The 72089-nt window shown below is 41.9% G+C and overlaps 4 protein-coding genes across 5 annotated transcripts; 2 read left to right on the plus strand and 2 right to left on the minus strand.

Annotated features, from left to right (window-relative positions):
- Positions 1–12215: 12215 nt before the first annotated feature.
- On the minus strand, positions 12216–16681 carry LOC147861037 (SH3 domain-containing protein 2-like). Of its 2 annotated transcripts, XM_087323175.1 has the most exons (11): positions 16486–16672; positions 16120–16215; positions 15903–15972; positions 15315–15463; positions 14984–15085; positions 14657–14866; positions 14410–14472; positions 14119–14298; positions 13837–13911; positions 12326–12478; positions 12216–12295 (listed from the first exon to the last, which is right to left on the minus strand). In XM_087323175.1, the coding sequence occupies exons 1-10, from the start codon at positions 16564–16566 to the stop codon at positions 12329–12331; spliced, it is 1176 nt and encodes a 391-aa protein (XP_087179301.1). In that variant the 5' UTR covers positions 16567–16672; the 3' UTR covers positions 12216–12295; positions 12326–12328. The 2 variants fall into 2 exon arrangements, with proteins under 2 accessions (XP_087179301.1, XP_087179302.1); XM_087323176.1 differs by having other exon boundaries at positions 12216–12478; positions 15315–15459; positions 15899–15972; positions 16486–16681.
- Positions 16682–18874: 2193 nt separating this feature from the next.
- Positions 18875–23809, minus strand: LOC147861038 (uncharacterized). The gene is made up of 10 exons (XM_087323476.1): positions 23501–23809; positions 23114–23262; positions 22899–22993; positions 21842–22500; positions 20626–21423; positions 20369–20529; positions 20161–20237; positions 19911–20058; positions 19669–19818; positions 18875–19471 (listed from the first exon to the last, which is right to left on the minus strand). Exons 1-10 carry the CDS (start codon positions 23757–23759, stop codon positions 19334–19336), a joined length of 2634 nt encoding a protein of 877 aa, XP_087179602.1. The 5' UTR covers positions 23760–23809; the 3' UTR covers positions 18875–19333.
- A 12027-nt stretch (positions 23810–35836) lies between these two features.
- LOC147861039 (Transducin/WD40 repeat-like superfamily protein) lies at positions 35837–39212 on the plus strand. Its single transcript, XM_087323847.1, has 3 exons — positions 35837–36696; positions 38138–38435; positions 38531–39212. The coding sequence occupies exons 1-3, from the start codon at positions 35932–35934 to the stop codon at positions 38719–38721; spliced, it is 1254 nt and encodes a 417-aa protein (XP_087179973.1). The 5' UTR covers positions 35837–35931; the 3' UTR covers positions 38722–39212.
- Positions 39213–46122: 6910 nt separating this feature from the next.
- LOC147861040 (fatty acid desaturase 4-like 2, chloroplastic) lies at positions 46123–47277 on the plus strand. The gene has a single exon (XM_087323223.1). It carries the CDS (start codon positions 46131–46133, stop codon positions 47166–47168), a length of 1038 nt encoding a protein of 345 aa, XP_087179349.1. The 5' UTR covers positions 46123–46130; the 3' UTR covers positions 47169–47277.
- The last annotated feature ends 24812 nt before the right edge of the window (positions 47278–72089 follow it).

Here is a 72089-nt window from a genome sequence, read left to right on the forward strand (position 1 = left end):
GCACATAATGTCATTGAGATAACAATCTGCCATCGGGGGTATGGATCACTTCGATCGGGAGGAAGTAATGAAGGTCCCTCAGGTCCTTAATTTCGAAAGCGTCTAACAACTAGGACTTCACACGACCGATTTTAGTGAGGCTGGGTCCGGTGATGACTAGATCATCCATGTATAACAAGATACATAACAAAACTTTCGGACCTTTCCGGATGAACATTGAAGAGTCTGACTTCAAGGCTGCAAACCCCATCTAACGCAACTGGTGCGTGATCTTCGAATTCCAAGCTCGGAGGGCTTGCTTGAAGTCGTAAATGACTTCTTGAGTCGGTAGAATGTCGACTTGTTCATCTCTAACTGAAAACCAGGGGGTTGGATAATGTAGACCTGTTCTTCAAAATTGCCTTGAAGAAATGCATTCTTCACATCCATTTGGTGAAGGTGCCATCCTCTTACCGCAACAACCGCTAGCACCACACGAATCGTCGTCATCTTCACTACCGGAGCGAAGGTTTCTTCATAGTCAATTCCATGGGTCTGTACATATCTTTTGGCCACTAACTAGGCCTTGTACCGGTTGACTGAACTGTCAGCATTGTATTTCACCTTGAACACCCATTTGCAATCGATTGGTTTGCAATGTCGGGGAGGGTCAACCAGGTCCCATGTGTCGTTGGCATCGAGTGCCCGCATCTCTTCCTCCATAGCGGCTCACCATTGCGCGTCGTTTGCCGCTTCTGTGTAGCTCTCTGGCTCATGCACTTCCATCCCTTCTGTCATGTACACATAGTGATGTGGCGTGTACACATTGTACCCATATCGTTTTATGGGGTTCTTCTAGTGGGAGGATCGGTGCAACATCTCGTTTGCCGATATCAGGGCCCTCTTGGCCGGCTCGGACTTCGTTCTCGAAGGTCCGTCTTCATTCTTTCCGGAGTCCGATTTGCTTCTATCTTATTGATCTCTACCGGTGTCGTATTCCGACATCTTCTTCCTCAGTTTCTTACACGTAAACCGTCTCCTCGGTTTCCTTGTGCGTGAACCGTCTCCTCGGTTTCTTAGACAGGGAGAGCACGACCGAGTCTTCACTGCTCATCGGCTCATCATCTTGTTGGTCCTTCTGACTCAAATCTTCATATGGCCCGCTCATCTAAAATGAGATCGGACTCTTATGTAGAGTACCAAATCCTTCCTCATCTTTTGCCCGGATCATTTCAAGATCATTGGCCTCATCCTCCAGAACTAGGTTGGAGTCGGGAGTTGGAGTCGGTAGAGAGTACCATGATGCTGACTCATCAAATTCGACATCTCCGCTCACTTGAACTTGTTTTGTTCAAGTGTAATAACAGTTATAACCCTTTTGCTCATGTGAGTAGCCGACAAGGATAGATTTCTCCAACTTCAGATCGAGCTTTCTCCGCTTCTAATCTGGCACATGCACATAGGCAATGTTATCAAATACCCTGAGGTGTTGTAAGTTTGGCTTCCGTCCGAAATATACTTCATGTGCTGACACCTTTCTCCCTGATCTGGTTTTTGATGTAGATGACTGTCCAAACTGCTTCGTCCTAGTAGAACTTGGGCATGCTTTTCTCCTCAAGCATCGCCCGTGCTGCCTCGACGATCAACCGATTCTTCCTTTCGGCCACACCGTTTTATTCTAGTGTGTATCTACAGCTGAATTCTCTCTGAATTCCCTTCAACTGCAAATAACTATTGAATTGGTTGTAAAAATATTCTTTTCCGCCATTCGACCGCAGACACTTGATCTTTCTTTCCGTTTCTTATTCAACTAATCTTTATAGATTCCGGGAACATTCGAAAACTTCACTTTTCCTCTCGATTAGATAGATCCACGTGTGTCGTTGATGAAGGAGACGAAATATCGGCTCCCACCAAGACTAACGTTCTTTTCCGGTCCCCATACATCCGAATGTATCAAGTCGATCTTGTTGTGGCTCTGGTTTCTTTCAGTGGGGAATGGAAGCTGATGTTGCTTCCTAAGTTGGCAGAATTCACAAATTTGGGCCTTCCGGCCACTAAATTTTGGCAGTCCGAACACAATCTGTTTTGTCTGCAGGTCTTGAAGCCTCTGATGGTTGACGTGGCCAATCCTCTTATGCCACAAGTCGATATCTAATTCGACTTTCTGTCCTCTTGTGAACAAGGCGGTGCCTCACGCCCTTGCGCGATGACCCAGCCCTCTTCCTCAATAAAGCACCCGAGATGCGTAAATCGCACCTACTTCACCTGGTCGACGATCTATCCGACCGACACGAGGTCCTTTGTGATTGTCGGGAGATGAAGCATGTTCATAAGCTTCCTTTTTTGTTTGACATAACTCGAGGGGACTTCTCTGACATGCACGATCGGGTGAGGAGTGTCGTCTCCGGTTTCAAAAACTCCCAGTTGCTCCAGTTTTTCTAGATACGAGAACTACTCTTCATGCCTTGTCATGTGGTTTGATGCTCTAGAGTCAAAGTACCACACTTCCTCTGATCCAAAAGTAGTCTTTTTCATCGATTTTGCCATGTCTTTCATCATAAAGGTTGGCCCTTTTCCGGTCCTGGATCCTTCAGCGTAGTGCGAGCTTTGCTGGTTCCCTTGTCCAATCTTGTCGGATCCAGATTTATCCAAATCAGCACACTTCTTCCCGCACTAGCTCTCCTGGTTGCCCTTCTTGCCACAATACCAGCATTCCATGTCGGCCTTCCCTTGCTGGTTTCCGGTGCCGATTTGACTCCCCATGCTTGTGGAGGATCCGGAACTGTTGCCGACACTATCTCTGTGCCTCCGGTTCTGCTCATGCCGATTGCCGCTATTACGTGTCGACCCACTTCGTCCTCCATGCCAACAGGGCCAATCCGCCTCCATGTACAACATCGATTGTCAAATTGAGTGGTTCTCAATCCACTTGTGTGGTTTTCTTCGACCATTAGCATTGATTGCAGGTCAAAGAAGGACAATGGCTTCTCTCGGTTGCAAATCGTCGTCCGGATTGGCCCATACCATTGTGCTAGACAACAGAGGCAGATCTGGACCATCTCGTCTTCATCCACCATCACGTTAATGAACCCGAGCGTGTCACAGATCTCCTGGATCTTCGTGTAGTTGGTGACCGACATGTCCCGTTGTCGAATATTGTTGAGCTCTTACCAGAGCTGCAACTTCCGAACCGTGGTACTTGCAGCGAAAATCTTTCAGAAATTTTCCCATCCTTCCTTTGCTGACTTTGTGTCTCTGATGTAGCCGAACATTTCATCGTGCACACTGGACGCAAGGCAGTACAACACTCTAGTTGCTCCCTTCTCCCATACCAAAAAATCCTCGTGTGCCGAATCCAACATTGCTTCATTTGCTCCTTCTACGTAGCTCCAGTATCCATGCCCTAGCAGGTACTGGTGCATTTTATACGACCAGGATGCATAGTTTCTCCGATCAAGCTTTTCTGTAGGAAGCGAGCTTGCCATGCTTCTGTACATATCTTTCCTGTTCTTTACCGGTGATTAGGGTTTGTCCTTTTTGAGCAGTTGTCGATAGCAGAGGTTCTCAACCCTCGCACTCTAATACCATGTAAAGATTAATATGCGGAAACTTGTGGATGAAACCGGCTTACCTCGATAGCAACAGAAAACAGAAACAAGGTTTAATGGAAGCTTGAATACACAGGAGAGAGAGAGAGAGAGAGAGCAGAACAGAAAAACTTAATTTAAAAAATAATAACTCTTTGTAGTATGTACCTACAAATGTCCTACAAAACACTTTTTGTACAACCCCTTCAAACGACTGACAGAAGTACTGACATGTACTGCAATGCTCATACGAGCGACTAACACTAACTCCAAGTAATATGCCTACGTACTAAGCTTGGACTACAGGCTCCAACGGCCTAATGATTCTCACTATTCCGGAGTACGATCCGGTTCTCCGGTCCGACTCTAGGTTCCGAATACCGATCTATCCGGACATCGATATCGTTCTCTACTCCGAATACCAATCCGGCTCTGGCTTCTTCAGCCAATCCGGATCTGGTTGAGCTTTCCCGCTCGACACTCCCCCTTCAGCTCAACTTGAGGTCGTATCGCAATGTCTGTCCGCGGGCCCTTTCATCCATCTCCTCCTGGCATCTTGTCGGTTGGCTCGCGCTCCTCGTCTAGTCTGGTTCCTCTTCCCAAACCCTTCACGACATCGGACCACGTTTGTGTCTTGGTCTTGTTGGCCTTGTTGGCTTTACCTTCCCCTTTTTCAGTTGTCTTTGACTTTGGCTTCCCTTTGTGGTCACTCCCCCAACGTTTGGCAAGTCTCCACTTGTCCATTCTATCTGCACATGTCCATCCATCCTCGACTTCTTCATCCGACTCGAACATTCTGACTTCAATAGTCGGTCCGAAATCGAAACCGTCATCCACTTTGGCTTTTCGGATATCATCATTTCTCTCCTCATTTCCCGCTTCACCTCTCCCCCTCAAGTTTGGCATATCTAGGTGTTGCATACCAAGCAGGCCCGAAAATTGTTGCAACTTGTCAAGGCCAAGAGGTTTCGTGAAGATGTCAGCAGGCTGCTGATCTGTTAGAACATACACTAGTTCGACTTCACTGGAGAAGACTCGCTCTCGGACAAAATGGTAATGCACCTCAATGTGCTTTGTTTGAGCGTAGAGGGCGGGGTTCTTCGCCAGCTCTATGCTGATGAGGTTGTCGCAGTAGATCGTCATTAGATTAGATCATCATCACATTCCTATCTAGAGCAGTTGAGATGGACTTGCATTCCGTCATACTGAATTTGAAGAGCATACTCAACACATAGTGGTGGTGACTGATCGGTATGCCTTCCGGGGTGCGGATCACTTCGATCCCAAGGAAGTAATGAAGGTCCCTGGGATCCTTCATTTTGAACGATGCCACAAGGTCGGACTTGACGTGTTCGGCACCAGCAATGACTAAAACATCAACATAAAGCAAAATGCTTACCAACCCGTGCCAATCTTGCTGAATCAACAGTGAAGAGTTTGATTTCGGCACGACAAACCCCATCTGACGCAGTCACTGCGTGATCTTCGTGTTCCAGGCACATGTCGCTTGCTTTAGTTTGTAAAAGGACTTCTTCAATCAACAAATAGCTAACATGTTAATTCCGGACTAAAACCCAAGGGGCTGGACAATATACACATGTTCCTCAAGGTCGCCTTGCAAGAACGCATTTTTCACATGCGTCTGATGTAGATGTCACCCCTTCGTCGCTGCCACCGCAAGCAAGACATAGACAGTCATCATCTTCGCGATTGGCATGAAGGTCTCATCATAATCGATTCCGCGTTGTTGTGCGTAGTCTTTTGCCACTAGTTGGGCCTTGTATCAATTGACAGAGCCATCGACATTGTATTTTACCTTATACTATTGAGAAGCAAGCTCAACAAAGGTATGTGATGCTTATTGATAAATAAGCTATGTAGCTATTAGCTAATTAGCTACTAGTGGACATAAAGGTGAAACAACTATTAAAGGATGTGAGGAAAGAATGAAGAATGAAGAATTGGATAGTGGTAGATGTCGGAAGTTCGTCCGGGATCACATAGAACATTGTGATAAAGTGCTTTCAAGACTAGAGGAGGTACACCTAACGCTTTCGGCTCCAAAATCAATATTCGGGGTTCAAGAAGTACTAGTGGTAGGACATATGTGTGGGCCATATGGAAGAAAGCCAGCACCAACGAAGATCAGTTGACGCAATACAGAATATGAAAGAGGAATGCAACTTTGTATCTGAAGTTCAGAGGTTCTTGGGTGCATGTGTCTTCTATTGCAAGTGGATTCCACATTATGCCCACATATCAGATCCATTGTATCAACTATTAAGAAAAGGGGAAGCATTCGAGTGGATAAAAGAACACTCAAATGCAATTAGACGACTAAAGGAGAATATGGCAAAAGCTCCTACTTTGAAACAACCTTACTACACCCAATCGATAATCCTCACAATTGATTCAAGTCCAATTGGAATCGGGTGGGTGATAAGCCAACAAGATAAGGAAGGAGAAAGACATCTGATTTGATTTGGTGCGAAGGTACTTGGTGGACGTCAACGAAAGTATGCACAAGTGAAGGGAGAGCTTTGGGGGATAGTCGTCGCTATCAAGACGGATTGGGACTATCTGGATGGTGCAGAGGTGATTGTGGAGACAGATTGCTTGCCAGTTCTTGGGATTATTGCAAATTGCAATATTCCAGACCAAGCAATGCTTAGGTGGTGTGTCTACATCAAAACCATCAACCCAGAAGTTCGACATATATCTGGTGAGAAGAACGCAATGGTTGATATGTTGTCTAGAGCGAAATACGAAAATGAGGAAGTGGCAGAATCAGATAGCAACGAAGAAGAATCAACTTTACCCATAAATGCAATTAGAGGGGGTGAGATACATGAAGAACATGAGTTTAAAGAAGAAGAATATAACGAAGAGTTTAAGGAAATCGAGAAGTATCTACAAGCACCATGGAAGGAAGGAACTTGGAGTGAGAGAAACTTCTCAAATTTCTGAAAGAAGGCACACCGATTTTTCTTGCATCAAGGTTACCTTTGGAGGCACCCAAAGTGTAAAATGGGAAATCCACAACGGGTTATCTGTGGCCAAGTGCAGCAAGAGTAGATATTAAAGGAATTACATGACAAGGAGTGGGCCAGACACCGTGGAGTCTGGGCAACATTTAGTAAAATAAAGGAAAGATACTCGTGGCCAGGATTCTACAACGAAATCAAGAGGTATGTCGAGACATGCCCAACCTGTCAAATCTACTTGCCGGCTATACATTACAAGTGGATGGTAGATATAGTGGCAATGCCAATGGGGGTAGGTCAAAAGAAGTTCTTGGTACTTGCTAGAGAAGACCTTACAAATCAAGTTAAAGGAAGAGCAATAAGATCGAAGACCATGTCAATAGTATGTCAATTCATATTAGAGGATATAGTATGTAGATATGGGTGTATAGGAAAGATAGTGGCTGATAGAGGTGAGCTCAATTCTGATGAAGCAAGGGAGTTCTTTGATAGAATTGGAATTCGGTTCTCATTGACAACAACATATAATTCTGAGGTAAATGGGAAGATAGAAAGAGGTCATAGCCCGATAGTTAAAGCACTTGCAAAGGCATGCAAAGGTAAAGTAGGTAATTGGCCAAAGGTCTTGCCATATGCATTGTGGGCGGATAGGAGCACACACAGTTCGGTGACTGGATATATATGTCAATAGAGCTCATGACAGGACAAAGGATGATGATGCCGATTGAAGAGAAGATTGTTACATGGGCAATGCTACCATGGGAGTCGGAGATGAGTAGAGAAGACTTGCTAGTTGTTCGTATCCGACAACTACAATGTCAAGCAGAAGATGTAGAAAAGGCTGCCGAGAAATTGAAGGAAGCTCGGATAAAGAACAAAGCAAGATTTGACAAAGTAAACAGATTACGACCACGAAAGGTTCCAGAAGGAGATTGGGTGTTGGTATTGGATAGTGGCCTCAAGAACCAGTACAGTACAATGAGGAAGTTCGCAAAACGGTGGTTTTGGCCTTACGAAGTACGGAAGGTAACTAATAAGGCTACCTACTACTTGAACGAGTTGGATGGGACTGAGGTACTGACGCCGATTGCGGGAAAAAGAATAAAGATTTTTAAAAGAAGAGAAGACACCGAACCTAATCTCATAGAAAATGAGGATGAAGAATTTTTCAAAGAGGATCAAAATGAAGTGGTGTGAATCGGAGTTTAGGAGCCCAAGATACAAGCTTCGGAAGGATTAATGTTACTCGGGACACAAATGTAATTATGTCAAAAAGGGGAGAAGGAGAAAAGAAAAGAGGAATAGGAGGAAGAAAAAGCGAGTGAAGAAGCTCGCGTGGGGGTGGGATGCAAAGTTCACCAAAGAAAATGGTGGCTTGCATAAACAAAAGACAAAAGTTAATACAGAAAAGCTTTATATAAGGAAAGGAAGAAGTTAAAGTGGTGTGTCACAAACGTGTCTTCTCAAATAAAGGGTTGTGACTTCGAATCCTCCAAAAACAACTTCGTTTGGTAAACAAATTTTGTAATATAAATTTGGTATATATAAAGCGAAAGAGAATAAAGTAAATAGGAATCAAAGAAGTTGAAGTGTTCTATCTCAAAACATTTCTTCTCAAACAGAGGTCGTGAGTTCAAGTCTTGCCAAGTAACTTTTGGCAAATAGATATTGTAAGTGGTATTTTACAAATAAAATTCTTTTCGCAACAACGTCGCATCTATCTTGATTTCTCAGCTTCTTGTCATCTCACCATCTCCGATTACGCCTTGTCATCTCGATCATCCCCGAGTCACAGAACCCTGGCGGTTGCGACACAACCACAATCTTTACGACAACGCTCTATCGTCAACTAGTCGGAAACCTCATCTACCTCACAATTACCCGACCCAACCTGAGTTACCCGGTCGATCTCCTTAGCCAGTTTATGCAAACTCCGTGAGACATCCATCTCAATTGTGCTAAGCGAGTGCTAAGGTATGTGAGTGGAACCATGGGGTTTGGCATCTTCTACAAATCGGCCACACCAATACGATTCGAAGGTTATACCGATGCCAACTAGGCCGGCCACAGAGCCGACCAACGATTGACATTCGGGTTGGTTTTCTCCCTCGGCAGCAGTGCCATATCGTGGAGTAGTAGGAAACAGCCAACAATCGCATTGTCGAGCACCGAATCTGAATACATGGGCACGGTCGTTGCCACATGTGAAGTCGTTTGGTTCAAGAGAATCTTGAAGGATCAGGGTTTTCCCATCAAGGATCCGATCCTCGTCTACTGCAACAAAATGAGCAGTATTCACCTCGCTCGGAACCCAATCCTCCATGCTCAGACTAAGCACATTGAGGTGCACTAATATTTCATCGAAGAATGTGTCTTGGCTGGAGTTGTCGACCTACAACACATCGGCACAAACCTTCAAACAATTGACATCTTCAACAACGCCCTAGGAGTCGACAAGTTGCGGTAGTTCACGACGAACCTAGGTCTTTCGACCGTTGACTAGTCGAGCTTGAGGTGGAGCAAGGAGAGCAGGAGTCCCAAAGACCAGGCTGAACCAACCATCCAACGATCAGATGTTGGTTAAGCCGAAGCCAATTCAGCCGAACAGCCGAATTGAAGAATCTCGAAGATCGAACCGAACCAGCTTTTCGGCATCCGAAAGTTGCGTTTGAAGGGGCGTGTTGAGAATCAAACTCAACTTTTCGTGAGTGAGAACACGCTCTAGGATACTCAAGTGTGTGAACACCCCAGCTCCTTGTATAGTAACTAGTGTGTCATAGAAGTTAATGTCCTATGACACATATTCTTTAAGTAGTTAAGACACGGCCTCTTTCCCAAAAGGCAATGCTAGTGAGAGAACTTAGAGAGAAGGTGAGTACATAAGCACCTTCTCCTTGTCTTTGTAATGTTGTTGGTTATTCTTGTTTTCCTTGTAATACAGTTTTTGTTTTTTTGTAATCTCGAGTTCTCTCTCTCTCTCTCTCTCTCTCTCTCTCTCTCTCTCTCTCTCTCTCTCTCTCTCTCTCTCTCTTCGCACACACACACAGTTCTTCCGCTACACAGAATTATCACTGATTCTTTACATGAAGTTTGTATTGTTTTAATATGTTTTTTTATTGATGAATTTCTTCATTTTGATTATTTTTTATATGCATGTCATTTCCATACCAAAATGATGAAGAAGAGTGACAAGAACATAATAAAAGTAGGGCAAGAATGACAAGAGAGAGATCTTCATAGGTCAAATATGACCTGTGAGATAATAAAAAATATAACATTTTGACATAGTATATATGAAAGTGACTAACGACTCTTGGCATTCAAGAACTTTACGTATGACTGTCAAATTCGAGAGTGCACATTGCAATTGTAGAGAAATTCATATAAGGATTGGGTTTGGTCCAAGATGTGTGGAAAGCATAGTCGAATGGTGTAAAAGGCAAAACATGTTTAAGACAAAGTGTGCACATTCCACAACTACTCTCACCATTTGTGCCCCAACTCACATCGTAGTGGATGTGAGCTAAGTCACATGGAAGTAGTTAGTACAATGACAAACAACAAGACGAGCTTTAACATACATTGATGTGTGCAATTTTCCTATTCAGTGAAAAATATGGTTTCTAGTTAGGTGCAACATATGTAGTATTAATGTGTGAAACATGACCCTCCACATTTTTCCCATGGAGGTATGGTTCTTTTGAAGTAGTATGATGAGGGGTTGATGATATTTCTCAACTTGGACTGGCATCCCATGGAGGTATGGGTGTAGCTTTTGGAATGACAATACCACTGCCCATAGTTCTGTTTCAATCACCGAGTAGTTTTACTCGGCTGCTATTATGACATGATTGATAATGGAGATGGGTTGCCAATGCCCCTCATCATCTCGCTATAAAAGGATGGCCCTCAAGCTGCATTAGAAGCATCAGTTTGGAGCATAAAGGGACGCCCAAAGTATGGGAAGGCGAGGGTGGCTGTGCTTTGGATAAGTTCCTTTACCTTTTGGAATTTTTGTTGACATACTTCAATCCAGTCATTTTTAGTGCCGTTCTTCAAGAGTTATCGTGCCCCATTTACATTTCTTGGGTTGAAGTTGGAGGTTATAGTCTTGGATGCATTGTAAGACTTGACAAAGCACCTAGAGGTGGTGGCACCTGTATGAGAATATCATCCAAGTAGAATATGACAACCCCTTCTTGGATGAAATCTTGAAATGTTGCATTGGCCATGCGCCAGAAGGTCCTACCCGCATTGGAAAGACCCAAGGGCATCCTTTGAAACTCTAACAACCCATGTTGGGTTCGAAATGTCATCTTATGTTTGTCATCAAGGTGTAGTGAGCCATTGGAGAGGTGTGTTCCTACTACAAAGATATGAAGTGCATGATGGATTGATTAGTATGTGTGACTCGGAGGAAGAGGTTCTTCATGGCTTGAAATATTTGTTCCATTTGAGGAGAGGGGCGGGAGTTCGTTCTAGCGAGCATCCATGGGGTCGGTGAGCATTGTAGAGTGCTCATGAGCAAACATGATGTACGACTGGGTTGAGGTTGAGGGGTTGGCTTAAGTGTGGGAGAAGAACCCGTTGTCTAACATTTGGCGCCTTGCATGGTTATTCCACAACATTAATAGTTTGTTGTCCTAGTTATTCCTACACATTTAGTGGATCATTATTATGGCCAATGGTTGGCTGATAATTTTCTGCATTTGCAAGTACATTTACAGTAAGTATTTCTATTGTATAACATGCACATTTTGTTATCCAAAAGATATTTCTTCTAAAAAATACAACACCATGAAAGTTCTCAATCTTTATGAATTGTTTATCCATGTGATTTTCTTGTAAGATAATTCCATCATTGCATACTATTTTCTTTTTCAGAGGATCCCAAAATCTATACCCTGTTTCGCCCTCATCACCATATGCTAGGAAAACGCATTTACATGATTGGGCTCAAGGTTTTTGAGTTCTTTACAAATGTGCGCAAAAAACCTTGCAACCAAACACTTCCAAGTGAGTATATGAAGGTGGCTTGAGGAATTCCTTTGCAAGAAAGAGTGCTCATGTAGATGGCATTCCTAATTCAAACTTATTTTGTGAATGATTGAGTGAGAAGTCATAGTACATGTTCACCACTTCTCTTTCGAACTAGTTGGGGGAGAAGTAGTTGTACATATTCACAAAGTCTCGTTTGGACTACTTGAGTGTGAAGTCATACACATCGATGGAAATGCATAATAAACAACCAATCCTTTGCAAGAAAGAGAGCTCATGGTAGATGGGATTCCTTGTTCAAACTTATTTTGTGAATGATTGAGTGAGAAGTCATAGTACATATGCGGAAAGCCTCTTTTGGACTACTTGAGTGAGAAGTCATACACATTGATGGAATTCAATTAATAAACAAACGGGTTGATAAGGGGCATTTGGGCAAAATACTTTTTTGTTAACTCCACTATCCTTCTATGCGGGGGGAATAAGGGTTCTAGTTTTGCACCCAAATTAGTTCATCCTCAAATTTAAGGGGGTGTATTCTACACATGTTCTCACCCTTATTTCTTGATCTCTGTAATTTTTGTCATTTCACTTGCTTCACAATTTTTTAATTACTCTTCCTTGCATTCTACACAATATAGAGTCAACGGAAATTGTTTACACATGATTCAATATAATGAATATAAACAAGGTTGTGCCAAAGAACATTACATGAAATAAAGTTAAGCGTTCATTTAGCTCAACTTCATATAACACTAATTATTTCAATGTTTTTTCTCATTTTATATGTTTGCCATTTGGCCTTTCTAGTGAGAAACCGGGTTCCATTAGACTAATTGGTACCTTGTCCCTTCTTTGCACATGTGAGGTAGGAAACCAACCACATTCCCCTTTACATTCTCCCTCTGCCCAGCCATTTGGGGATACCTACAAGAATAAATTGTTAGTGATCAAAACCATAAAAAGCTTTCATGCATAATATATGTTTGCTCTTATTGTTTTTCAAGAACTCATCATGAGTTGCAGATTTCTTGGTCACCATTTACACCCATTAATCAGGTACATTTTATGCAACTTAGTCTTGTCTGCATATTCCTAGGGCAATGGTCTTCTCTTTGTTTATGATAAATACAACTTTGCATTAGAGTATATCATACGTGATAAAAACATCCACAAGAAGTCTAAACATTAAAAAAGTGAAGTATTTGTGAATATTCATATCTTTGATACATTCACTCCATAATATTAGCATTGCAAGTGAAATTCATGCACACGTTACCGATACTAGTAGTGTTGCTATGAAGGATATTCCTTGGGATAACCATCCTAGGAGGTTGCCAACCCCATCAAGTATTGTCTATGTGGTTGGATTTTTAACAAGAAGGTTCATGAAATTGACGGACTAACCATTATAACCTTAAGATATTATAGGAACCTACAATCTTGCCAACTTGAATTTGTCTTCAGAATATGCTTGCTTGTTTTCAAGTCCATCTTTTTGCACACATTGTGCACTATGACGCTAACCTCAAGTCATGCTCTTGTTGCAAGTGTCTATACTAACCGGATAACCTCTCTTTTTCTTAATCTAAACCAAGGGCATACATTCTCCATACTCCCCTACACATACGTGGGTGTAGTATGCTTACCATATAAAACATGCATGTTTGAGAGCTTCATCACGATGTTTTGAAGCTATGTTGATAATAATAATATTATTAATAAACATGTTTAATTATAAGTATGAGATCTTGAAATATTCATAATTTAAATCTATCCCTTTTTCTTTTTGATTGAAAATGCAACATGAGGAGCAATTGGCATATTCCTTGTTTTTTTGCATTCAAACTAGGGGTGATGATGCTCATGAATGTGCTCTAGGTCACCCAAATGTAAGAGATATCCTCCCTTTGTTTCATGAGATGGTTATTCGTAATGGAGGAAGATATCCTCATGTTCATTTGAAATCACATGAGAGATGATGCATTTGTTATTAGTTCCCCCAATTGGTGGGTAGATAGATGAGTACACATGGAAATGAACATTTGGATCATTATCGAACGACATTGAAGCATGTTTTGTTGTAACTATCAATGTATGTGTTTACCATACATATGTACTTCAATACAATGTACCCAACCCGTAGATAATAATTGGAGCCCAAATATGAAGCAAATTTGAGAGAGCACAAGTAGCCATTCAATCCTAATGTAAGAGAACATAAAGCAACAACAAGGGTAACATATGAATGAACAAAAGTATGTATATGGATATGGATCGCTCACTTGACGAACTGCGACGATGTCTCCGAGTGTCAAAGAAAGTTCCCCGGGCTCTTGCGCCTCGAAGGAATGCATCACCTGCGCGTAAATCATATACATAGGGTTTAGGGTTTAGGGTTTAGGGTTTAGGGTTATGAATGACAAGCCCCTCCTCTCACACCCACACCATTACTAATAACTACAGCAGTTTGATCTTGTTATCCATTTGTGTACTCAAATCCTGTGGCACAGACCCAGTTTGATCTCTATACCCAGAGATTTCCATTGATACAACAACTACGGTACCTGAGCAAGGAAAGCTCCTCGTGCAGGCATGCCGGTTTCGTGTAGGCCGGCATTCGGCTTGAGTTTGCCTTTGCCGGACGATGATGACCTTGGTGTGGATGGGGCATGGCTAGAATCTGGAGAGCTGCGGATGGAGGGAGCACCACCATGATGCTGCTGCTGCTTGTCAAAAGAGACCATCTGATGTATGTCATGGTTCAACAGTATAACAATCAATCACATAAGAATACATGAAATCCCTTCAAAACAAACTTTTGACACATAGAACCTCATTCACAGATTTCTCTGCACCTGCATCTCTAGGTGCTGAAGGATTTGTAAGACACCCTCATGATATGATCGCTCCGCTTCTACCTGTCCCACAGTATTTTTATCGAGTTGTACAGATCAAGCAGATCATCATAGCAAGGCCACATACATTCTAACTTTCAAATCTACCTATCTATCTACCAATATAGATACATACATTCATACATACATAGATGGATAGATAGACAGACAGACAGATAGATTAGATAGATAGATTATGGGTAGTTACCATTGCAATAAGCCTTTGGAGTGTAAGCTTCTGTTGCTGGTTCTCTACTCCGACCATGGCGAAAGCGGCTTCCTTCCCCAAGGTTGCAAGTGCAGATTTGAGCTCCGCGAGCTTCGTTTCAGAGTCTTTAACTTTGTTGGTGCGGTACTCAGGAATATCATCGAGCGACGGCTCACATGACTTTGCCTTTCTCCGAGAGACTTCGATAGCCTGGTTTTTTACAAAGCTTCGAAATTCAACACGAATATTGAGAAAGGTCATGCATGGCATGCACTTAAATTCGTAGGAAGTAGACCCCCAAAAGATCAGAAGAGGGGAGGTTATAACCTTCGCTTCGACTTCTTGATACATGTGATCGTAGCGTTCGCACAAAGTTCTCGCATCTTCCAATCGCTCACTCACAACCATAGCTCTGAGAGGCTCTAGAACCTATTAGAAGCAGACCATTGTAAGTAATTATGTAAAGCTCTTATAGAAAAGACAAGTCTAGCATGCTTAATGCTTCTTTTAATCCCCTTTCTTTCTAGCAATATGCCACAATTTATCACGTTTGAGCAAGGAAACCCATCCTGCTACACAAATCGCATACAGTAGTAGATCATTTATATTTAACATCTACTGTGGAGGGGGCTTGTTAGTTTAGATCGATCAGTATTACCTGAGTTCGAAGAGCATGGTGCAAACTCTCTCTTTCTTTCTCCTTCTGTAGGTATAGCTTTCCGAGAACATATGCCACTCTGGATAGTGGCCATCTAGGATTAGGACCTTCCATGGCATAGGTTGTGCATTCTTCAGCCAACCTCCTAGCTGCAAATCATTGAATTACAGGGCATGAAATCAGAACTTGGAAGAAAGAGAAGGAAAGAAAGTCATTTATACAAAATTAATTAAATGCTATAATGATTGTGTCAAGAAAAGCTCGATACTGATTTCTTCGATTCAGGACATGGTTTCTTTTATTGTTCAAGTTGGGGATGGGATGGCATTGTGATCTCTAGTGTATACAGGCAGCCTGATCTTATATACACTAATTTGCATATAATATATATCTGCAAATAATAGGTATGGCATTGTAAACATTCACCAGATCAGAGGCTATACTTCTGTTAAATTATTGATTATTCTTCACATAACAAGAGGAGCGGACTACAAAGAGGATCAGGGGTGCGTAATGTAATGTAATGTAATATTACATGGCAGTATGTCTATATAAAAATGCATGGCATGTAATGGCATCTCGACATACATGCTTCGAGTTGTTTCGAGCCAGCAGATATGTAGCTCTCGATGCCCTTGATGATTTCCCTCTGGAAATGCTGCATTAAAGATACTTCAATTAGCCATTAACGCTAGTGTCGAAGTAATAATTATGATCCACCACTGTGGAGAAACATAATAAGCTATGATTCTTTGAATACCAATCAATATACACAGTATCAGGAAGCTGTCAGGAAATTTGGTACCTTCGCTGCTCGTGTGGATATGAAAAGCCCTTCGAGCTGTTGCCGCCGTTGAATCCTCCTAACCTTTTCTGATTCATTCTCCACATTCGGCAAAACCTGCACACCACCAAGTGGTGGTATACATGAGAAATAGTTAATACATTTGAGCCCCCCCTCAAACTACAGGCATCCAACAATATTTCCTTGGAACACATCTCAACATCATCAAATCTCCCCCTCAGTTCCTTCGAAATCATGATGCAAGAAGACGTATTCCTGCCGTCACTAATGCACCCCTTAATGCCTTAAGTAATGCTTAGTTAGCAAATTGCATTGCAATAGAAGGCGGAAAAAGAAAGGAAGAAATCGCGTTCCCTGTAGGATTACCTGCTGCCGCTGTGGGCTCTTGGATAGATTTTGTAGAACGTGATCTCTTAATTTGGTCACGCGCCTGCGTATCGCATCCATTATAGAATAACTCCTAACAGATATCCTACCATTATTGCCTCAATCTGCTGAAGAAGAAGAAGATCATCATCATCATCATCATCATCATATGTGCGACTAGAAGAAGCAGCGAAAGGACCTATATACGTACACATTCTACTGCAAGCTTCCGTCATGACAATGGAATGGTATATTCATTCATATGCAGTAGGGAAAGGGACATGGTATATTCACATCCTCCTAGAGAGACAGAGACAGAGATGCGATGCTTCTCTTGAGGAATTGCTTCCTCTGTACTTCTTCCTCATCAGAATAGAATTTAGGAGACTTGGCTCTTGCTAGCTTCCAATGCTATTCTTCATTTTCTTCTAGTTCTTGTTGTAGTAGCAAATTCGTCTTCTTCAAGCTCGTTGCAGTGGTAGCAGATTCGAGAAATTATGCGGGGATTGATAACGGGAAACTAAGATTGGTTCGCTGCCGTTTCACAAGAGTTTTAAAGTAGAAAAATTAGGAGGGACTCATCATCATAACGGCGACAAACTACCGAATGCCTCTTTTCTTGGAGTCTTGATTAGGTCTACCAATTAAATTTACAGTAGCCTTGAGAGGTTCATCCTCAGGAAAAGAGGAATTGAAACGTTAAAAATGCATTCTTAATTCTGAGGAATTATTCCGAGCAAACAACACGATCAAAGAAGGAGGCGTTGGATTCAAGTTTTTCATTGCAATGGAATATTTGGAAGGAATCAATCTCTAGAAACAATCAACCAGGTATATTTGGATTAAAGTAATAACCAGAATTGTGGAGAGAGATTAATCACACGAAACATGCAATTTGCGTGATCGGAAGGGAATATATTATTGTCCAAAACAATATAATATGTATATATATCGTGCATTTACTTAAAGCAGAGAAGGCGGCTTCATCATTCCAAAATGTTTACGCACATATTTGCACGTCACAGACTTATTATGCGAATGAAGATTATTGCAGAAGTGGAAAGCTCTAATACCATATTAAATGTAGGGGAAACAAGATTATATAACACAGATGAATATTTAATTTTCTATTAGTAGAGAGATTTGATGCTTTATCACAACAAAGTCTTGCATAAGTGAATAGATATTATAGCTACAACGGAGTGGTTAAAGTGAGATCTCTTCCTGAGAAATTCTCATATTCCCCTCTATATTTTTACAAGTTGTTAGTCCTAACAATTTAGATTTTGGAGATTGTGGTATTAGGCAAAGAAGAAGACTACACGTCTCTATATCCCCTCTGAGCATTACGTTTGCATTGCCTTGCCTTGTAGACCTTAGTCACAAAGCTTTGGCAATGGCCATGTCTAAACTTCACTCAAGCTTTCTTTTGTTGCTCAACATAATACATATGCCTTTCGGTTGAGAGTTTCAAACTCAAACCGTTTAAAAAAATTGAAATTTTAATCAAACCAAACCAAACCACGAAACTATCTAAACCAAACTATTACAAAAAATTCAAGCTCAAACCGAACAGTTTTAAACCATAGTTCCGCTGTTGGGATTTTGGTTTTCAAGTTTGGTGAAAATTCAAATTTTCACATTTTTATTTTTAAATTTTTTAATGTTTCTCAATTTTAATTTTTCAAAATTTAAAGATTTCTTTTCAAACATCAAAATTAGTCTTAAAATGTTCAAAACAATATTTAATAAAATTATGAGTGTCAATCCTAAACATGCAAACCATTTGAACCACGGTTTCAAACCATTTAAACCAATAACCAATCAACCGAATCAGTACAACCCCAAACCAAACCAAACCAAACCAAAAGGGACCATTTACAAAAACCTGAACCTGTACCAAATCGTTGCCAATTGTAACTTGCCGAGGAGGCTCAAGTGTTAAGTACGTACATTGCAACAAGGTCATTATTGGATGGTTGTGGAAATGCATGTAGACTAGTAGACTTTTATCATCTTTTTAAATCTCATGGTACACAAGTATACTTTCATACGTTGCACCTCCATACATTCATGCAATAACATATTTGACCTTGGAAACGCATTTATGGTTTTAACTTTGATTAGCCATCACATAACATCATAAATTTCCATATTCGCAATCAAGATCTCTCAAACAAATAAACTGTAAAAGCTCGACAAATTAAGGCACGATCCACCGAAGACAGATCAGCTAATAAGGTTTCGATGGGATGAGTAATATAACTTCACTGATTTTGACTTTATTAACTGTGTGGTAATTTCATTAGTAGTTGAATTGATTAGTGTTTATCGCCATTCAAAATAAGTAACTAATCAGTTTTTAACCCACACCACACACGGATGCCTGCATTCAAAGACCTGAGCATTTGATTCATTTGTAAACAGAAGTTGTCTATCTGATGGACAATTCCCTGTCTAACAAGATCTAATCGGATCATGTTGATGGATGTGCACAGCACCGCTGTAACCAAACACCAATTTCTTGAATCTCAAAACACTTCTTCTTGTTCAAAATATATATACCATGCCTGACTCTATTTATCATACAAATCCATGCTACTTATGTGACAAGTAATCATGGCAAAAGGTGTTATATGATACACACTCTTTAATAAGATGTAATATTTCCAGGTAATGGATCAGGAGAATGGGGGGGAACCGGGTAGTTACTCTCATGATCGATGGCATTACTCACTTGAACCCACAGCAAAGGCTGCTACTACGTCCGGCAGCTGTTGGCACAGGTGAGTTCCCCACTGAAGCAGTGATTACTGAATGCCAAATTACTCTCAGTTGATGGCATTACTCAGTTCATCGCGTGGCCGAGGGCACTAGTTCTTCTTCGCCTGCCGCCATTGGGCCTCACCTTACTGCTGCTATGGCTGCATGCTGTGCTTGACCCACTTGTATTGATAACCACATCACCTTCTAGTATCCGGAGAACCTTAACCCACACAACCAATGGCTATAGACGTTTAGAAGAGAAACAAAGGTTTGTGACCATAATGGTTGCATGCATGCATGTAGTGTTGGTTGGAGCCCATGAGTATGAATGCATGTTTTTATTAACTTTGTTTGAGCTAAGTAAGGAAGTTAATATATACAGTACCATAGATATATGTATTATGTGTGGATGTGTACCTGGGACATCCGAGGACGGAGATTTGGATCTTTTCGGAGACATAAAGATGCTGCATGGAGCATGCAGTAAACCTCATATTCCGAGTAATTTCCCATTAGAAGAGGATCAACTAGATCTTGCGTTGCATGTTCATCCAGAAGAGGACGTGCCTAATGCATTGTTATGGTTGTTCCATCAAGGTTACTACATTATTACCATCCCAAAGACAATGGAAGCATGCTAAGAAGAGTGTCACACTAACCCATTCAGTCAGGCATTGTTGACCTTTGGGTCGAGTAAGGTCCACCGCCTTCCGTCCAGTTGCTAACTCCACAAGAACCACACCAAAGGAATACACATCAGCTTTTTCAGTAATCTGTCCACTTTGTGCATATTCAGGAGCCAGATATCTGGTAAAGTGTGTTTTGTGGTTCATGTTAGATTCACACTACCATGATTATATATATGCCTATCACCAACATCATATACTCTCAGGATTATCATGGCATTACCCAAATGTACCGATAACCCGTGTTTGAACACCAAGATCACCATCAGGCTGCCATCTTGCTAGTCCGAAATCGCCTACCTGAAACATAAAGCCAACGAATTTGATGAGCAAAAAAGAAAGGTAGCCAGAAATTCTTGTTTCTCCCTCATAAGGATTTACATCCTTAGTAGCATTACCCCCTCGAAGCCCAAAAAATATAAAATGTTTACCATCGGCTCGAAATCATGGGTTAACAAAATGTTATTTGGCCTCATGTCACGATGAACAATGCAGCCAACACGGCATTCTTCATGCAAATATCTCAGACCTCGAGCTGCTCCGATAGCGATCTTCTGGCGTGCTGCCCATTCTAGACAGCCCTTATCTTTACCTAAAAATGAAGCATTAAAACCACTAAGAATGAGCTATAAAACCCTCTTCTGAGAGAGAGAGAGAGAGAGATGTTGCAGAAGGCATGTTTACTTACCGTAAAGGTGTGCATCCAGTGATGCATTGCAAATAAACTCATAGACAAGTAGCCTCCTCTTGTCTTCTATACAATATCCGATCAGCATGACCACATTCCGATGTTGTGCACAGCTTAGAACTTCGACCTCTGAACAGAACTCAATATCACCTTGAGTGCTAGCAAGCTTGTGTTGCTTGACAGCCACAGCTTGGCCATCTGCGAGGACCCCCCTATGTACACACCCAAAACCTCCCTCAGCAAGAAAGTTAGCTTGAGAGAAGCCACCTGTAGCAAGCTCCAATTCAGCATATGTGAACCTCCTCGGGGGCTTTCCAAACACTGGAGCCTTATGTTGACAAATAGAGCATAACGGTGGAGGTCCTGGAGGTATATTCTTTGATAAGAACACCGCTTTTCTCACACTCGAAGTACGGTCCAAATCCGAAAATGCAATGCCACTCCGTATCATCTCAGAGTCATGGTCCCAAGTAGAGTACTTGTCCAGAAAATTTTGAGTTCCCAGCACTCTTTCAGACTTCCCCATTTTATTTTGTACATGCCAATAGTGTTGTTTCTCATCAGCGAAAGTGTTTTCCTTTCGTCCTGCTGCCAAGCTCCCATGGTGAAGGATGATGCCGCCTTCTCTCACCCTGGATGATAACCTAGGAGGACCTGTGAACCTCTTGGAAAAGTTTAAAGGAGATGCAGGAGTAGAGGTGCATCTCTGATGTCCCCTGACCATTTGAGGTGTCACATTCGCGGAATTAGAGCTAATATTTGTTGTTCGCATTCGTGTGTAGCTTTCAGGTTGGGATGCTAAAATACAAGTCGAAACAAATCAGAACAACAAAAATTCGCATTCGTGTGTAGCTTTCAGGTTTGGATGATAAAACACAAGTTAAAACAAACGAATACATTCACAAGATTTCCTTAGAAAGCTTCTGACTATATGCCCAGATTGCAGTTTAAGTTCCTAATATTATGATCTTTGGTAGGCAAGCCAGATCATGAACTGCCTCGGGTCAGAGTGGGAAATTCCCCTGCCCCTACATTTACCATCTAGGAATGTGGATCATAGAAGCTCAAGATGTTGAACATCGGGCCAAAACATAGGGGACAGTATGCTCTTTCCCACATGAGCAAAACGTCTACAAGGTGTTGTGACATAGAATGTCTAAAACATGTTGTGGTACATTAGCTAAGATGAAAACTCAGGCTGGTAAAGCATAGTTACCACTTGTCAAGTTGCAATCTCCCCCCCATTGCTGAGAAGGCCTACAGTGTCTCACATTACAGATTTTAGTCCTCTGTTGATCAGGGCTGGCATGAGCTGTTCTGCATAATACAGACCGTCGTCTTGGGACGATGCCACCAAATGAGGCATCATCACTGCTAGTCTCATCGCAAGAGTTGGCATCATGAGGATCATAGTCAGAGGCTGAATCTGTTTCTATGACCAAGCTCTCATGGCCATCTCCATTGCGACCTGAACAGATTTTTCCAACTTCAGCACTAGTGAGGGGTGAAGTGAAATGCTCTGAGCTCGATGTCGACGATGTGCCCTTTTCAGTCGCAGTGAAAGGCGTTCTCCCTCCCGGACTTCCACAAGAATTGGCTCTTTCTGAAACAGTTAATGTGCCTGTTCCTCTAACATCATGAGGTTGTGGGATGAGATTTCTCTGTAAGACATCCTTTTCTATCTCTGCAATCATTGCATTTGCTGATATGGCAGTAGTTGTGGCATTCTTTTCAATGTAAGGATGAGCCCCATTTTCTGACCCTGCCCTAAGGTTGAGCCGTTGGACCTTTGCGTCGTTGCCATTGCGCTTCACGATAACTAGGTTGCATTGCAGCTCTTGCATGCAGCTCTTGGCCTCTTCTTTCCGCAGCTGGCTGCATTGGAAAACAAAGAGGTTAGATCCTAATCACAATGAGAAGGAAGTGCTACATCATGACATTAGAGACATCGCCCAGTATTTCGATCCCACGAAGTTATCCCATACAGATTCATGTGGTTAGCTTAATCCTTTATAGTCTAGCTGTATAAACATGGCAATCTAGTGGGTTCTGGTCTTAAGCAATGGCTGTATTTATTGCATGCACTATCAAAACAGTTTCTAGGACATTAAAATTCACTCTCCACAATCTTAAGGGTCAAAAACCACAGAATTCCCTGATAAAATAAGATGCTTGCATACACTAGTTAACGGTTGGAAAACTAACTAAAGGTTAAATTACTGGATTTCTTGTTTTGATACATAATGTATTAGATCCGAGAGAGTATTGTTTGCCTGTCTAATATAACCCAGGTTGCTTTTACTCTCTGAGCTTCAAGTGCGATTGCCCCATTTGTTGCACCGGGCACTACTCTCACATTTACTTTAACCTGTAAATAAGAACAAGAACGATGAGTATATATATACATACATGAGATTATGAAACTCAATTCAAAGAAATTTGAATCTTTGATTCTCAAGTAGTTATAAGAAGAATAAACATTCTTAACCTTCTTATAATAGCAAAGATTGTGGAGTTGTTGCATCATAGAAGAGCAAGAATCGGTTGCTTCCTCTTCCATCTCTCTTGCATTGCCTCCTTTACTCACTCGAGTGGCACAATCTCCAGTGAAATTCGGGAAACCCCATATCCTTCTCCCTGGAGAAACCAAATACGCCATTTAAAATAGTATGTGTGTGTATTGATGAAAGAAAGTTATATAGTGAGCTCCTCCCATTCATCACAATTCCATGAAACCATTATATATATATATGTATACACTCCAAAATGGCCTGAGATTCTCAGTCTTCTTAGATGGAAAGAGGGGGGGGGTGCATGAAATAGTGGTACTAACTGAAAATTGGTGGTTTAATTATAGAGTGTATAAATTAGTTACCATTCTTTCCTCCTTGCAACAAAGCAATCAAGCTTATGTGATCCCCTGCTTGGGCAACATTACTGAGGGCCCATTCCAAGGCATGTGGAGATACCCCTTTAGCTGCATTGACAGCAACAAGGATATTCTCTCCTGGAAACATCAACATGGGCGCTGCCGCCACCGCTGCTGCTGCTGCTTTGAAAGTGGGAGCGGGGCAGCAGCTGCTGCTACTCTTTTCCGTGCTGCTGTGAGGAGCTGGAGCTCGCCAAGGATTCATGTCACTGTTCCACTATCCTCTTTGCTTGCTTAGCTACTACTCTCATTGCTGAGAAAGGTTGAAAGACTGAGCTCTGGTTGCCATCCAAAGCCTTCTGCTGCATAGCGTGGTGGGCAGAGAGAGAGAAGGAGAGAAGGAGAGAAGGAGAGGATAGGCAGAGGTTGAGTGGTGGGTGCTATTGGGCGGGCAAGCTGCTGTAAAGAGCCCTGCTGCGTTTGTCAATGATTTGGACAACAAACCAACATCATATGGCGGAAATGACGGATAGAGAGAAAGAGAGAGAGAGAGAGAGGGAGAGAGAGAGAGGCGCGCGCGGACACACACACAAAAGGCAGAGAGGCGGGGGGTAGAGAGAGAGAGTGAGTGATGAGAGCGAAGCGTGTGTGGCAGCTGCTCGAGAACGAGAGAGAGAGAGAGTTTTATGATTACGGGGAGAGAGAGTGAGCGAGCGAGAGAGAGAATAGCTTTATCATTCCGGAAGAGAGAGAGAGAGAGAGATGTGGGGAGCTCGTACAGCTCCCGGGGCCCAATGTTCGTGTCCAGGCGGACAAGTGTGAACGCACATTGTCCGTCTCTATATACATATGTACATTGATTTATTTATTATGTATGTTTATACATATAGCTCACTCACAACACTTTGCGAGCTCCATTCTATATTCCTTGGGCCCATCCATGCACACGTCTTAAGCGTCGGGGGCCAAGACATGAATTGGCACCATCGCACGTCTGCAAATGCTTGATGATGCATGACACAACATTACCCCCCCCCCCCCCCCCCATGTGTTGCTACAATGTCGGGCTAATGATTGCCCATTATAAGAATGTCCTTATATACACACATCTCTAGGTTGTTGCACAACTACCCATAGGTGGTACTCCTCCCCTTTTACAGTGCAAAACCGTCGTTCTCTACCCCCGCCGTCAAGTGTTGATAGTGAGCAAGCACTATCCGAACCCACGGCTATGTCTTGAATGGATTGTTACTCCTTTGCCACTGATTTGAGGACTCATTAAGATGATCAACTCCTTCTCATTGGCATATCACCCGCGAGACAAACATTGTAAGCTCATGACAATGGTCTTGTGCTAGGGAGCATCAATATCAAGTAGATCCTCAATCCTAAAAATGGCCTAGCAGAGTACGTGTGTATCTCAATTCTTTCGAGTGAAGGTTATATATATGGTTATGCATCAAATATTCATGACAAAACTTTGGTTGGCATGTCCCATCATTACCTCAATTATTTGAATCACGTAAAATCATTATGGTGATCATTATTATGGCCAAGGCTATCAGTCATCAATTTAAACATTTGTTACAATCATCATTACATGATTTTCACGAGTACATTGTACAAAATAACATGCTCGAAAAGTTGAATTTGTGTGTCCGCATACAAAATATGGCTATCACCATTTGTGTTGTAGCAATTATGTTGTTACTCTTCTCAATGTATGATTTCATCCTGAGCCTATGCTAAGCCCAATGACGGTTGGAGTATTCATTGTTCCACACACCAATGGAATTATAGATTCCAACAACATTTGAGCTTAATATGCCATGTACAATACTCCCATGGGTCATTTTGTTCAACAATCTATGAACAAGACATAAGTTGAAGGCTATGGAGACAAAAAAATATGCATAGTCGAGACTTGACAAGTGCAAAATGTTGTTCAACAAAGACCGAAAGGTCAAGCATTCAACCTCTACATTTTGTGGTGACATTTAGCAAATTAGGGAAAATATATGTTGTAATAATTAAGGTGTGTAAAAATTGAAATTTCAAGGTAAGGCCTCATGTTGGCAGTCTAATAGTTTATTGTTGGGTTAAGTTGATTGTAAGGAAGTTCTCCTCATATTATTAGAATTGGAGGGTTCACATTAGCGCGCCCAATTGGTTTTACACCTTAGCGTGTTGACACCTCTTGGGGGAAAATATTTGTTTATTTTTCTCATATTTCCTTATGAGAATGAGAAATTTTCTTCAAGAGGGAGCAATATGAGGATTAGCATGTCGTTCAATGCCACAACAAGTGCGCATATGGGAAGCTTAGGGGTCAATGTGCAATATATTAATTTGGGGTAAAAATGTGATTTTGAGAGTATATTAAATGTTGTTTACATAACACGTGAATTCTTGAAATAATGTTTTTACTTTGTATGGACAAGTCAAGGTCACCGTTTTGGAAGTTAATGAAAAGACAATACCCAAGTGGTTGCACACAAAACATTTCTCAGTCGTGTTTGATGTGATAGTCTTAATTCATAGTAATGATACATGGCTCAAGCTTAGGGAGCAACCATGAATAATTTAGACAGAAATCAAGGAATGACATTATTGTTCATGTCAACCTTGTGGTTTTTAAAACGCTAACATTGTTACTATAGTCCAAAATCAACCATGAATAATTTAGACAGAAATCAAGGAATGACATTATTGTTCATGTCAACCTTGTGGTTTTTAAAACCATCTCATATGTCCAAAGGAGTAAAAACATAAGATGATTTCTTGATTATACTTTTTGACATAAATCCTTCAAACTCAATTTCTGTATAAGATTGAATGTTGCATGTAATCTCTTCGTTCTGATTGGTGGTAAGGATGCATCTTGAGGGCATGGATTTTGCAATTTCTCGATACTTGGGATCACTTTGCCCAACTTTACATGTAACAATTTCTCCAACCTCCTTCGCACACAATCTCATGTGTGAAGGGAGAAAAACACGTAAAAGCCAAGTTGTATAATAGGTTAAGGTGTCGGTTCAAGATGTAAGCAAAGGAGAGAAGCTTAAACCAACATTTGAAGAGAGTATAAGTGGTCAAATCTAACTAGTTGAACAAGAAAGTCAAAGGTTTGAACCTCATTAAAGCCATATGAGGGGGAAATGTGATCTCTAATACGCAAGATATAAAAATTGTAAAGAAGCGGATATGATTCTTGTGCAGCGGAAGAGATGTGTGTTACTTACTTGTATGTGTGAGAGGAAAGAGAGGAGAGAAGAGAAAGCACAATACGGATTAGATAGAATGGAAAATAGAATACTCAAGAAGAATGTGTATATTCACACCATATGAAGTAGGAGGAGAGTACTTTATATAAGGTCACCCTCTCTCTTCATTAACTCACTACAAAAACTACTCTCTCTTGGGGAATGTGAAGACTCGTAGTCATGGGAAATATGGAACTTATTAGTTATGTGTCATAGAACTTTATATATGATTCATGGAAAACACAAGATGGATTAGATAGAATGGAAAATAGAATACTTAAGAAGAATGTGTATATTCACAAGTAAAATAGTAAATACAAAATGTAGCATTACAAGGAGTCACAACCACACCATATGAAGTAGGAGGAGGGTGCTTTATATAAGGTTACCCTCTCTCTTCATTAACTCACTACAAAAACTACTCTCTCTTGGGGAATGTGAAGACTCGTAGTCATGGGAAATATGGAACTTATTAGTTATGTGTCATAGAACTTTATATATGATTCTATGACACATAGTTAATGTGTAGAGAGTAGCGGTGTGACTCTTGACCTTTGAGTGATCATAGATTCTCAAAGGGTGTGTTCACACGTTGCACTAGGTTGAGCTTGATTCTCAACACGCCCCCTCAAGCTCAACTCGGGTCGGTTCCTTTCGGTTAATGTCCGCTTCGGCTAGTATCTGGTTCGGATGATCTCCGGTGTCCACTTCAGCTCATACCCAATTTGGACGGTATCCGGTTCTCTCTTGTACTCCCCCTCAAGCTTGGCAAATCAGGGATTGTCAATCCAAGGTATGACATTAATTGCCGAAGCTTGTCGACTCCTAGGGCCTTAGTGAAGATGTTTGTTGTCTGAAGATTCGTGTTGACGTGTTGAAGGTCGACATCATCGGCCTGAACGTGGTCTCAAATGAAGTGATAGTGCACTTTGATATGCTTTGTGCGTGTGTGGAACACTAAGTTCCAAGCCAAATAGATATTGCTCATGTTGTCGCAGTAAAGGGGAGTCAGATCCTTGATGGGAACGCCTAAATCCTTCAAAATCCTCTTGAGCCATACGACTTCACATGCAACCACGATTGCGCCCCTATCTTCAGCCTCCGTGCTCGAAAGTGCGACGATAGGTTGCTTCTTACTACTCCAAGATATTGCTTCGCTGCCGAGCGAGAAGACAAATTCGGAGGTTGATCGTCGATTGACTCTATAGCTGGCCCAATCGGCATCTATGTACCCTTTGAGTCAGATTGGTGTGGCCGATTTGTAGAGAATACCACAATCCATTGTTCCACTCATGTATCTTAAAACTTGCTTAACACAATCCAAATGGATATGTCGTGGAGTTTGCATGAATTGGCTAAGGAGGTCGACCGGATAGTTGAGGTTGGGTCAAGTGATCGTGAGATAGATGAGACTCTCGATCAGTTGTCGATACTGAGTCGGCTTGCACTCGTCTGTGCCAGAGTCAATGTCTAGTTTGAGGTTTCGATTGAGAGGGGTTGCCACAGATTTGCACTCAATCATCCCAAACTTGTATAATAAGTTGAGGATGTAATGTCGTTGAGTGATCATAGTGCAGGCTAGAGTTAGAATTACATCAATGCCAAGGAAGTAATGGAGCTCCTTCATGTCCGTCATCTCAAATTTGTTGGAGAGGAGGGACTTCACCTAGTTGATGTCAACTAAATGCTCACCTCCAATAACCAAATCATCCACGTATAGGATTATGACAATCGGGCTTCTAGAGTCGTTTCGTACGTAGAGGGAGTTATCAGATTTCGACATTCAAAAGCCAATTCGATGAAGATATTGTGTTATCTTTGAGTGTCAAGCAGGCGGTGCTTGCTTGAGGCCGTAGAGAGGCTTCTTGAGTCAACAGACCGCTTTCGGATGAATGTTGGATTCGAAGCCGGGTGGTTGTACCATGTACACCTCCTCTTCTAATTCGCCTTGAAGAAAGGCCTTCTTGACGTCCATCTGGTGGAGATGCCACCCTTTTGCTGTTGCAAGTGTAATCACAGTCCGCACAGTCGTCATCTTTGCCACCGGGGCAAGGGCCTCTTCAGAGTCGACTCCATGTGTTTGCGCATATCCTTTCGCTATGAGTCGAGATTTGTAGCGGTTTATGGAGTCGTCGGCATTATTCTTCACCTTATAAATCCATCTGTAGCCAAATGCCTTCTTGTGCGGTGAGTGGGTAATCGTTGCAACCAAATCAACTAACAAGATTCTTGACCAAGGGGACAGACGGGATGAAGCTAACACATATACAAATTGTGAAAGGTTATGCTCAGGAGGGGCGAAGGGGGCCATGACAACAAGTCATAACATTGCGAAGTGCGAGAGAACAATATGGTGGATCAGATGGGGATGATGGCTCGGCTTGAAGGAATGGACGACTTGAAAATGGAGTAACAAAGACAGTGTGGGCAGGGCACAAGAAATGAGCAACTCTTTATGTTGCAAAGATGCGCGTGCATGCGTGCTTCGCTTGAACGAGACCACCGGGGTCTTAGACCAAGGAGGATTTCTGTCAAGTAATGGAGAAGAGGATGATGTGATTATAAGAAGAACAATAAGAAGTATAATAAGATTGATCAAAGATAAAATAAGATGAACAATAAGAAGTATAATTATAAGAAGAATTTTATATTTATGATGATGGTGATGGTGACTATATCCTCTATTGAGCCCCCTTACCCAAGCCCAATTAGAGGCTTTTATAGGGTTCTCCATGCTTGGGACATGCATAAAACCAAGGGCTAAAACCATGGTTTTGTGCACACGGTTTTGCTTATGACATGCACAAAACCATAGGCTTAAAACCATGGTTTTGTTCACACGGTTTTTTACATTTGTTTCCTATGGAATACTATAACAGGAAAATATAGTTTTAGAAAATCTAAAGCACTTGGTAGTAGCTTTAGTGGTAAGTTAATTGCCTCCTATCTTGGAGGTGTAAGGTTCAAATCTTATTTGCACCTCTCTATATGCACTCAATGCCATTAGGCCCTAGGATTATTTATTATTGATTTATTTTCATTTTTACAAGTATTTGTGTATTGTGCATGTATCCTCAAATTTTCACTTTTTCTCGCATTAAACACGCCACATCACGACAACATGATCGATATCAGGCTGTGTCACGACCATCACGTACATTAGGGAGCCAATTGTCGGTGCATATAGTACCGACTTCATAATTTCCCCCTTTGGACCGCATGTCGAACAATCTCACTAAGATAGCCAAGTATGAATAGGGAGCGGGGTAGAGGCCGATTTCGCCGATTGCATGTTGAAGCGTTCCAGGACACGTCCAATGTAGTCAGTCTAGGATAGAAACAATTGTCATTGATTACGATTCCGACTTATCTTCATACCAAGAATGTGTTGTGTCGGACCGAGATCCTTCATGGCGAACTTCAATTGCAGTTGCCGAACGAGTTTGCCAGCATGGCGTCCAGGAGGGATTAGCATATGGTCTACATAGATGATGAGGAAGATGGGTGATCCATCTCGAGTTGTTTTCGTGAAGAGATAGTGGTCCTCATCGCTCTTTGAGAAGAGGATCGATTGGATAAAGTCATCGAGCTTCTTGTACCACTATCGCAACGCCTATTTCAAGCCGTAAAGACTCTTCCTATGTTGGCAGACTAGATGTTCTTGGCCGGATGCCATGAAACCTTTTGGCTGCTCCATATAAATTTCCTCCTTAAGATCACCATGGAGGAAAGCCGTTTTGACATCTAGTTGAATCAACTCCAAATTTTCGGCTGCTACTACGCCAAGCATGAATTGAAGGGTTGTCATCTTCACCACTGGCGAAAAGATTTCGTCGAAATCAACACCGTGTTCATGTTGAAAACCCTTTGCTACTAATCTGGCTTTGAAATTTGGGTTGGCCGAATCAGACGTCTCCTTAATTCGATAGACCCACTTGCACGGAAGAGCACATCGATTTTTCAGCAATTTGACCATGTCCCAAGTCTTGTTTACGTGAATGGAGTTCATTTCGGACTCCATTGCCAGATGCCAGGTGGCCGAATCGACTGACGTCGATGCTTCTTCGTATGACGTCAGTTCTCCAGCGTCCATAAAGAAGATGCCAGGAGAGTATCTCTCCGAGGGTTGCGACATCTCTCGGATCTTCGAGGTATGACTGGACTAGTCGCATCGGGTGTCGTGGTCGGATGGTCCAAAGCCGAATCGTTTGGCTGTGCCCAGTCAAAATTCTCCGAGTCAGTGTTTGAAGGTTCAACTACCCGTGAGGTTGACCGTGTGTTGTGCGTTGGGCCTTTGTGAAGGGTTGGCACATTGGAAAATATTACCCTTCAGACTTCGATCGGCTTTTCGACCGATTGATGCATGGCCGACTCATTGAACAGGATGTCCGAACTTCAGACAATTTGTCTGTGTTTAGGGTCCTAGAGTCGGTATCCCATTTCGCCATCTGTTCCATAACCGAGGAAAATACATTTCCTAGATTGTGGTGCAAGTTTGCGGCAATCATCTTTCAGGACGGGGGCATATGCCTCACATCCGAAAATCCTTAGTTTGTCGTAATTCGGCTTACTACTGGTCCATAATTCGTGAGGTATTCGAAGTCCCAAAGGCCTACTTGGCGACATATTGATTATGTGTACTACCGTAAGTAGGGCCTTTGCCTAGATGCCATCCGACAGTCTAGAATGTTGGAGCATGGAAACTATGCGTTCTTGAATTGTCTGATTCATTCGCTCAACAATTCCATTCTGCTCCGGACTATGAGGTGTCGTGAATACATGTCGTATGCTGCATTGTCGGCAAAATTTGACAAATTCCTCTGATTTGAACTCTCCCCCGTTATCGAACCGAAAGCTTTTCAGTTGTCGGCTAGACTGATTCTCAACCATGGTGAGCCAATCAGAAAAGATTGAGAAGACACGATCTTTGGTTTTGATCGGATAAGCCCACACCTCCCCAGTCGAGTCGTCAATGAAGCTGAGGAAGTATAGAGCACCGCCGAGGGATTGAAGTGGCATAGGACCACATACGTCCGAGTGGACCAAATTGAGCGGACTCGATTCACTCGGGGTAGATGAAGGGTGTGTTACGGCTATTTGCTTGCCGTATTGGCAATGCTCGCATAACTGATGATCTGAGAAGGAGAGTTTGGGGATGTATCCGGCTCTAGATAAGTGCGTGATGTCGGCCTTGCTGAGGTGTCCGAGTCATCTGTGCTAGAGTGATGACACGGGAATGTCAACCAAAAACAGGTCACCCTCTCTAAGTATGACGTGCAAAGGATAGAATGAGTGTATCTTTGGTCCTCGAGCAAGCAAGAGGTTCCCTTTGTGGAGCATGCACCCTCCTAATGAGAAGCCAACATGGATGTTGTCTTCATCCAATTGTCCGACTGAGATCAATGGTCTTGAGAGCTCAAGTACATGTCAGACATTGCCTAGTACTAATGCAGAACCACCTACAAGGTTGAGCTCTACCGTGCCGATTTCCAATTATGTTGTCGTGTTGCGAATTTCCTACTCGTACTGAGTCAAAATGTTGGGCCGTGTATTGATGGAATTGGGATCGATGAGGAGTCACATGAAAGGACGCACCCGAATCTAAGAGCCATGTGCTCGATTCTTCAGTCGTAAGCAGAACTTTTGATGCGATTGGGTTCTCAATTGACAATATATTCGGGTCATTTGTCAATACTTTGGATGAAGAGTCGATGTAGTTGATCTCCTCGTGTCGACCACTCTTCTGCTCGGCTTGTTGAGCCTTATCGTTTTGGGCCTTGAGTGCACAACAATCGGCTTTGATGTGTCCGGGTTTCTTGCAGTAGTTGCAGGATGGATTATCCGGGGACTTGCTCCGACTTCGTTAATTGTTCGGTGGCCATGAAGAACTTCTTCCACGGTTGTTCGATCGATCGGTTGAACCTTGTACTACGTAAGCGTTGTTGGCTGAATCGTTAGCAAATGATTTTCTCCGAGCCGCTTCAGTCATAATTGCACTTGTGACTGAAGAGTACTTGACGGCTGTGGTCGAGGCATTGCACAGAGTTGTGACGAAAGTTTCCCACGACAAAGGGAGACTACTCATAAGCAACATTGCTTTTAGTTCATCCTCGATGATCGTCCCCTGAGCTGCAATTTGGGAGCTTAAGCTTTCGTACTCATTCAGGTGTGCTTGGACCGAATCTGACTCTTTCATCCAAAGGTTATAAAGGCGTCGAATCAGGTATATCTTGGTGGCGGTGACCTTCTTTTCGTAAGTGTCTAAACACGATTGCACCGTGAAGTACACAGAATTCGATAGGTGCATCCGAATGGTGGCGCGAACGATTCTATCGACCTTTTCCCATTCGAGCGGCTTGTATCCTTCTGGAGGGTCTTCATTCTCAATGGGGTCAATTTGCCCCTTGACTATTAAATAGTCCTACATTTGCTCCTGAAGTTTGATCCGTCGAACTTCCTTAGACTCATCTCTGACGAGCCGGATGTTGATGCCATCTGTGTTGGTTGAGTCGGCTTTGTCCAGAGTCAGCTACGAACTATGGTGGAGTTCAGCAACCAAGCTCACTTGATGTCGTTCTAGCTGGAGTTGGACACAAGTCGTGTCGGTTTCGAATATAGATGAATCATGTTCAGAGTGACTACATTCAACTGACTTAGTTAAATTAAACCCGTATTTGATTGTTTGATTTCGAATGTCGATTTTCCGAGATTTCCCAACATAGATTATGTGCGATTTTCTAGGCCAATCCTGTTTCGGGTAATTGCAAAGATGAGAGGGACGGAGCCTGTTGGTCCTCCTGAATGTCGTTCAACCAAATGAAACACAGATTGGAGTTGTCCCTAGAGTCGTGTTTGCTTCGAGTGGTTACGACAAGTGAGGAGATAGCGTCTGATGACCTATTCGATTTCTGTCTAACCAAGTGAGGCACGGATGTGGCCTGATCAAGAGAAGGGTCTCACTCCAAGCGACGACAATCATGGAGTCGAAGTACAGTTGACCGACTTACTTCAAAGGTGATTTCGAATAGTGGAGTGTAGACCTTCGGTTGTCTCTCTTCGTCAAATGTAATTTCAAGAGGAGTTGCCAATCAAGATCTTCAAGGTGTACAACAGAAGAGTTGCCGATGGAGGTTAGATAGATGGCGGCAGAATCAAACAAAATCAAGATCTGATACCAGATGTTGGAATCACTGTCATGTAATGCGGAACAAGATCAACACTCTTCTGGGATAAGATCGAGAAAGGATGCAAGATCGTAACTATGATGGCAGCAAAGACAAACAATACAACTAGTACGCAAGATGTCTTGACACTTAGGCACAATGTCAAGAGTATATTTCAACTTAAATCAACAACTTCTAAGTAGGTTACAAAGTTAGTTTATATATATTGACTGACTTAGGGCAACTGCCCTTCTCACTATTTACATAATATAGCCTAAGCCTAGTGTGTACAAAAGGAGACGGTGTGAATACGTCCATTAGAAGCCCGTATTCAACATCAACAACATGTAGTTGGCCAAGAATCCTGTATTCCATGCTCGCACTAAGCACATAGAAGTGCATTACCACTCTGTGCGTGAGTGTGTCTTGAGCGGTGAAGTCGAACTCCAGTATGTTCAAACCAATCGGTAGGTTGCCGACATATTCACCAAGGCACTCAAACTAGACAAGTTGTAGCACTTTTCGGGGATGCTTGGGCTACAACATCTCGACGTGCCGCACTTGAGGGGGAGAACAAGTGGGACAACTTGAGAAGAGAACGAAGGCCAGAGGAGAGCTGAAGAAGAAGCCAAATCGAGTAAGGAAGTCGAAACATCTGGGAAAGATGGAGGAGGCGGTAGAGGAGGCAGAGTCAAGAAGGACAGAGCCAACCGAAAGAAGAAGGCTAGGACCAGGACATGGACATATGTGGTCAAAGGCCAGAAGGAAGGTGAATCAGAGACAACTGATTCGGTCGAGGAGGTTGATTCGGGAGAGCCAAGTACATATGAAGGCCATGCGAACAAGAGGTCAACCAAAGCTGACACCGAAACGAAGGAGTAGATGGGTTGGGGGGCGCCAATGCCGTGAGAACGAGGGAGCTGAGAAGGGCCTGACGTGTGGACAAGCCAACCATAAGGGTCAAGGTGCAAGGAACTAGACGAGTCAAGGTGTGTTGGATCTAAGGGGTCGTTAGATGCGGAACCAGACTGGACAAGGAGCGTGAGCAAGGCGTGATGACGCCAGGAGGAGCTGGAAGCAAGAACCGGCGAATGCTGACTCGAAGAGTCGACCTCAAGTTGAGCTTGAGGGGGAGTGTTGAGAGAGCAAGCTCAACATGGGTTGGACCGGTTGGATAAGCCGGTAGGGCAAACCGGAATTGATCCGGTTGGCTAGGTCCTTTCCGGACCGGATGTCGTATCGACTAAAGAAGCCGAATACCGGATCCGTACCGAATTCAGAATGTCACACGTGCAGATTAGACCTATTCTAGTAAATAGGCCTAATATAGGTAGTTAGTGTCAGGAGCCCCTTTAAGAGCATTGAAGTACATGTCAGTACTTCATGACAGCCTTATCAGATGGGCTTGTATATATAAAGTGCACTTAAGCATTATTCTTTGTACTGAGCATTTTTTCCAGTAATAGATTTTTTGTTGTTTGCTCTCACTCAATCTTTCTCTCTTTCTTGTACTTTGTATTTTGTGTTAACAAACTGTTATGTTCAACTTCCGGATAACCGACCGACAGTCGGTTCCTAAGCTTCTGCATTTAACTTTTATAGTTGGGAAACCGGATGTGCTTGGGTGACCGAGCTCTCAGAGTTGGGTGACTACTGTAGGAATTTTTATTCACACGCTTTTTTATTATTATCCAAATTGGATGGTGTAGATTGCACATGGCCTCCTCAGCTGAGCGATTTGCACTGTTTGTGGCTGGGATTCCCTCGGCGCCGCCTGCCCTATTTGTGATTTGATAGCGGATAGGATAGACACGAGCGTATGTATGTATGTATGTATGTATGTATGTATGTATGTAAATGTATGTGATGTATGTAAGAAAGATGCATAGAGATATGCCTAAACCCTAACCTTTTCAAGGAAGGAAGGCTGGCTTATCTATGGAACAGAAATCTTTGTGTAAACCCTAAACCCTGCGCACTCGATAGAGTCAAAAGACAAACGAAGGAAGGGATGAAGCTCGTCGCCGGCTCATACGAGAGATTTCTGTGGGGATGGAGAGTAAAGAAGAAGAAGAAGAAGAAGAACCAGAACCTGAACCAGATTCAGGAAGACGAGGAAGAGGCAACAGAGAACAAGGAAGAAGAAGAAGAAGAAGAAGAAGAAGAAGAAGATCAGACAGGGAAGACGTCGATAATAGATCTTCATCAGATCTTCTCGTATCCAGCTCATCTTGGACCCATCAAATGCATCGCTTCTATGGGACCAGTGATGGCGACAGGTGGAGCAGACGACACCATCAAGGTCTTCGACTCAAACGCACAGAAAGATATGGGAACCCTGATTCAACACACAGGTGCGGTCTCGTCGCTCGCGTTCTATGGCCATGGTGACCTTCCTTCCCCATATCCAAGCAACCTTCTCAGTGGGTCTGACGATGGAACTGTCTGTATATGGAACACTGAAGCTTGGATACTCTACAAGACCATGAAGGGTCACAAGAAAGGAGTTTCTGACCTCACCATCCATCCTTCTGGTCGGATCTGCCTCTCTGTGGGTCGAGATTCGCAGCTTAATATGTATGATCTGCTCAAAGGCAGGCGTAGCTTCACAACCAAGCTTCAGAGTGAAGGGTCGCTTATCAGGTTTAGTCCAGAGCAAGGACTTTTTTATTCTCTTTGTGTGGAGAATAATGTAGTTGTTCACGGTGCTGAAGATGGGCGAGCTTTGCATACCTTTGTTCATGAGAAACGTGTGCTTTGTATGGCTCAGGAAGAGGTAAATAATATGTCTCTCATCCTTATCAAACACTGTTCTTTCTTCATCTTTTCGTGGATTCCATCCTTTGTCTCTTTGCCACATTGCCTCAGTTGACTGTTTTCCACAGCGCTTTTTTATATTATTTCTCTTGTTAAACTGGGCATTTTGTTCACAGATGTTTCTTTCATTTTCTAAATAGCTTCACTTCACTGGTATTGCCATTCACTGGTATCGCCATTGCTCACATGAGTTCAATATATTGTCCACAATCCTTGATATCTTTACTGAAACGGAGTATGATCTCTGCGAAAGTCACTGCATTGGCTATGGATCATTCATATCTATCTTTTACACCGGAAGATGGATTTCTAGCTGTTGGAAACGCCCGAAATATGTTGGGACCTGCTGAATACCATTCCGATCAGGACATAATTGATGTACATGGTTGTTTGTGATATTTGATGTGTATATAAAAATGGCCACATACTCACCTTGAACCCATATCACCTCTTGATGTTATGGGGTTGATATAGAGGTTTTGTAAAGTGCATTTTCACACCCAAAGCAGATGCAACAAAAAATAACACAAATTGCAGGCGTAGATGGCATAATACACTGAAGCTAGTTTGACATGAGAGACGATCTTCAGAAAAGTCACACCCAAAACATTCAAGAAATATACAAAATTTCTCTTGAGCAAAGAACTGAAGGGCATAGGCAATGTTCATTTAAACACACCCTGACACTCTTGTTTCTATCAAAAGCTCTAATAGAACATGTCAAGATAGAATTGATGTATTATTTGTGAATATTTTATGAGAAAGCTCTAATATGTCATATTAGGAAAGTTCATTCTGCCTGCATTAACCACAAGGTCTTCTTTCAAGTGGAACCATATGGTTCACTCTTGTACTATAGTGACAAATGCAAGTGATTTTTTGGATTTTGGAATGTCACAAGATGATGTTGGCCTGGTTTTCAACCACTTTGTACGTGTGCAGGGTATTGTGGATTTACTTTTGCTACACATTTTTTAACCTGACCATTAATTAACTTCCTTATCAACTAGATGGTGCACACTAGGCCCTTCAAGTGTGGGCATCCTATGTTTCATATAAACTGTAGGCCCATAATGAGGCAACGACAGAAACCAGATATATAGTGCAGCCAGCAATCATGGCACTTCATAAATCTATACTTTCAGGACCCTTGAAGAAGATAACAGACAACAAGAAGAGTTTGCTTCTTTTTGTATGGATGAGCGATATCACACACAATGTTGATCATAACAATTGTTGGTCTCATTGATCAATGTGGCCTCTACAGACTCTAGAGTTTTTAAAACAGCTTTATCATTTTGAACTTCAGGTTCACTGTGTCTGCAATTTTCTATGATAAACTGTAAGTCTAGATTGTGTCTGTCACTGAGCTTTCACTTCACTGTTTACTGTGGTTTCAGGATAAGCTTCTTTTTACAGCAGGAGAGGACTGTTCGATTAGGGCTTGGGATACAAGGAGTGCCAAGGTTGCTATCTTCATTGAGAGTGCACATTCAAACAGGATCAGAGGCCTTGCCACATGGGGAACATCAGAAGATGCCCTTTCTTCATATGTAGCCAGTGCTTCCTCTGATGGCTTCGTTCGAGTGTGGGATGCTCGGTATATTGCAAAACTGGATGTATCAAAGTCCTCAAGAGCCCTGATGGAGGCTGACACAAAAGCTCGGCTCACTTGCCTCACTGCTTGCTCGATTCGAAGTATGTTGGACTGACCTTAATCCCTTTATGTTGATGTTTGTATTTGGTATTTTCTGGTGCTGAAATCTGTTCCATTGCTATTATGGCTTTTTTAGGACGAGTGCAGAAGGCATCTGACATGGAAGACTTCTCTTTGAAGGATGAACTACCATCACCAAATGGTCACATATCCAATATATCTACGAAAGATGCTGTCAAGCGGCCTGCCTCAGCATCAGATATCAAATTATCCCAGAATAAGAAGTTGAGGAAAAAATCAAAAGAAACGAAGGGCTATGATGAATAGGCTTCACATATGACGCCACTTCTATGATGATGATATAATTTATGAGTTTCTTTGCCTGGATCAGGGGTAAAGATGAATCATGTTTTGCTCCAGTTCATGGTTCTGCTAAAATGACAGGAAGCATGTGATGTGGAACTAGTTCTATAAAACAAAGAGGAGAGCAGACAGTGATTTGAGGGCATTTAGTGTTCATGCAGTTGCTGCTGGAATGCAGACAATTGCGAGATCCAAGTGTTTCACCATTGTGCTCAGTTTTCTCTGCAGATGCTGCTAAATTTTGTACCCCAGTTCTGAGAAATCAGGAATCAAATTTTTGTTGCCTTTTAGTCTACTGTTACTACATATACCTCTACAAGAGTGAAACCAATGTTTATGCCTTAAACTTCAAGGTAGGGATAAGAACCTGGCATGATAACCAGTAAATTTGAGAATTTGTATCATCTCTGTTGCATCTTTGCTCGGAATTAATTTAATTTCAAATGATTGTTTTTTTCTACAAGTGAAAGATATTAGCTGAAATTCACTTTAAACATGCAGGCATTGCTTTCACTCAAGTTGTCATATAGTAAATTTGCGGGTAAAATGAAGTTGGTTTGATTGTTATGCAGTTATTATAACATGATATCATTGATTTTATAAAATTATGAAATGAATATGTTATCTATCATGCTCCCAGCTTTGCTATATATGATACATACACCTTCAAACAGTCAAATCAATTGGGAGTTTGCCATGCGGGAAGAGAAGCCTTGCATGCAAAGTATGCTTGGGATTTGGTTAAGTTACCCAAATGTAGTAAGGCCATTCCAAACTATTGGGTATGCAAAATCAAAACTGTTGATGGAAACCCAAGTATAAACCCAAATATAAGGCAAGGTTGGTTGGTAGGGGATATGGCCAAAAAGAGGGCATTGGTTTCCAAGAGGTTTTCTCTTCGGAGTTTAAGATGTCCACACTATGTATCGTGTTTGCTCTTAGAGTCACCTTGGTTTTGGAATTATTCCAAATGGATGTGAATATAACCTTTTGCGTTGGGATTTAGAGTAAGAGCTGTACATCAAACATCGAGAAGGATATGCTACTCCTCGAAAAAAGAGCATTTGGTTTTCAAGTTGAAAAGGAGCTTATATGGGTTGAAACAGGCCCTCAAGCAATGGTATATGAAGTTTGATGAATTTATGCTTAAACATGGATTCAAAAGAAGCCATGCGAACCACTGTTTGTACACTAAAAAGGATGAAGTTGGCAGCCCAATTATTCTCGTCTTGTATGTAGATGATATGTAGGTAGCGGGGAATAAAAAGAGCACTCTGAATGCTCTCAAACAATAGCTGAACTCTCCATTCTCAATGAAATACCTTGGGGAAGTTGACCATATTCTTTGTATGTGAATAAAAAGAGATACGCAACAATATACTTTGCATTTATCCCAAGAAAAGTATGTTGAAAAAGTGCTTGACAGATTTAATGTGGTTAATGCTAAGCCTCTTGGAGTGCCATTGCAACCACATGTAGGCTTTCCAAGGATGATTGTGCCAAAGATGATGATGCAACCAATTACATGAAGAATGTTCCATATGCATCATCTCGTGGTTCACTCATGCATGCTATGGTTGCCACTTGGCTAAACATTGCTCTTGCAATCAGATTTGGTTGCAGGTTCATGGCTAATGCTGATATTGCTCATTGGGAGACAATGAAATTTATCTTGAGATATTTGAAAGGGACCAACCTATGTTATGGAAAGGGTCCATTAGAGGATTTTGTGATTCAGACATGGCAAGTGATGTAGATACATGCAAGTCCACAAGTGGCAATGTATAAGCCCTTGCATGTGGAGCTATTTCATGGTGCTCTAGACTTCAGAGGATAGTCGCACTATCTACTACATTATCACTTTGTGCGTGAGCGGGTCCTGAACGGTGAAGTTGAACTTCGGTATGTTCACATAGATCGGCAAGCTGCCGATATCTTTACCAAGCCACTCAGATCGGACAAGTTGCATCACTTTTCGGAGATGCTTGACATTCAACGTCTCAAGGTGCCGCACTTTAGGGGGAGAATAGGAATAGGAACGGGAACAGATGGAACCGGACAAGGAGCCCGAGAGGAAGAAAGAACCAAGGGGGGAGATAAGCAGAAAACGGAAGCCGAGCTGACCAAAGGAGTCGGCACATCCGAACAATTCAGAGCAAGCGGTAGAGGCGGCAAGGGCGATCGGAAGCAGGCCGAGACCTTGACATGGTCTGATATTGTGAAGGGCCTGAAACCGGAAGACGAGTTGGGAACTAACGACTCAGACAAGAGCCGGAACGAATCGGGAGTGATTGATTCAGACAAGAGTTGGAACGAATCGGAGACAACTGGTTCGGTTCAACAGTGGGATTCAGAAGAGTCGGATCAACTAAAGGTCAAGTGGACAAGGATGTAGCGGAAGTCGACGCCAACACGAAGGAATTGATGAGGCAACGAGCGCCGAAGTCGTAATAACGAGGGAACTGAAATGGGCTTGATGAGCAGACAAGTCTACTGAGAAGGTCAAGGTGCGCAGAATCGGGCGGGTCGCAGGAAGCGGAACCAGACTGGGCGAGGAGCGCGAGCAAGGCAAGATGATACCATGATCTGACCTCAAGTTGAGCTTGAGGGGGAGTGTTGAGCGGGCAAGCTCAACCGGATTCGGATGGACATCCAGAGCCAAGAGCTGGATCGGTATCTGGAAACAACCGGCCGGATCGGGGAGATGGATCGGAGAACCGGATTCGAGTGCGAACCGGAAGCCTAGTAGTAGCCTAGACTATTAGGTAGTTGTCTCGTAGTTAGTGTCAATCGCTCGTAGGAACATTGAAGTAGATTGTACTTCTGTCAGTTCTTCTAAGGACTTGCATAAATGGTGTTGTGTAAGAACATTGTATGTACACAGAGAACTATTGTTTTTGAATCCACTTTTACGTGCTGAGCCGGTTTGTCGAACGCTTCCGCACGTTTACTTTAACAATGACCTATCCCTAGAACTCTCCATTGCTCAAGAACGACACAAAGAGAAGGATGATTGACATCAGCGGGTTGCACTTGGTTTTAAAGTTGGTGACATGGTCTAGCTATTACGTCGACATATTCCGAGAACTCGCCCATGCAACAAACTCGATTACAAAAAGTTGGGTCCGTTTTGCATCATTGACAAAGTCAACCCTGTGGCTTTCCTTCTTGCTCTTCCATCACACTACTAAATTCACAATGTCTTCCATGGATCACTTCTTGAGCTCTATCATCCATCCTCAATTCCAGGAAGAAGCATTGAGCTACCCCCTGCTTGTGGCTTTGGCGACTGGGAATGAGTATGAAGTCGAGACCATTCTAGACTCGCGCAAGAGCCGACGGAAGCTCAAGTATCTGGTCTTGTGGAAAGGATATCCCATCTTTGAGGCCACATGGGAACCCGCTAGAAATTATTCAATGCCCCGGAAGTAGTTCATGATTTTCATCTCCGATATCCTCACAAACCCACACCTTCTTGAAGTCGGCGCTTAAGGGGAGGATAATGTCATGAACATCGACTTGAATTTTACCCTTAGGTTCTTGTATATATATATTTCTCCTAGAAAAACTTTAGTTTTTAAACCTTTGTATAAAGAGTGGTATATAAGACTGAGTATATAAGACTTGGCATGAGCATGCTTATCATGCTTCACTACATGTATAAAAAGGTTTAATCTCCCTTGTTAACATCAAGGAAATCAACACCAGTCATGGAATAGATATTCTTACTCATTGTCATAAACTTTATCTTCCAATTGTTCATCCGTGACGACAGGTGTGTGGGAAAGATTGTGCCAGATATGGTAGAGTTGAATCTCAATGAACCCGTACGGATCCTCAAAAGACTAACAGTAAATATCTCCCTAACAAATGCTTATAACCTCGAAGCCAATGGGAAGATAGAGTGTGGACAACGGTCCCATAGTCAATCCTATTGTTAGAGCTTGTGGAGGAAGATTCGAAGATTGACCTCAATTATTGCCTTATGCCTTGTGGGTCGATCATCTTAGTTAACACTACCCTCTTATATATTCTATGTAAAGGAAGTGTTCACACTAGAACACTATGGTCAGAGTAGGACTTTTAGTCCAATAGAGAGGAGGGCTCATTCTGGTTTTTAGTCTTTGATGATTTTGTATGTGATATTTTTTGAGTTTTAAGCTTTTCATTTTTTCCTCCTCCTCATCTTCTTCTTGGTAATGCTCTTCTTAAGAGTTTAGGGTTTTGTAGGTGGGTGTGTGAGAGTGTAGTTGGACACCTCTCCTTCAACCTCTTTCCTTGTGTTGGAGTTTAGCTACCGATTGAGGAAGGAAGCATAAATCAACCCGAGGATACTACATCAACAAAAGATATCGTTAAAGTTTGCAATGGCATAGACTCCAGTGTTAAAGGCCAAAAATCCATATTGAGCTTGTAAAAAGAGGGGGGTTGTTTGAACCCAATGTTGTTGGTGGTAATTCCTTGCTTGATATGGATGCTAAATGTGGTTGGATTGCTGAAGCTACATGAGTATTCAATACTTTTCTAGTTAAATATGTTACAATATTCTTTGTAATAGTGGACTGTTTTGTATATTGCCTTTGACCACTTTATGTTAATACCAATGGAGGATATTTTTATTGGTAAACAAAAGATATCGTTCGCGTTGATCATAGACAAGGCATTGGCAACACCACTAACCTCGGATCCACACAAAAGCTCAACCATATCATTTTCATTAATTTCTTGTAAAAACCCTAAGTGGTCATGTTGTAAAATCCATCATAATTGAGGAATTATTTGGTGAACCCCAATATATTAATGGATTTTCTCATATGATCATGTGTTTATTTGGTCTTAATCAAGTGTTTGTTGTAATAATAAGACGTAGTTAACCCTAGTCCCATGTTAATCACTTTAAGTACCATTATAGAGAGAGAGAGAATGAGTCAGTGTGTGTGAGAGAGAGACCTAATTGCGGCACCAACGAAAGTAGAGAGACCTTCAAGTCACATGAATGTTCGACTCTAGCGAGCTTTCGAGTACAACGAAAGTTCAACTCCAACTTGAAGGTTAGTTGGAGCTAACCTCAACTCTAGTGAGTCCTCGATTATGAACCACCCTCAATTGAAGCAAGTCTTCGTTCTCAATAGTGCTAATTTACCAAAAAGAGGAAGTTATATGAAGAAACCCACAAAGGGGTTTTAAGGATCTTCTTGCACAACATCACATCCTCCATGGTTCAAGTTCTTTGTGTTCCTATTTGAGTAGCATAGGCATGTGCATTTAAACGACAATGTGAATGTAAACGGTCACCCAATTAGTTTGAAGAAAAAATAGAAAATCAATGGTTACTACAGAAAAATAGCGCTCACCATGTACAATGTTGAAACTAGACTAAAAACAGCGGAAAAATTTTAGAGTATGAAGGAAAAAAACAAAAAAATTGAAAACCAAATGATTAGCAAGCTAACTTCTAGGCAACTTTTGTGGATTACTAAGAAAACTAAACACTATAAATTATATGACCTAGTAGCACAAAACAAAGTACTAAAAACATAATTTGTTTTGCCTCTTTGCCTTTTTGTCTATTCCAAGGTCAATGAAAACTTGCTTTGGGAGCTTATGAACGGCTCGTAGTTGGTTTCAAGCATTAGTCTTATTCCGATAGTGGCGTCAAATAGATGTGTGGTTTCCGTGTGCATGACACCGAAACACTTCTATGAATCAATGGAGTTCTACCTCCACGTCGATATCGTTGACCAAAGGATCAATAGCTTCGTTTAAACCCTATTTGTACTAAACCAAGTGTGAGTGGTTATCAATCACCCCGGGCATCTAGTCTTGCAACCCTAGTATAACTACCACTCACACTCACTCTCTTGTGCTTTAGCTCTCTATCTTAATAGAAGATTACCATTAAACACACATACACATAGAAAGAATAAAAGATGAGATAAACATTGTTTCTATTATGAGTATGTTTATGACACACATAGAGGAGGTATAGTGATCAGGGTTTGGGCTAATTAGCACTTAACCTTAATCACTAGTTGGCTTAAGTGAAAGATCGAGAGGAAAGAGTTAGAGCTCTAGTACAACTATGTGAAAGAAGAAAACCCCCGAAGCAAGAAGAGCTGCTAAAGTCACTAAAAGGTGGCTTTTATTGCTTTTTACAATGAGATTAGGTCTCTTTCACATTAGGGTGGCCATTCTAAGCATTTGTGTCATTTTCAACATGTCCTTGAAGTTATTGTATTCTTGATTTTTGATTATATATAAGAACTTTTGCGAATCATTCGTGTACTACTTGCATAAGCTCATAGACTTTCCTTGTTTTATTCTAGGTTCATGACATGTAGTAGATGTTGTTGGTTTAGGGTAGCTAGCTAGCACTTGGTTAGAAAAAATGGCCATAATGGAACAATCTTGAATCCAATTCTCATAGGGCTCATAATACTAAAAGTGCCTCGATAAGATGGCAAAATCTGCAGAAATGCAACTCTTTATACATATATGTAATTTCGAAATGACATACATAAGATATCATTGAAATGCCAATTTTGACAATCCTCCCCCAGTTGATGGGTTTTAAATGATCAACCTATATATATATGTATATATATATATAACACAAGAACCCCAAAACTACCTATATTTAGCTTGACGTGTTGAAACTTGAGCGGACCACACGCTTATGTTTATTTAAAGAAGGATCGAGGCTTAACAAAGCCACCCTAATGACATTGACAACGTAAAAGGGGTGTGTGTGCAAAAACTCCTAGGTACACGAGACCCACTTTGTGTAGGTACCTTTTTTGTGTGTGTGGGTTTGGGGTGGGTGTGCGTGTCTCATGTCAAACGTCAATCCACCCTCTCTCTCTCTCTCTCTCTTGATTGTGGCCAAACAAATTTCTCTCTTGTCTTGCTAACTAACTACATAACTAACTACTCAGAGAGGCGGGAGAGTATCTGACATGGCAGATGTGACACGTGGCCACCACCGAATATGCTCCTCCTCTACCCCCCCAAAAAATGAAAAAGAAAACGAGAGGCCGAGGAGCACGCTGACGTGTCCAAGCAGGGCGGGGTAAGTGGGGCACGACACGTAGGACTGCTCTGCTGACACGACGTGGAAAGCTGGTCCTTTATGCAAATTGTGGTCCAGATTCCTGAGGGTGACGTGTCCGGTCGGAGACCACGTCCGAAGCACCTCTATATATCTCATATAAGCAACCAAGCAACCAAGCGATGGCAGCAGAAGCAGAAGAAGAAGAAGAAGAAGAAGAAGAAGAAGAAGAAGAAGAAGAAAAGGAAGGAAAGCAAAGGAAAGGAAAGGAAGAGGAAGGAAGAGAGGGAGGCGTCTGACCATCGCCATTCCTCCTCCTCCCTCCATGGCTATGGCTGCTGCTGCTATTGCTTCTCTCAAATGTGGTGTGAGCCCTCCTCCATTCTACCGATGTTCCCCTCCCACCCCCACCAGATCCTCCGCCCCCAGATCGCACGTGCCACACGTGGCAGCTAGCAACCCTCACGTGACTGCCCGCAGCCGCCAACCGGAAGGCATCGATTCTAAGAGCCTCCAGCCTGCCACAAGGTCCTTCGAGAATCATCAGAATCATGCCTTGGCCGTCGATACGGCCACTGGAGAGGAGCTGGCAGAGGAGATGGGTATGCGCGAGACGCCCCTGGAATCCACGTGGGAGCATAGGGTGTGGGTGGGGGCGGCGGCGGTTGCTGTCGCTGGCCTCATGATGAAGGGCATGGTGGCCGCCTCGGCCGGGAATCCGGCAGAGATTCTTCCCGGGATGGCGGCCACATGCCTTGCGGGATACTTCACTGCGGATCTAGCCACAGGAATCTACCATTGGGCGATCGACAACTACGGGGATGCCAGCACTCCTGTCTTTGGCCCACAGATCGATGCCTTCCAAGGCCACCACAAACGCCCCTGGACCATCACGAAACGGCAAGTGGCCAACAATCTCCATGGCCTCGCCCGGCCGGCCATGTTCGCACTCCTTCCTTTCCTCCTCGCCAATGACGGCCAGATACCAGCTTCCGTGGACACCTTCGTAGCATCGCTCACGGGGTTCGTGGTGCTGTGCCAGCAGTTCCACGCGTGGGCCCACTCGAAGCGGTCCGAGCTTCCGGCAATTGTGGTAATGCTACAGGAGGCCGGTGTGTTGGTGAGCCGGAAGATGCACGGGGCACACCACCGGCACCCGTTCGATCGGAACTACAGCATTGTCAGTGGTGTATGGAACCCGATACTCGACAATTCTGGATTCTTCCGGCATGCCGAGCGCTTCATCTTCGTGAGGTGGGGGGTGGCACCGAGGTCTTGGTCGTCTGACGGCCACGACAAATGGCAACAGGAAGGTTCCTACTTCTCGGATGGGACAGACATTGACCACCAAGAAGGCCTCTAGTGCTCTTCTTGATCATGTACATACATATAAACAAGAAGGAAAGAAAGGAAAAAATGAAAGCATTTGTAATTAGCATTCTTGGAAGGCCATGCCAATATATTCTTTTGGACACACTCTGAACTTTGGTTTGGGAATCGTAGTAGTTGTTGTTTGTTATAATAATAATAATGTATATAGGGCTTGAATTTTGAATGCTTTGCCAAACTCAAGCCCTAGAAAGCCTTAGAGAACGGCATATGGGAGAATGCATGTATACTTTATCCCTCTCGTGCCATTATGAATGCTTGTTCTAATGTGTAGTTGATTGACTGATCGATCAAGGGTGCATTTGTTACATGAAAGAACTAAAAACGTATGTCTAGAATGTCAGACAAGTTCCCTTCTCCTTACTCATTAGCTCCACTCATTTTCAAATGCATTCCAAGTGTTGTTGGATTGTAACGGAAAGGCTACATAAATGTAAAGACGAAATGGACAACCATTACATTGATAGGCTATATGTGTTTTTTGTCATTCCTACTATGTACTAAAAGCCTACTTGGGATTTCTTGCCTCCATCAATGGAACTCTATGGGGCGGTAACATCCCTAAATCTATCTGGAATGAGTTTCAAAATGTCCAAAAACATTTTCTTACAAAGTTTCTACAAGTTAAGAAACAAACACCATACACCCTCCTCCTCCTTGAGATGGTATTGCTTCCCATTGAGATCATGGCCATGGAAAGGGTTGTTAAATACATGCTTAAGGTTCAAAAAAGTCTCTCACAAATTTTTTTATGTTCCAGTTGGATGCAAGATATGGAAAAATGGTTTGGTAGATGGGATGCAAGACACTTGCTTCATGATGCATCGCTAGATTCCTTTGTAAATGAGGCCTTTTTGCAATGCCAATGTATCATGACATGGGACAAATGTGGAGGCTCACACTTCACACATTATACTACACATGTTGCACCTAACTACAAAACCATATTCTTCGCAGAATGGGGAACCGTACAGATCGATACATGTTAGAGACCATCCCGTTATTTGCTATTCAAACCATTGCTTCCATGCGACTTAACTCCCATGCATTGCGATGTGAGACATGGCGTTGGGGCCCAAGTGATGAGAGTGGTCGGCTATGCACACTTTGCCCTAAACAAGTTTGAGAGTCTGAGTATCACACTTTGATACTGATGAGAATCGATTGGCCACAACCGGTTCCTATTCGTGCGTATGCGGGCACAACAACCGAGAAGACAGATGTACAGAAAACAGAAAGCGAAAAATACCAAGATGTAGAAAACTCGAATGGGGAAAAAAAACCACATGGAGTCCACAAACTCCAAACTAATCACTATAAGGGGAGGAGTACAACAAGTGGATTCAATGCAACAACCTTTAACACTTCTTCGTCCTTTGACGGCTACAGGGTTACACACACACACACACACACATTCCTCTCTAGTTACAGAGGCAACTACTTTCTTCCAACTATTTCACAATGATCAACTACACGAATGATTCACACAATCATAAGATTTGCCCTAGTTGTATTTATACTAATACAACTTTCAAGGCTATTTACAGATATAGTTCCAATGGGCACATTTAGACTATTTACAAATATAGCCTCCCCAATCGGCTATTAAATTGATTATTCGATTTGTCGATTTTCAATCATTTGATTTTTGGCCTCGGCCGAATTTCCTATCGAATCTCAATCCGATTCGGCTCGTAACCTTCCCATCTGGAGGGACTTGTACCCCAACAAACTCCCCCTTCACTCCGGCTTGGGGTACTTCACTAGCCCGACTCTTTGTCAACACGCATCCAACTTTTCGGCCGACAACACCTTCATCAACATTTCCGACCCATTCTTAGCTGTGTGGGGATCTTCATCAGAGCAAACTCCTTTTCTTCTACTCGTTCTCGGAGCCAATGGTATCTTCTTTGGATGTGCTTGGTCCTTGAGTGGTAGGCAACATTCTTCGCAAGGTGGATGGCACTTTGATTGTCGCAGTAGAGTCAAAATTCCTCTTGCTGAATTCCCAACTCTCCAATGAACTCCTTCATCCATATAACTTCCTTACCGACTTCTGCTGCAACCGTATACTCGGTTTCTGTGGTCGACAACGCCACGGGCTTTTGCAACCTCGACTGCCACGAGACAACTCCCCTTGCATAAGTCATTACATATCCGGATGTGGATTAGCTGGTATCTACATCAGCCGACATGTCTGAATTTGTATAACCTTCCAATGTGGGGTTACTTGAGCTGAATCAAAGACACATGCTCGAGATGCCTCTCAGGTACCGAAGTATCCATTTGACTATTGTCCAATGTTCCTTGCTAGGGTTGCTCATGAATCGGCTGACGACTCCAACTGCGTATCCAATGTCCGGCCTAGTACATACCATTGCATACATTAGGCTTTCGACTACTGAGGCATAGGGAACCTTCATCATCTTAGCTTTCTCCGCTTTCATCTTCAGACATTGGTTTTTGCTCAACATGCAGTTTGTCGGCAATGTCGAACCAACTGGTTTCGGGTCTTGCATGTTGAATCTATGGAGCACCTTTGTCACATATTTCTCCTGTGACAACCATAATAGCTTCTTGTCCGACAATTAGCATGTCGTCAACATACAACAGGAGGATAAGAAAGTCTCCTCCATCATACTTCTTAACAAAGACACAATGGTCAACTTGTGTCTTGTTGAAACCATGATCCATCATGAAGGATTCGAATTGTTGATACCATTGCCAAGGTGTCTACTTCAGCCCATACAAGCTCGTCCTCAATCGGCATACCAGGTTCTCTTTACCTTTCTCCACGAATCCTTCCGACTGCCACATGTAGATCTCCTCTTCAAGATCACCATGTAAAAACGTAGTCTTGACATCCAATTATCTGATTTCAAGATCCATGTTGGCCACTATGCTCAACACCATTCGGATGGATGCCATCTTTACAACTGGGCAAAACTTTTGTCGAAATCTACACCCTTTTTCTGCTGAAAGCCTTTCATGATGATTTGCGCTTTGTATCTAGGTGTATTCCCGCCATCTCCCAGTTTCAATTCGGAGTGCCCGCTTTCCTTTCGGCAACTTGGTCAATTCGTATGTGTGGTTCTCATGCAAGGAATCCATCTCCTCTTGCATGACACTTAACCAGCTTTAGTTGTGGGTATTGCACTTAGCTTACTTGAAGCTTTTCGATTCCCCCTCATTGGTTAGCAATACACGTTCTTCAAATTCTAGAAATCTACGGGGGGCCCTCAGGGGCCCCTCCTATCTCTTTGGGGATATCTTCGGCCTCCATTCGTCATAGTGGGTTCTTCTTCGTCTTCTTCGGCCGAGTCAGATTTGGCTCTTTGTTTAGCCGGTTCCTCTTGTGTTCAATGCGGGTCTCTAATGAACGTATTCACATTGTCTCCTTTTGTACCCACTAGGTTTAGGGTATTTATGTAAATAGTGAGAGTGGTAGTTGCCCTAAGTAAGTCAGTATATAAACTGACTTTGTAACCTAGTTTGGTGGTTGATTGATTCTGTCTCTAATTGCCATCAATCTACATTGCTTGCATCCACATATGATCCTCACATGAGGAGAGTGTTGAGATTGTTCCGTACCTAGACGGTTGCGTTCCCAACATCTTGATAGGAATTGACCAGCCACAACCAGTTGCACATTCGTATTAGGGTGTAGAAACCAAATACTAGTACACAGATAGAAAAACGCGAAGACACAGAGACACCAATATTTCACGTGGAAAACCCGAAATGGGAAAAACCACAAGGGTTTACAAACCCTGAGAAAACAGATCACTATGGTAGAGAGGAAGTACAGTACGGAACTCAGAGGGAACGACCTCAAGTTCTCGTTGTGACAAACGGCTATAGAGTTACACTCTCACTCTCTCACTCACGGTTACAGAGGCAACTACCTCGTTCTAACTTTACAATAATTGATCTACAACATAAAGTTTTCCCTAGTTGCTTATAAACAAAAACAACTTTATGGATATTTACAAGTATAGTCCCCAAGAGACATTTTAGACTATTTACAATTATAGTCTTCCGAAATGATTTCAGTTTTCGATTTCGGTTTCGGCCTCGGCCAAGTTACTCACCAACTTGGTTCTTCTCTTCCCATCCGGTGGGACTTGTATCCCAACAAACTCCCCCTTCACTCCGACATGGGGTACTTCACCAAACTGACCCTCTATCGGCACGTGTTTAGCTTTTCAGCTAACAACACCTTCGCCATCATATTGATCCATTTTCGGTTGTGGGGTGGAAGCACGCTACGGTGTACAAGAAAAGTACTGTTTTTGGTCACAAAAATTGACAGTACTTTTGATATTGTTAGTACTGAATAATTCAAAAAAAAAAAAATCGATTTTGGAGAGTGGGGTGACTGTAGTACAAGTGTCATTTACTACAAGGAGTGGGGGGAACACGTGAGGAGATGTTCTTTCCATTTTGGGGGCTATTTTCCCCTCACGTCGATTTTGGCGCTTCCCCTCACGTCGTTTTTGGCGGTTCCCTTCATACTCCTCTTCCTCTATCCCTTTGAACTCTTCATCTCAGACATCCATGTCACGTTTCTGCTTTTCCTCCAATCTAAGAGTTTTGTTAGGGTTTAGGGAGAAAATCTCAGACATCCATGTTAGGTTGGAGCTTTTGAGTTAAGGATTTCTGGTTTTTTTAGGGTTTAGGTTGAGGAACAGACACTGTTCTCAAGCCTCTTATAACAGCCAATAGTGACTTCTTCGACACCGACTTTCTTACTTCCTACGATTATAATTTATGTCGTGGTGATTTGGGGCTTTTTCCATCGAGGCGAGGGTCCTTCCACCGAATCCAGGCGGCATATGACAAAGATTCAAGGCGCCCTCCACCATTGGAGGTTCCTTCCACTAAATCAAGGCGGCATATCACAAAGATTCAAGGCGCCCTCCACCATTGGAGGTTCTTTCTAACAAATTGAAGCGGCATATTACACAGAATCAATGCTCCCGCCACCATTGGAGGTTCCTTGCATCCAATTTTTTATTTTCAGGACTAAAATTTTTCATTTCTTCATTTTTCATTACTAAATTTTTAGATTTTACAATTGTCAAATTTGTACGTCGTGCTTCCACCATTGGAGGTTCCTTCTAGCAAATCGAGGCAACATATCACACTGATCAACGCTCCCGCCACCATTGGAGGTTCCTTCCATCCATTTTTTTATTTTCAGGACTAAAATTTTTCATTTCTTCATTTTTCAGTACTAAATTTTTAGATTTTACAATTGTCATATTTGATCCGTAATTCTAATGTTCGAAACAAATTATTTCTCACTTTGCAGGCCACATTTTAAAACATTTGAATGTGTTTTCTTAGTGTAGTTTATATAACATTAACTACTCTCGCCGGACACTTAATTTTTTTGGGATAAATCTAGTGACCAAATGGGGGTCCCCAACGAGAGTGAGTTGTCAAGTAACTCATGTATATCTGAAAGGACCAAGAGACGGGTGGTTCTTCACATAGTCCGTTATTTTGTAGAAATAACGAAGAGATTTAGTGAAGAGGATCGTAGGGATATTATATGTAGAGTGTTACACCATCAACGTTTGAATGAAGACATGGAGAGAATAAAATTTAGGGACCAATGTGTTTCAGAAGAGATTGTAGAGTCTATGAAGTCATCCCTAGACTTAGTGAAAGGTGTAGAGAGCATAGACAAACTTGTTGCAAAGAGGGCAACCCTACACATGGTTTTGAATGGTGCGAGAGAAAAAAAAATATAGTGATACTAAAGCTACCTTAGCCTTGGGTATTCAAAGAAGGAACTTGAGGAAACATCGCCGAAATATACACTCAAGCCAATTCAAGTGGCTGGGGTTGGGACGTAGATGACGATGAGATGCCTTATCTCAAGAGATTATTGAGAAAGTGGATTCATTTTGGGCCAAAAATATGCGTGTCTCACCAAATAAGAAGGACGTGTGTAGACAACGAATAAGTCAGGGTAAGTACCAGATTCACCCTAGACACTTCTTGGAGATGACAGAGGTATTCCATTTTTTTATATCAATTCACATTCCATAAATTTGTGTTTTGACCAAGTGTATATTAATGTTTGCTATATATATTGGTTGATGTAGGCTGAATTGTACATGAACTTTAAAGACCAACATCCAAGCTTGACTGTTGGATTCCGCAAGTTCCAAGGTTTGAAACCATTTTATGTTAGAAAATTAAATGAGAGGAATACATGTTGTTGTGTGTACCACGTAAAGATGAACATGTTAAGGCTAGGAGTGAATGCAATGCGTACTGATTCTAAGGGTATACACGGGGAATTATGTGTCTACACTTGTGAGGTTTGTAAACCAAATGGGGAGGATAATAGGTGTAATGCACGAAACACGACTTATGCACCCGTTTCTGAGCTATGGAGGTCTTGTGTTTGTGAAGAAGAACCATCATGTGAGTGGCATCGTCATACATGTCTATTAAGAACATGTAAGGTTTGTCCGCTACCATTATTTTGTAGGCAGAGCTTGATTTGGGAAACAATCATATCATGAAATGGAAATATTTAGAGTATGTGACTGAAAATATTGGCAAGGGACTTGTAACTAAGCATATCAAGGAAGTATATAAGGAGACATGTGCTGCTGCCCTTGTCTTAGAATTTAAGAAACAACTTGGGGAGTTCATTCCACATAACTTCCGGAGTTATTGGCAAAATTCACAGTTCAAGGAATGTATTAATAACTTACCAATGGGTGTCATTGTATCCGTTATTGACTTTGCAGAAAACTATACATTTAAAGTTCAAAATGAGGTTCAATCAATGCATTGGTACAATGATCAATGTACAATACTTGTACATATTTGCTATTGGAGGCAAGACAGTGAGTTACATAAGAAATCAATATTTTACATTTCAGATGATAAAAAGCATGATAGACTATTTGTTCAACATTGTTTTAAGCTTCACCATGCAGATTTATTGTCTCTAGGGTTAACCTTTAACCGTCATTGGGTTTGGTCTGATGGTGCTGCCTCGCAGTTTAAGGCGGCACGATCGTTCTACTTTATCGCCAGGTAATTTTTAATCCATATGTTTAGTACTTATCATGCAATGTGTAAGGAAGTGATTCTTGTGTTAGTGCATGCATACTAATTATGTTTGTAACTATTCACACACAGTACTATTGACATGGATGCATACTAATTATGTTTGTAACTATTCAAACACAACACTATTCACATGGATGCATGCATACAAATTTTGTTTGTAACTAAGTTAACTGTTCTTGATTGATCAAATAGTACTATCCTGTCATGTGAATATGTGTTTATTATCTTTTAATCCATGTGAAGTGTTCTCCATAGACAAAGTGTACTATGTTGTGTGTTGTATCTTTACTAAATTAGTATTTACTGAAGAATGTAAAGTACTCGTACTGTACTCTATAGTATTGTCCGTCCTTAAGAGAATTGTACTAATTATCTTTAATCCATGTGAAGTGTTCTCCATAGACACATTGTACTATGTTGTGTGTTGTATCTGTACTAAATCAGTATTTACAAAAGGATGTAAAGTACTCGTCTTGTACTCATAGTATTGTCTGTCCTTAAGAGAATTGTACTAATTATCTTTTAATCCATGTAAAGTGTTCTCCATAGACACATTGTACTATGTTGTGTGTTGTATCTGTACTATGTTGTGTTTACAGAAGGATGTAAAGTACTCGTCTTGTACTCATAGTATTGTCCATCCTTAAGAGAATTGTACTAATTATCTTTTAATCCATGTGAAGTGTTCTCCATAGACACATCGTACTATGTTGTATGTTGTATTTGTACTAAATCAGTATTTACTGAAGGATGTAAAGTACTCGTCTTGTACTCATAGTATTGTCCGTCCTTAAGAGAATTGTACTAATCATCTTTTAATCCATGTGAAGTGTTCTCCATAGACACATTGTACTATGTTGTGTGTTGTATCTGTATTAAATCAGTATTTACTCAACTTGTACTCATAGTATTGATCGTCCTTAAGAGAATTGTACTAATTATCTTTTAATCCATGTTGAGGGTTTTCCATGGACACTGTATTGTACTATGTGTTGTATTTGTACTAAAGAAGTAATTATCGAAGGATGTAAAGTACATGTCTTTTACTCATAGTACTGTCCTAGATTGAAGAGTTTGTACTAATTATCTATTAATCAATGTTGAGTGTTCTCCATGAACACACTGTATTGTACTTGGTGTTGTATCTATACTAAATCAGTAATTATCAGAAGATGTAAAGTACATGTCTTGTACTCATAGTGCTGTCTTATATTGAAGAGTTCGTACTACTTATCTATTAATCCATGCTGAGTGTTCTCCATGAACACACTGTATTGTACTATGTGTTGTATCTATACTAAATCAGTGTTTATTGGGGGATGTAAAGTACATGTGTTGTAGTACTAATTATCTTCTAAGGAGGGTTGTGTTCTCTGTGGACACATTGTAATGTATTGTGTATTGTATCTATACTAAATCAGTATTAATGAATGTAAAGTACTCGTCGTCAGCAACATAGTACTATCTGATATTGAAGAGTTTGTACTATTTATCTGTTAATTCATGTAGAGTGTTTTCCATGAATTCATTGTACTATGCTTTGTGCTGTATCCATACTAAATTAGTATTAATGGATGCCAAGTTCACATGGTTGACAACATAGTACTATTTATCTTTTAATAAGTGTAGAGTGTTCCCAATGGATACGTTGTGCTATGCTTTATTTTGTATTTGTACTAAATCAGTATTAATGGATGTGTAGTACTCTCGATTGACAACATAGTACTAATTTTGTTGGAAACCTGAGATACAAAAGCAGGTATTTCTCCTTATTCAACATTCGTATGCAATGGAACTACTTCGGGTTTGGACATGGAAAAGGAGAGCATGATGGCGCGTGGGCTTTGATCAAACATGCCCTTACAAGTGAGCAGTTGGATAATAATGGTGCCAAGTTACAAAATGCACATGATGTTGTGTAGTGGCTAACATGGAAGATGTCAAATGATGGTAAGAACAGATTGTTTGTTCAAGTTCGCGCTAATGAGGTTGATAGAACTAAATCATATGGTTGTAAAACTGTGAAAGGCACACGCAACACCCATTGTGTATTAGGGTTTAGCCGCAAGGACACAACACAATTGTTACTCCATACTTTATCATGCTTTTGTTCCATGTGTATAGATGAAGCTTGGGATAAATGCATCAACCTATCAATCGTCGAGGCTTGGAAGCTGCAGAAGCTTGAGCCTGAATGACAAGATGATATTGAAGAGGATGCGCATTCAAACGATATTGTATACTACAACCAACATCAAGACTTGGCAGTTTTATTGGAAGTTGGAGATCATTTTGCAGTGCTCAAATCTCCTCAGAATGAAGATTTAGAAGACTACTACATTGTGGTGTGCAAGCAAGGCAAGACATTATTGAAAGAAGTGGTGAGGGATGGCTGGGGCAACAATTTCAACCTTGGTGAGTTTGTCGTGTATGGAAACTATTATGCAAAGTTGCCGCAGTGCAAGAACACATATGCATTACTAAAAGAAGCACCGATCGCAATAATCTATGCTGATGCCATTCTTGCGATCAAATTCAATATGACTCAAGCAAAGCACAAGGTTAAGGGATACAACACTGTCTACAAGGTCCCCCAAGAGGTTCATGAGCACATATTAGGGGAGGTCTCTCTATTTAATGCTTGAAAGTCACCCTATCAATACATTGTACCAGAAAACTGAAAAACACCCACTTCTAGTTCACTATTTGATGTATTGATATATTAATTTTGATGATTGACAAATGAATCGATATAATTCCTCTTTCTTCTATTATGTATTACGAATCGATATATTTGATGTATTGAGACTATTTATTGAGCTTGTATTGTAAGTGTTTATGGTAATTATAGAGTTGCTTGTTTCCATGGTTTAAGGTGTGAAGTCTTCAATACTTCTGTATTGTTAGTGTTTATGGTAATTATAGAGTTGCTTGTTTCTATGGTTTAAGGTGTGAAGTCTTGAATACTTAGTAGGCTAAATATGGCCCAAACTTATTCAACTATCAAGTCTCTATTGTGTGCACTCAAGCCATTATTCAACTCTAACCATGTGCACTCAAGGAGACCATACTTCGCAAGTATCAATATACATATTAGTACTAACGCAAGTATCAATATACATATTAGTTTAGTACTAATGTCAATTGCAAGTATGTCAATTGCAAGTATTAAGTAATACATAGCATTCTCCCAATGTCAATTGCAAGTATTAAGTAATACATTGTAGTCTCCCAAAGTATCTCAGTTAGACGGATACATACATCTGATGTAAAGTTCGGTTGCATGACAGTATATACCAGTCTTCTAAATCTTCATCTGGTATAACGAACTGTATATAACATCTCAGTTAACAATATAGAATTTTATTTGTAATCAACACAATCATGGCTGCATGGGAGTGTACTTGGGAGTGTGATAAATTTGTACCTTCCTCACCAAAGATCATTTCAGAATTAGCAATATAGAAATTCAGATTACACTACAAGAGTTAACAATAGAATAAATTTTCATTCTCTACAATTGGCAATATAGAATTTCACACTGGTATAACTACTAGATTTTGGTATACCAAATAGTTCAATTTCAGACATCACTAACAGTTCAGCTAAAGTTCAAGTACAATCGAAAGACAATCGAAAGACAATCGAAAGACACTAGTATAACTATTTCAGATAAATGAGACAGTATTTTGGTATACCAAATAGTTCAATTTCTCACATCACTAATAGTTCAGCTAAAGTTCAAGTACAATCGAAAGACAATCAGGCACTAGAGGGCAATTTGGCTGATCTTGTAATGCGCTTGTTGTTGGTGCCAGTTTTTTTCTGATTATACATTCTTCTTTATCTTAAAGCCTTTAGGTATCAGCTGACTAAGTGGCACTTCATCATCAGAGGCATCAGAGACAAGCGTGGATGCACGGGCACCTTGTACTAGTGGCAAGCTTGAGAGACCAACTGTGTTTTCTGCAACTGCAATGCTTGTACACACATCCACAAAGGTGCTGTCGATAGAAAAATTATCACTCATCTCCTAAATGTGGGTTGTTTTAGTACTCATGTTGTTGATAGTATGCTCAGTCTCAGTACAATTAGGCTCCTGTATGTGGGCTACAACAATACTCCTAGCGAACTCTTGGCTGGTCATAGTCACCTCATTCTTAAGACCATTGTGCTCTCCTTCTTGGTTCAACTCCTCTTGTACGGTGGCTATCACCTCATTCTTAAGAGAACCGTGTTCCCCTTCTTCGGTGGTCTTTATTGCCTGGTCCTCATGGGTGATGCTAGTAGGCTCCCCTTCATTAGTAACGATGTTCTTTCCACAATCCTCATGGGATTCTTTAGACATTACTAGCACATTCTCAGTACAATCAGGCTCCTCTTCAGTACTAGCAATGTTCTTTCCACAATCCTCATGGGATTCTTTAGACACTACAGATACATTCTCAGTACAATCAGTCTTCTCTTCAGTACTTGCCATATTCTTTCCACACTCCTCATGGGCTTCTTTAGACAAATTATTGTTTGTACATGCTAGCTGCTCTTCAAATATGAATGCTTCGTTTTTCTCACAGTCCTCATGTGTGGAAGATGTGCTTCCAGAGTCTGCCTCCGTGAAAAGGTTAATCCCAAAATCTGACTTTGCACTTGTGCTCCATATAGTTCTCGATTCATTTGATTGCAATTGGGAATCAGACTGCTCTTGTAAACCTAAATAATGGGATTCCAAAGAATATTAGTATCAACTCACATACTCAAAAGTTTGCAAACATACCAACAACAATGAACGTAGGGTTAAGAGCCACTTTTTTACCTATTGTTACATCGTCATACTGTACAGCCGTAGATACCCCATTGCAAGTGGTAGGCTCGGTCATCTTCTCCACAACATCTAAGTGCTCAACAGGGTTGTTATGATCTATAAAATGCACCAAAAGCAACACTATCATAGGGTTGTTATGATCTAAATCATTGTTTTCAAAAACCGGCTTTTGACGTGTACCTGGGAGTGTGATAAATTCGTCTTCACGATTAGGTTTTGGACTCGTATCTCCCTCACCAAAGATCATTTCGTCATCAGCTAGTAACACAAGTACATGGTATTAGACAATGCATTAAGTTGACAACTCTCCGGATAGGTGAGAACATATATGACTCACCATTGCATTCAACTTTGCCTTTCTTGCCCTTTCCATACAACATTCTTGCAACATTCCTCTTCTTAGTTGGCTCTATTTCTAAAGAAATTAGGCATTCAACACTTTCTCAAATGAGAATTAAGATATGTTGGCAAAATTTGTGTTACCTGAATTGTTTTGATGTTGATTGGAGCTTGGGGAATTTGTTTGTAGAAGCATATGTTCCTCTGCTCCAATGGCCCTTCTCATACCTTCATCTTCATCATAAAACTCATAGGTTATTGGTAATGATGCTCCCTGAACCTTGGAATATTCAGCAAATACCGAGGGTTTAGGCATAGGGGCTGGTTGTTCCATTACCTTCCCTGGTGTGGAGTTGCTTGACACTACAACATTCATTGCAAGAAACCAAAAAACCTTCAAGATTAGTACCGTGATATAAAATATACAATGTAGGTCACAAGAGCTGCATTACTAATTCATTAAGCTACACCTAGTTCCCAATTTACACAAGTAGTACTAATCATGAACAATGTACTACTCACTTAGTTCCCAATTTACACAAGTAGTACTAATCATGAACAATGTACCACTCACATAGTTGCCAAATTACACAAATAGTACTAATCATGAACAATGTACTAATCCTGAACAATATACTATTCACTTAGTTCCTAAATTACTGAACTAGTACTAATAAGGAACAGAAGTAGTACTAATAATGAACAATGTATTGCTCACTTAGTTCCCAATTTACACAAGTAGTACTAATCATGCACAATGCACTACTCACTTAGTTCCCAAATTACACAAGGAGTACTAATCCTGAACAATGTACTACTCACTTAGTTCCCAAATTACAAAACTAGTACTAATCATGAGCAATGTACTACTCACTTAGTTCCCAATTTACAAAACTAGTACTAATCATGAGCAATGTACTACTCACTTAGTTCCCAATTTACAAAACTAGTACTAATCATGAACAATGTACTACTCGCTAAGTACTAATTGTCAACAATGTACAAGTATAGTGTGTACTAACACTAGTATTAGGCACGTTGTAATATAGATTGGACTAACATCTAATCCAACAAATGTAGATTGGATTTTAGTACTAACGTGGTATTTTGCACACAAGTAATACTAAACGTGATATGTGTTCTACACACTAATTGCATAACTTGTACTAATTACACCAACAATATTAATCTTGAATAGTATTAGTACTAAACGTGATATGTGTTTGACACACCTCATTTCCAAATTACACAAACTGTACTAATATTCAACAATTTACTATACACCTTGTTCCCAAATTACATAACTAGTACTAATTCCCAAGTTACACAAACAATACTAACAGTCAATAGTGTACTACAAGTATAGTGTCTACTAAACTAGTACTAGGCAAGTTGCAATATAGATTGGACGATGCTGTACCTGGCTCCCTTTTAGTACTAATTTTGGAAAATATCCCTTCAACTACACATACCAATTATATATTAAGAGTACTGCCAATACTAACCCACATAATTAGGGTTCCACATATTAGTTGTTAGAGATACACTAATACTAATCCATTACTCTCCTAAATTTGAAGTATGAATTGTGGCGTACACTAGTTCTAATCCAAATGTAAATTGACATCATATAATACAAACAATAGAATAGTAGAGCCACATACCGTACGGGTGTACTTTTAAACCCCAAGCATAGTACCACTCAGCTGCAATTGTAGTTTTACAGTCCATACATGTATTCTCTTTCTCAAAATGATACTTAGCACATAACACATGATATGTGTGCAAACACGGTGTAATCACAACATCCATAGCCTCCAGCTTGAATCTGAGGCCACAAAATATACACTTGGCAGATTGCAAACACAAGTTATAATATATTAGCTAATATGATATTTATACCACAGAAGTAGAAATAAATAACTTTTAAAGCCAATACCGTGATATAGCTATACTAGTAATGGTACTTTCCATACCACTTGGGTGCTCAATTACAAATAGACACAAAGTTTCAAAACCTTTTTGTTTTAAATCTTGCATCAAGCACGCAAGGTTCTCGGAATGCAACTTTAAAGCTGACAACTTATTATCTATTTCGGAATGTGCATTCCAGCAAGTATCAAGGTCTCTCATATGTGAACCTAATTGAGTGCCCATATTGTTTAGCTCTTTCTTCAACTCCTCTTTCAACACCTCACTTTCTGAATTTTGGATTGTCAATGCAATCCATTCATATGTAGTCTTTAATGAAGAGAATTTCTTTTCTGCTTGTATCTCAGCTGATTTAACTGCTTCCAAATCAACAAGTAGTTCTTGTATTCTTGAGCTCATAGATGCTATGCAATTGGCCATCATCTGTTCATTCTTTTCAGTCATTGTGAACCGTACCTTTGCAGATTGAACTTGGTGGACATGTGTTGTAGCCGGAATATCCACATGAGAGGTTCCTGATGACTTCAAGCTAGTGTTGGTATTGGAGAACCCTTTATAATGTTATGACTGGTGCCGATTAAAATCTTCCCAATCTACGTCGATGCCACCCTGGACTTCACATGCAAATGCACGTGCAAAAACAGTACCCACCTCATTGTTACAGATTTGATTTGTATCATAAACATGTTCATATCTCGTATTCAATAAGTTCACATATTCCCTCTTCAATCCACTTATGTGGAATCCTCGCCTTGTATCGGGATGTGCTGACCCCCAGGTTTTTATCAACCACTCTCTTAGCTCAGGATAAACTTCAGGTCGTGCTCGAAGGAAATAACTCAATCCGAGAGGTGTGTCTCGAATGAGGGAGTGGTACATCTTCTTTCTCTGTGTTGATGAATTCATCACCCTTTCTCTTGTGGGTGTCTTCTTGCTTTCTTTGAGAGGTGTCCTTTTTCCTTCCTTCAATGGTGTCTTCACTTTCTCTTTCATCAATGTCTTCTTTATGGGTGTCCTTCTCGTCATTGTCCTAGTCATCACTATTCTTGTTGAATGAATATGCATGTACTAGAATAAAAATCATCAAATTACCATCAACACATAGCAAATCATCACATTGCATGTACAAGCCATGTCAAACAGACAAAAACCCTAAATAGTCGGAAGAAAACTCATCTATGTCTAACACATACAAATTAAAAACAGACAAACAGCAAACAACAAACACAGAGAAAACGAAAACATACCAACAAAACGAAAACATAGCAACTCAGCATAGCCAACTCCATCTAAGTTGCATGTACAAACCATGTCAAACACGCAACCACCCTAAACAGTCAGAAGAAAATTCATCCATGTCAAACACATACAAATTAAAAACAGAGATACAGGAAACACAGAGAAAATGAAAACATACTAGTTGGGCATGCAACTCATAGACTATGAATAATCAAAACCGAAAAATGCCCATACACATACAAATTAAAAACAGACAGATAGGAAACAAAGAGAAAATGATAACATACCAGTTGGAGGCAGATGGAGCCAAGGTCGAAGGTAGAGGTACCACACCTTCAGAGCACACCAAGACGTCAAAATCACCTATATGCAAGAGGTTGTTGACGAGGCTGTTGCAGAGGAGACAAACGAGCATTAACAGAGGAGACAAACGAGCATACACAAGGAAAGAAAATCAACAACAAGAACATCAATCCGGGGAAACAGAAATCTCTGCATATACAGAGACAGAGATTGAACCTGGCACAGAGGGGAACACAACAACAACTACGCGGGGAAACAGAGAATCAAAGGTGGAGTGAGAGAGAGAAACAAAAAGAAAGAAAGAAACAGAGATTCAAAGGTGGAGTGAGAGAGAGAAAGAGAGAGATAGGTAATAGATATGTGTCGTCTTTCTAACTTTCTGCCTCTATCTATGTGACAACTTCGAGACAAAAGAGAGAGAGAGAGAGAGAGAGAGAGAAAGAAAGAAAGAAAGATATATTAACGTCTTCTAAGGCCAAATTTGGCCCATGAGACAAATAGGTTACAACAAAAGATGAGTGTTTATCCAATCATCAAAACTAAAAATAAAAGAAAATAGCTTAAGCTAAGAAAGTTCTAGTAGTGTACAAAACTTTGCACCAAGCCTAATCTCATTTCCACCCAAGTCTCTCAAAAAGAAGTGGGAGGTCAAAAGTTTTTGGTGTGGGTGTGACCCATGGTCCCGATGCATAGAGTGCCCTAGCCATGGCTTCTAGGCGGTGTAGTTCACGTTCCCTTATTTTCTTTATTGCTTCTACATCTCGTCGAGTTGCTTTGAAACCCGGCATCCGAGGGCGTTTGGTTCTTCTTTGATTTTCTGCTTCATCAAGGAGAAGTCCGAGTGGTACAGGTGTGTCGACATTCATTGTCTCCCCCTGTTCCTGAAAAACTTCATTTGTTATATGTTGGTAAACATTAGCAACATTATTATCAACGTTTTGTAATTTGTTCTCTCTGTGGTGTTTCAATTCTAAGATGTATCTACCTAATTTCTTTATATCTAGTGTATCTAATAGTTTAGGGAGGGTGGGAGAGGAACCAAGTATGTCTTGGTATTTTGCCCTTATCTCGGCATAGGTGGGGCATTTGCATGTAAAATGGTACTCATCCTCTATCTCTATGTGGCATAACCTACATATCCTTTCCTCCCTAGGGACTCCATTAGTACGTCCATTCTCAATCTCAAGTTGGTGAGATGATATTCTAAGTTGACCAATGGCAACCCTTAGTGCATGTGGTAAGAATACATCTAGATATTTTGGGCGCGTGATAAAACCTAACTCAGAGAAGTGCATAAAGTGTTCTTTATAGTACGACATTTTAGATGGGAGTGGCTCTAGTGGGGTGATCCATTTATACCGGGTATAAATTTGCCATATTTCTTGGCGTATTACTTTATTACGGTCCTCATGAGAGAGTAAAGTGTTATCATTCGTGTGGTCGTACTTAAGGGGGGGGAGGTTAGTAATGTCTAGACCGTTGGCAAGAAGCCAACTCACCATCATGCCATACCATGAGCTAGTATAGCCGGACTCATACAATGCTCGAGAAGCCTTAAAGGCTTGGTGGGATATTCTATCAAGTGGTTGGTTATGTATCCTGTGTATAAAGACTACCAGTTGAAAAAGTGCTTCTACTAACATAGGGGGTAGAGTGAACTCAGCCCTAATAATGTCATGTGGGACCGACGATTTGCTTCGGAGTTGGCGTGATAACATCATCACCAATGGTCTCTCTAATTGCGTCCACATGAAAGATGGTAGTCCTGGGGCCCAAACCGCTGATGCATACATGAGAGAGGGAGTCACTAATGAGTCAAAGAGCCACCCTTTAGTTCGTGGCTCTTGGAAGTATGCTTGGTGGCATTGTCTCTCGAGGAGTGAGAGGGATGCATGTCCTCTTGTAAGTCTATCCTTCGCTGCTTGTGTCATCGAAAATTTACCTGAGCGGGCACTGAAAGTGACTCCGAGATAGACATATGATCCAACCACCTCAACTGGGCTATGGGAGATAGTTAGGTGACACTTAGCCCTAACTTGGGCCGACGTGTGGAAGATAAGGACTTTAGTTTTCCCTAGATTCACTACCAATCCTCGTTGTGTGCAAAAGTCATCTAAGGCATTAAGGTGCCTTTGTAGGTCGTGTTCGGATTCAGAGAGCAAAACTATGTCATCTGCATAGAGCAAGATACGCACCTGCGTATCTCCAAGGACTACTCCATTGCCTCCCTTACGAGCAATAAAATCTGTGATCTCATCAATGTAGATCCCAAAAAGAGTCGGAGATAAGGGGCAACCTTGTTTTACACCAATAGTGCTAGTGAAACTATCGGATATGCCGCCTGGGCATCGAACACACCCAGACACTTGTTCATATAGTGCGTAGATGGCCCAAACCATGTCATCTGGTATCCTCAAGCTCTTAAGCCTATCAAACAACCGCTCTCTAGGGACCGTGTCAAAGGCTTTGCGGAAGTCCACAAAACAACAATATAGTTTCTTCTTGCGAGCCTTAGTCTGGTCAATTAAGCATCTAAGTGTGAAGATATGGTCAATAGTGGAGAAGGCTCGTCTAAAGCCGGCCTGTTCAGGTGCACGAAGATTTAAGGTCTCCATATACTCGCTAAGCTCTGCCTCCATTACTGCACCATATAATTTAGCAAGGGTATGACCTATCATAATGGTCCTATAAGTATTTGGGTCCATGGGGTCCCCCCCCTTATGTATGGGGGCCACTGTGTTCATGGTCCATTGTGATGGAAAACCCTCTGCAAGGGCACGATTGAAGATTAGAGTTAGTAAGGGAGCTAGGCACTCTCTCGCGTATATGATGTGTTCTGCTCGCAACCCTGTGTGGTCCATGGACTTCCTATGTTGTAATTTCTTTATGACCTTCGTGACCCTAGAGGTTGTGAAGAGTGTCCCCACAGTAGGTCGGGGTGTGGAAGGCATTGGAATGGGTGGTTGGTTTGGGATGTGGTAAAGTCTCTCTGTATAAGTGTGCCAAGTTTCGGGATCTTCGATGGGTGTTTGTGGTCTTGGTTCCCGTAATCTCTTCCATGCAGTGGCACAATCGTTACTCATGAGCATGTGGTAGAGTTCCCAATATTGGGATGCCTCCCATGCTCGTCTCTTACGACGTGTCATCTTGCGCATTTCTTTACGAGCTTGTACTGAGGTAATACTACCACTGAGTTGCGATATTGTAAGTTGTCGATGTAAGCACCTACAATCCTCATCATACCATCTATTTTGTGGCATAGATCCTACTTTACCTTGATTGGAGTGTTTCGTGTATGGGAAGCTGCTAACCGCTGCAGAATGAAGGATGTGTGTGAGTTTCGTATTAAGGCTCTCTAAAGGTAGGGAGGGATCAAGGGAGGAGAGATGGGCTTGAACATGTCGAGCATATATGTCAGAGAGCTCATGTGTGAAATGTATTGTGATGTCATGGCGTGGTTGACTAGAGTTGGTGACGTTAGAGATATCGCATTTTATCTCGAAGTATAAGAAACTATGGTCCGCGCCAATAGGACATGGGGTCACTCGGAAGGAGTTAATCATGTGGGTGGCTTCAGGGCGTCCTATTAGATAATCGACTGTGCTTTCCCCTCCTCCATGTGGGAAACATGTGAGCTCTTCCGAACCTGGCCACTTGGCTAAACCATTATATATGACCATCTGGTGCCGACTACCGAGTTCGAGCAAATGATGGCCAAAGCTCGTGGCGTCTGCACCTTGATCCTTTGATTTACGTGTGGTGTCTATGTCTGAAGGATCGACATTTACCATTTCTAGGTTTCTATTCATTTGAAATATTGTGCATTGTCGGGATTGGGTTCTCGCATTAAAGTCTCCTACAAGGAATACTTCGCCTTGGGAAGAATATCGGATTATGTCATCCGATAGAGGTTCATATGGGGAAGGCCCATGTGGCACTCCGTCATCAACTGATCTCGCCTCGCCAGCCAGATTATAACGAGAGCCTTTTGGGGGGAAGTAACAAATGGCGAAAATTACTGCCTTGTCCTTGCTTGTGGAGACTTTCACCCACATAAAACGAGCTTCTGGGTCAGTGCTCAGTATTTCTATCCTATTATGTAGCTCCCTCCGAAACAATATTGCGACACCTCCAGATCCCCTGGTAGTGCATCGACGTGAGGTTTGTCTAAAAGCCGACTCCCAACGAAATCCTTCGACTCGTGGGAGTCCCCTATTTGGGCTTTGGTGTGTTTCTACTAGGCAAACTATATCTGATTCCTTTAATATCCCCTCTAGGCGGCCGGGGTGTGTCCAGAGTGCGCCGTTACAATTCCATAAGGTCATCCTAAGTGTGTTTTCTGTCACATGGGCCACACGCCGTCAATTAGTAGTGCGATCATTTATGATCACTCGCCCATCTCGATAAAAGGCGCGATGCCCGTCTTTGCGAGCTTGCATAACCTTTGGCATACAACTCTTGCGATGCTCAATTTGCATCTTGGTGAGGTCTTCATCGAGATAGATAGGGTCCCCACCCAATCCTCGAAGAATTGGTCTCTTCTTAAAGAAAGTGATTCTAGAGTCTAAGTCTTTAAAGAGAGAGAGAGGGAGAGAGAAAGAGAGACTGACCAACTATCACATTCCAAACCTTCTCCAGGTGTGCTTTCGTACAACTCTACCTAGGAGAATGAAGTTACAATTAATGTATTAAATACGGCCTTGGGACATTTCGAGTGTGACGTAATGAATTTGTTATTTGAAATTGAACACCATTCAATAGATGATAATTGTTTTATTTTCAATTTTTAATGTTTATTTTCTTCCTCGATTTAGTACTAAATTTTTGGCCAAAAGTTGGTACACCGTAGCATGCTTCGACCCTGTGTGAATCTTCACTAGAGCAAACTCCTTTTCTTCTAGTTTCTCTCGGGGCCAATGATATCTTCTCTAGATGTGTTTGAACCTAGAGTGGTAGGCAGAATTTTTTGCAAGGTGGATGACACTCTGGTTATCGCAATGGAGTTGGAATTCCTCCTACTGAATTCCCAGCTCACCGAAAAATTCCTTCATCCATATGATTTCCTTTCCGGCTTCGAGTGTGGCCATATATTCAGCTTCCGTGGGCAATAGTGCCACGACCTTTTGCAACCTTGACTGCATTGAAACAACTCCCCTTGCATAAGTCATTACATACTTGAACGTGGATCAGCTAGTATCCACATCAGTCAACATGTCCGAGTCAGTATAACCTTTCAGTGTGGGGTTACCTGAACCGAAACGAAGACACACGTACGAGGTGCCTTTTAGGTATTGAACTATCCAGTTCAGGCCATCCCAATGCTCTCTTCCGGGGTTGCTCATATATCGGTTAACCACGCCGACTGTGTATCCTATGTCCGGCTTGGTCCATACCATTACATACATCAGGCTTCCAACCGTTGAGGCATAAGGGACTTTTGACATCTTGGCTTTCTCGATTTTCGATTTCGGACATTGTTCTTTGCTTAGCTTGCAGTTCATTGGCAATGTCGAGTCGACTGGTTTCGCGCTTTCCATGCCGAATCTTTGGAACACCTCTGTCACGTATTTTTTCTTGTGACAGCCACAACAATTTCTTTGTTCGATCCCGAACAATGTGCATCCCCATGATTTGCTTTGCTGGACTCATATCCTTCATTGAGAACGATCTTGTCAAGGCTTTCTTCACCAGTCGGATCTTCGTATGGTTCCGTCCGACAATCAGCATGTTGTCAATGTACAATTGGAGGATGAGGAAATCTCCTCGATCGAATTTCTTCACAAATATGCAGTGATTGGGCTACGTTTAGTGGTACCCGTTGTCGATCATGAAGGATTCGAATTTTCGGTACCATTACCGAGGAGCTTGCTTCAATCCGTACAAGCTCTTCCTCAATCGACACACCAGATTTTCTTTACCTTTTTCCACAAATCCTTTCAGCTAGTGCATATATATCTCTTCTTCCAAATCTCCATGGAGGATGGCAGTCTTGACGTCCAGTTGTTCGACTTCGAGATTGATGTTGTCCGCGATGCTCAGCACAGTTTAGATTGATGTCATCTTTATGACTGGGGCAAATATTTCGCCGAAATCAACACCCTTCTTCTGTAGAAAGCCTTTCACGACGATTTGTGTTTTGTACGTGGGTGGATTCCCGCCATCTCCTGGTTTTAACTTGTATACGCATTTATTCCGAAGTGCCTTCTTTCCTCTCGGCAGTTCCGTCAGTTCATATGTGTGGTTCTCATGCAAGGAATCCATGTCCTCTTGCATGGCACTCAACCACTTTCGGTTGTGGGTATCTTCCTTAGCTTCTTCAAAGCTTTCCGGCTCCCCCTCATCGGTTAGCAGTACACACTCTTCATCTGGAAATCTTCGGGGGGCCCTCCTTTCTCTTAGGGGGTATCTTCGGCCTCCATTCGGCACTGTCGGTTCTTCTTCGACTTCTTCGGCCGATTCAAATTCAGTTCCTTGTTCAGCCGTTTCCCCTCGTTCTTCAGTCAGTTTTCGATTTTGCCGAGTATTAACTCGGTCGACTGGCTCAGATTTGATTTCAATCGAATCGGCTTCTACTCGATTCAGCCGAGCATCCACGCGATTCGATTCGGTAGTTGGAGACATATTCTCAATCTCCCAGTCGACTATTGTCTTTTCCTCCATGAAGACAATGTCGCGGCTCCTAATCACTTTCTTCTCGGCTAAGTCCCATAGCCGATAGCCAAATTAATCATTGCCATTGCCAAAAAATATGCATGGCCGAGATTTCGGGTCCAACTTCCCCCCCTTTGCTCCTTTGCCACATGCACATAAGCAAGACAGGCGAACACCCTCAAATGTCGGTACGATACGTCTTTGCCACTCCACAACGTTTGTGGAATATCATTGTCCACGGGTACTGAGGGTGATCGGTTTTATCACGTACGCTACCGTCATCAACGCCTCAGTCTAGAACATCTTCGGTAACTTAGCATGTGCAAACATACATTAGACCCTTTCCATTACGATCCGGTTCATTCTCTCGGCCAACCCATTAAGCACTGGTGTCTTCGACATGGTATACTTGAGCCGAATTCCTTGATTTCGGCAGTATTCCTCAAACGGTCCACCAAACTCTCTGCCATTGTCCGCTAGGACTGCCTTTAGTTTTCGTCCGGTTTCTCTCTCGGCCCTCGCTTGGAACTCTTTGGAGATGGATAACACTTGATCCTTCGTCTTTTGCATGGAAACTTCTGGCTATAGTCATCAATGAAGGTCACGAAATACTGTGAACCACCATGTCACTTCATGTCCACATAGCATACATCCGTATGCACGAGTTCCAACGGCATTTTCTTCCTCATTGGGAGCCTTGTTCGGAAGGATGTTTGATTCTGTTTACTAGCCAAGTAGACAATGCACTTCTAAAGTTGCACCTTCTACACCTCCGGAATGAGGTTGTCCTCGGCAAGCTTTCGCATCCCCTTTTAGCTCATATGGCACAACCTCCTGTGCCACAGTTCACCGACCGTGTCAGCTGCCACGTTTGCTTCCCCTTAGCATATTCGAGCATTCATTATGTACAGTGTGTTGGTTTTCCGGGCTTGAGCCACCAGCAAACTTCCCTTGCAGAACATCATGACACCGTTCTGGATGCTACCCGTGTAGCCTTCATCATCTAACCGACTAGCTGATATTAGGTTCAATCGAACATCCGAAATGTGTCGTACATCTCTCAACACGAGTCTGAACCCGATTGAGGTTTCCAAACACACATCACCAATGATGATGATTCGGCATGCTCCTTCATTTCCGATCTTCACAGATCTTAGATCTCCGGCTTTGAAGGATGAGAAGCACTTTCGGTCAGGGGTTAGGTGAAATGAGGCACTCGAATCGACCACCCATGTCGATTATTCGCCTGCGAGATTCCCTTCGTTTTGCTCACTAACGAGCAACAACTCCTCACTCGCGGGGATTGTTGAGGTGTTCTTCCTGTCTAGGATTTTGTTCGGCTCTACACCATCAGCTCCGCCTTTCTCCTTTCGAAAGTGTCGGCAGTTTTTCTGGAAGTGCCCCGACTTCCCACCATAGAACCACGTGGGCCTCCCCTTCGACTTCGACTTGGTCCCCAAATTATCTCGATTCTAGGGACTTCGATTTCGGCCGCTTCCCGGAATCGTGTCACCTTCTGTGACTGAGGCCTTCTGGTTGGTATTAGACTCATGGTCCTTCTGGCAAGCTTCTTCATTCAGCAAGCTCGACTTCACCTTCTCTAGGGATAGAAGCTTCCCTTTCGGCCTGGCGTTGCCCAATGTGACAACAAGTGTCTCCTAGCTGTCCGGAAGGGATCTCAACCACAGTAATGCTAATACCTCGTCGGCTAGAGGTACCTCTAGAGAGGTAGTTTGGTTCATTAATCCTTGGAAGGCATTGATGTGCTCCGCCAAACTAGAGCCTCCCGATTTTTCAAAATACCGAGACTTGGTTCACGACGTTCTTGTTTTCGAACATGATGCCGATATTCTTCCATAGGACGTCTGCTTCTGTTTCTTTGCCGAAGTTGTTGTATAGAATCATGTATATAAAACACCTTATATATGTGGTCGCCTTTAGATGCAACACTTCCCAAGTCGCTGCATTGATCTTGCCTGGTCTTTTATCTCCAAACTACACCGACAACCAGAGGTCTTTGCACACGAGCATGTCTCTCATCTTCGACTTCCACATTGAGTAATTGGAGCTGGTTAGCTTAAACATGCCGCCGAACAAGTCTTCCATCGCTTTGATACCACTTTAACAGGAATTGACCAGCCACAACCAGTTGCACGTTCGTATTCGGATGTAGAAACCAAATGCTAGTACACATACAGAAAAACGTGAAGACACAGAGACACGGATATTTCACGTGGAAAACCCAAAATGGGAGAAACCATGGGGGGTTCACAAACCTCGAGAAAAAAAATCACTATGGTAGAGGGGAAGTACAATACGAAACGTGGAGGTAATGACCTCGAGTTCTCCTTCGTTTGACAGACGACTACAGAGTTACACTTTCACTCTCTCACTCTCTCACTCACGATTACAGAGACAACTACCTTGTTCTAAATTTACAATAATTGATGTACAACATAAAGTTTGCCTTAGTTACTTATAAACAAAAGCAACTTTCTGGCTATATAC

Source organism: Azolla caroliniana, unplaced genomic scaffold, assembly GCF_043228905.1.
Source record: "Azolla caroliniana isolate FFs.n. ecotype wild unplaced genomic scaffold, voAzoCaro1.0.p SCAF_8, whole genome shotgun sequence".
NCBI classification, from domain to species: Eukaryota; Viridiplantae; Streptophyta; class Polypodiopsida; order Salviniales; family Salviniaceae; genus Azolla; species Azolla caroliniana.

Coding starts and splice junctions, on each gene's coding strand:
- LOC147861039 (XM_087323847.1), top strand. CDS start 35,932: ATGAAGCTCGTCGCCGGCTCATACGAGAGATTTCTGTGGGGATGGAGA. Junction 36,697..38,137: donor TTTGTATGGCTCAGGAAGAG/GTAAATAATATG, acceptor CTGTGGTTTCAG/GATAAGCTTCTTTTTACAGC. Junction 38,436..38,530: donor CACTGCTTGCTCGATTCGAA/GTATGTTGGACT, acceptor TGGCTTTTTTAG/GACGAGTGCAGAAGGCATCT.
- LOC147861038 (XM_087323476.1), bottom strand. CDS start 23,759: ATGAATCCTTGGCGAGCTCCAGCTCCTCACAGCAGCACGGAAAAGAGT. Junction 22,501..22,898: donor ACCTGGGTTATATTAGACAG/GCAAACAATACT, acceptor TTTCCAATGCAG/CCAGCTGCGGAAAGAAGAGG. Junction 20,059..20,160: donor CGGGTTATCGGTACATTTGG/GTAATGCCATGA, acceptor ACACTTTACCAG/ATATCTGGCTCCTGAATATG.
- LOC147861040 (XM_087323223.1), top strand. CDS start 46,131: ATGGCTATGGCTGCTGCTGCTATTGCTTCTCTCAAATGTGGTGTGAGC.
- LOC147861037 (XM_087323176.1), bottom strand. CDS start 16,566: ATGGATGCGATACGCAGGCGCGTGACCAAATTAAGAGATCACGTTCTA. Junction 13,912..14,118: donor GAGGAGCTTTCCTTGCTCAG/GTACCGTAGTTG, acceptor ATTTACGCGCAG/GTGATGCATTCCTTCGAGGC. Junction 12,479..13,836: donor ACATCGTCGCAGTTCGTCAA/GTGAGCGATCCA, acceptor TTATTCTTGTAG/GTATCCCCAAATGGCTGGGC.